Raw genomic sequence first — 66,716 nt, forward strand, 5'->3', positions numbered from 1 at the left:
CAACGATGAAAAGTTGGAAAATTCACAATCGAGCAGTTAAGGTAAAAGAGGTTATTTTATAAACTTTATAATATATTATACATATTATGCGGGGGACACACTTCCTGTGGTATTCGTACCATGGTACAAAAATCTTGAAATGAGTGCCACATGAATTATTGCCTTCATTAAAGATAGCCTTTAAATTATTTTCTTGTCGCCTTGGGTGCAGTTAACCTTCACGTCAAATCAGAGACCAAACCGGCGGCAAGCTGGCGGCCATTACCGCTCGCGGAAAACTGAATAGAAATGAACCATTCATTGTATGTTTTAAAACATACACAGCCCTGTTGTAATCACGTTGAGCCCACAGATGGAGCGCAAGTGTTATGCTCTACAGGAAACATAAAGCGAACAACATTATTAATTTTTATCGGGATTTTTGAATAAAAAGCTAAATATAAAGATAAAATTATATTGTAAAACCACAGACAAACAGACGTAACACTAGAGAAATTACCATCGACCATGACTTCAACGATCAATTTGAATTTGATTGATTGCGCGTTTCACAACTAGAGGCGCTAGCGTCGTAATCCTTCGCGATTGACATTTCACTTCAGCGCCTTCTGGTGACAATGTCATACGAAACATTGTTTCATGTAACATGCTCGCAAGATGGTGGTAGAGGAGTTGAACGATGAATTTTTCAGAAAAATGTTCAAGCTGTTACGTCTGTTTGTCTGTGGTAAAACTGTTAACATGTGAAACAATGAAATAGTGACGTCACAGGGGTCTAATTTGTAGTTAGGTCCAAAGCATGTTTTAAAACTACTCTCCAGCAACCTCGGTGGTGAGAATGGCTATAGAGTGTCGGCCTTAGCAAAGTCCCGCCATCAAATTACGTCACCAAAGTAGAGACGTCATGCCGCCACTGGTCGCTAGCGCCTGCCGCTAGAAAAAACGCTCCCGATGCCGCTATCCACCATCTTCGTCGGCATCTGCTGAACTGGCTCATCGTAGTTCCATTCTCCCAGTTACCGAATAGACTACCAGTGTAACTAAACCGCAAGTATAAAACCCCCTGCAAAAGTGACGTCATAGGAATAAATAATACGATGCTTTGAACTGAGCCAGTATAGTTCCTAATTTCAAGAGCATAGCCCTAGGTTAAAATGTTTCCACCCAAGGGGTAAACCACTCGGCACAATGTGCCGGCGGCACACTTTCGGCACGTCTGGGCATCCTTCTTTATATGTTCCTGTTTTGACAGCTGTGTTTTTATGAAATGTCAATACTGCAATGTCAAGAGTGTAACACATATGGTAGAACAGGTTTTAGGTAATCATATTAAGGAACGCAGCGCTTCCATATCGTACTGGATCAACCGATGGCTACCTCCACGAAGGCGCGACGACACTCAAGGCCATTGAAACTCCTCCCAGTGAATGCGTGGCAGACGTGGTGGATGTTACTATCACCAGTCTGAACACAAGAATCGATTCAAAATTAGGCAAATCTATTTTGATAATCACAAATTCAATCTTGCGCTGATGGCAAGGAGTCTGAGCACTGGGCTCTGTCGCTTCCAGCAACTCCAGCAAACTTGAATACCTGTGGATTGACGGAGGAGGATGTCATTAATGAGAATCTGCTGCCGGAATCAAACTGCAGCACTCTTGCTAGGTAACTAGATATCAAACCGCCGACACCGTTCCGCCAGTGCTGGCAATAGAAATTGGAATGAAGTGTCTAGGAAGACCAAACAACAAATTACGCTTAAACGACGAGTTTCATTCAACTCGCGACTGGAGAACACCAGACAGTAGTTGAGATTCCAAACGTGCAACTGACTTCTCGAGAAGTGCAACCCTGCGAAAGTAAGTCGTACGCTCTAAACAAATGCCAATCATGCCTTGTGCTTTCTATGCGAGAGTTTGGACGAGATACATGTTTACACTTACTGCTGTGAACCATGAGGGCTGACCGACCATTGATATGTACCGTATGTTTGAAGTGCAAAAGTTGATCGACCACTAATGTAACCAAGTGTATCGGTAACTTGCCGATATAGGTCGTATTTGCATTGACATGGACATGAATGTAACGTTGGTCTTCTCTGTCAAAAGTGCTTTGAGGATTTTGATTTAAAGACGATGTAATGTGGTGCACTTGTTCCACAGCCACAGAATAATAACGATCTGCAACCTCAGCAAACTATCTTTGATGTATCTCAAGAACGAAATTAACTCCAAGGCAGATGTCTTTAAAAAAGTCGGAAGGATTAGCAATAGTGGTAGTAGTAGCAACAACAGCAACGCTACCCAGCTTTCCACGCTCGGTAATGGCGGCTTGTTGGTGTGTAAAAATCAATCAGTCACTGTAGTTTCTGACACTAGCTGGAGGAAAACTCACTGGCTAAAAGGCCTTTTTTCCCTTCCCCTCACCCAGGAACGCCAGTGAGCTATCCTCCAGCTAGTGTCAAACAGCATAGTGACCGATTGATTTTTACACAGCGGCAAGCCGCCATTACCGAGCGTGGAAAGCTGGACTGGTGGATCCAAGAAAGATGGCATGGAAGTTGATAATCCCGATGATCAATTCTGCTCTTCCCTCCTATGGGAAATCGCATTGCCATCTGTCAGAGTTTGAGTGAAACATGGCCGCCATCTCCTCCTCTCTGTTGCTCTACTGTAAAAACCCATAAAGAACTGTCATTGCTTGTGTGAAGAATTTTGCTTCGACTTCGCGAATGACGCTGTGAAGCAAGGATGTTATCGATCATTTAGTAATCTGCCTTCGATCATTTAGTAGTTTGTCAATAACTCATTCCAGATGCTAAATTTGAAAATGTGTTGTATGGTGAACTTCTAGTGCAAATGTTTATCTATAACTCTGCCTAACAGTTCGTTGTTTGAATTTCACTAATAACGGAGCTATAGCGCTACCCGGGCAGAAACCATGAACAGAATAACAAAACATGATATGGACTTGATTGATATAAGAGATAAAAGAACAGGCAACAATATCAAAAATTTGCACCGAAATATCATTTCAATATCAAGATATGCTATGGATAAGAACAAACTAATGGCACATGATATTGATCACTTATTACAAATAACATATCTTGATATCCTTATGATTTTTTAGTGCAAAATATTGATATTGTCGTCTGATCTTTTATCTCTTATATCAATCATGTCCATATCTCATTTTGCTATCTTATCAACATTTGATATTATTGAGCTATTTTCGTCTACTCGGGTAGTAGCAGTAACTTAAACTAAATGATTGCGTATTTTGTTATCATTTAGTATAAGTATAGCAACTAGCACCGTAACTCCTTTAATAGTGGAAATCGAACATCGACCTGTTAAGGAGAGTTGTAGAAAAACCTTCGCACTAAAAGTCCACCATACAACACATTTTAAAATTAGGCCTCTGGAATGAGTTATTGAGAAACTTCTAAATGAACGAACGCAGATTACTAAATGATTGATAACATCCTTGCTGTGAAGTGTAGTGAAGATTTGAGCAACGATGGATGGATATAAAGCGTGTCCCAGCCGGGATCGAGGATGTACTATTGAGTACCATGAAGCAGCTCCTGTCGTCTAGTCCAAACTTGAAAACAAAATATAATATACATATTATGAGATATGCAGGCCAGCGTTCGGAGTTTTTTTTTTTTGATTTCATGTTGCAATCTGTGCAGTAAAGACGCACAGATGTCCCTGTAGCGTTAGTAAGAGAATCTCGACATGAATGAATGTTTTCAAAAAACTTAAAATATCACAATTGAATGGAATGAACGATTTCTGAGGCGATTGTAGTGATATGAGAGTTTGCTTTTCGTTGAATGCGGCGGTATCGAAATAAAAGACCGAGTAAAAGACAAGGCGTATCATTAACGAGTGCTCTTTCTTCCATAAAAATCTCAAATAACAGCGTCATCGCAATTTCCGAGGTACATAGATGCTTTCTCCCGTAAATCTGTCGGAATCACGCCTTTTGGTCTTTTAGTATTCGGAATCGTGCACCTGCTTCATGCAGTCACGGAGGAAATGTTCAGATTTCCACTGTCATTTTTTAGTTTTTTTTTTCTTGTTTTCGACCTGACTTTTTTTTGGCTTGCCCTCGACTGAGATCACATTGAACGCCAGTTCTACTTCATGTCGGTCTGGATAGGTGATACGTTAAATTTGTCATCGTTTACACTTGGATTCATGGCGATCCGGTTTTTGACGGCATCGCCGATCAGTCGTTTCGTATTAGCAAGCGCCACGTTGTACGGGGGCGTGCAATTGCCTTCCTGATTGGAAATGATTCAAACCTGCCGTGTTGAAAGGTACCGACGCTGAAAGAATTCACATTTTTTCCGGATTTAATATCTTTTCCAGTTTTTTATTGATGAGCTATTTGCTCTTGTTGCAATCCAGTTGTGATGTTTCCTGGATGGTGGAAACGGATAATAACCTGGATAATAATCATATTCACTTTATGCTAAATATGTTTAGTGGAAATTACATTATTGGAAGGATTCCTGCTGGTTCGGATGATTCCTTTAGAAAGTCGGATATAAACGATGCGATGCCGTCAAAGATGGTAAACCGTTTTGAATGTTTTGCATGAAAACCAAAACAAACATAAACAAAATGTTTCACCGTGATGCCGTTTAATCATTAAATCCAGTGCAGCCAAAAACAATATCTTTTTCACTTCGGCACATTTCGGCACACTTCAAGGCACAGTGGGCACAATCAATCACTTTGAAAGTGTGCCAAGTGGATTACCCCTTGTTTCCACCCCTTTTGCTATTTTTCCGCTTTGTCTGGTCCACAAAGGCCTCGCCTCTCTAGGAACACCTTCCTCCCTTTTAGATTTCGGATGTGGAAATATCATATAAACCCGTCGGAAACGATAACGAACGTATTTGCTTAAGGTGGTTATACAACAAGGCCACAAATCGGCCATCTTGGAAACCACGTGTTTTTTCTAGTGATTTTCCAAGACCACGAATTGAGAGAACCATAACACCCATGGGGATGAAACATCCGTAGATTGTTTGCTTACTCATGCTAAACAATCGACTTTAATATCAGCATTGTACAATAATTTTTACGCTAGATTTGAACTTTTGATAATAGCAGTATAAAACCGTGTGGTGAATTTAAAATTCACCACATGGCTTGATTGTATAATCACCTTAAGGAATGAAGAAAATCCATCCAGCCGTTTTCGAGTTATGCGGATACGAACACAGACCATTTTCATTTTTATTATATAGATTGTCGGCGTAGTACCAACTTGGAATTCGGAAGTCGGGACTTCCGAACCGAACTTTCCGTCGAAGTTTTATCTGTCAAACAAATTGATGCGTTGTTTAGCGCATCTTTAGGAGAATCCAGCGCACTATTTCCGAAGTTGGGAAAGTTTCCTGTATTTGGAAAAAATCCAACTTCGGTATAAAAAGCGTTCTAACTTTGTTCCGGATAGACAATATACATCCTACATAGTGACATCGGTGACATTAGTGTTGGTGATTTTGTATATTTGGAGAACTCAGGCATTGAACCATATTCCAGCGATTCGTTTAACTTTTAGTTAAAATTTGATAGTTCGATGGTTATTTTCCCATCGTGGTTAAAATTTTACCCCGAAGCCGAACCATTTGAGTTTTGACAGATTAATAGTTATTTGGAACAAAATATATTTGGCCCCAATTTTCTCGCGAATAAAGTTTAACTATCGAACTGTCAAATCTAACAATGCTCCGGAGCAGGGTTATTTTTAACCACAGAGAAATAACCATCAAACTGTCAAATTTTAACTAAAAGTTAAACGAATCGCTGGAATGGTTTACAGCCTCAATGAATTATTGGCAGTGGCTGATTTTCTACTCGCCGCTATCACATCCCGGCGCTATAGTATATGCGCAAAATAGCCAGCAAGAGTTAACCGCCAGAAATTTGTATGGCGAAAGACATCTAACGCGGGTTTTCTAAAGATTAGGAACTTTTCATGAAAAACTATTTGGTACGGGTTATGAAGGATGGTGTCCGCTACTACACTCCAAATAATCTAAACGTTGTTTCCACCTGAATTTTCAGGTACATTTTACGTGCACACGTAGCTGCAAATGCTTCAGAAAATTCAGGTGAAACTTACGTGTCCGGTGAATTCTATTCAAAACTCAGGTAGAACTTACCTGATTTTCACGTAGAATGATAATTCTATCAAAATATCAGGTAAAAGTTACGTGAATTTCAGGTGGAAAAAATGTACGTACTTTTTCAGGTGGAAACAACGTGAAGATTTTTTTGAGTGTACGCCTACCAAATATTTTTTCGATTAGGGTGCTTAATTTCGAGTAATCGAACCGTAGATGCCTTTCACCATACTGATTTCAGAAAGTAACTCCTTCTGTGCCGCTGTAAGCACGCTCAAAGCAGGCGATTCATTGATAATAAAATGTCTGCAATGTTTATTTTCAGTGTAAGATTAAATTGCAACAAAAGCTGCTCGAATCGGAACAATTTCAGTGCCGGGTAATCGTATTTTCGACGTCCTCTTTTTATGTTTTTCGTAACATGGTTTACGTGTGACGATGTTCACGTCCAGCCAGAAACGTCAAAAATGATTGTCGTCCGTTTTGCGTTCTTCGTCGATGGTAGAAAAGTGGCAGGAAAAAAAACTCCAGAACGAAAACTGGATGGTGATGGTGAATAATCTCTGCGTCAGCGAGAGAAAAAGTGAAAATTCATTAATTTTTTCCAAAAGAAAATCGATTTTGCCAACGGGAAGTGTAAATTTGTGATTGAAGCCATCGTCCACGGAATATTGTACCGTATTGCGTTGGTGGGGAGTGTTTGAATTACTGATCGTTATTGTCGTCGTCGTCATCGTCGGGAACTATGTGGTCTTTCTTCTCACGGGACTCTGCCAAAGACTTTCCGTACGAAATCGGGGAACCAGTGCAGCAGTTCGATTCGCGTAGCATCTGGTCGCTGCACCGTGGCAAACGGAAAGGTGCCACCGGTGAGGAAGTGTCCGTGTTTGTGTACGACATCAAGACGGGCACGGATGTCAGGCTGGAACTGGCCAAGGCCGCCGTGAAGCGACTGAAAACGCTGCGCCATCCCAGTATTTTGCAGTTCCTGGACAGCGTCGAAACGGACAAGGTGCTGTACGTAGCCACGGAACAGGTGGAACCGCTTGGGACTCACTTCGAGAAGCTGGCTGGCGAGGGACCCCAACGGGAGCTGTATCTGGCGTGGGGGATTTTCCAAATTACGGTGAGAAGAAAGAAAATTGATGTATTTTTTTTTATCTTGGGTTTTGTTGTCAGGAAATTGTGTCACAGTGTCGCGAAACGAGAGGATGGTTTGGGTGCTGTGACTCGACGTTAGTGTGGAGAAAGAAGGAAAAAACTGTTTCTCTCGTTTGAATCGAAACAGTTGTGGGTTGATAATTTTGGTGCTGATAATGCAGAGGTTACCAAGCTCTTAGTGTCAAAACATATTAAAATATGTTTTTGACTTTCCCTTACATTATAAGACTTAGTGTGCGGATAGTTTATTTGGCCAGTCTAAACCCGTACTTTTGATAGAAAATTCGGAGACCCAGTGATATACCAACCTACTCATCTTGACGAATTAGGGAATTTGTATGTGAAAAAGGACTGTTAGTAATGCGATGCAAATGAGGCATTCCACGGGGGCATGTCAGTCGATCCTGAGCGACCATTTCGAAAATATTTGAAACTCTGCACAGTTTTTCAATTTCATCTAAATCGTCATTTTTCGATATCAAATCTTCATATTGAGTCACGACTAACTTTTCAAAAGGGTGTATGTGAAAATGGTTCAAAAATATTTAAAAAGCTGCACAGCAAAAACGGAATGTTCGATTGTTATGATTTTTTCAGCAAAGTTAGACAACTAAATGGTGATTCTTAAGAAAATGTGCACAGTAAAAAAAAATTTTTTTTGCCTTTAAAAATATTTTTGTCACAAAAACTCAAATATCTCAAAACCCTATCTTTTTTCGAACGTAATTTTTTTAGGGAAACGGTCCATTATATTAGCTAAGGTAAACTAATAAACAAAAAAGTTATGACATTTCAAACATTTCACAATTTTCACATTTAGTAAAAAAAAATTTTTTTCTGTGTAAGTTATTTCGAGAATTGCAGTTTGATGCAGATTTTATTGTTAAGGGATTTAAACAAGTTGTTTTCATGATATTTTGATTTAATTATTCATAGCATCTATAAGAAACTTAGACACGATCCAGTGTTGTGATCAAAAGTATTGATAGTGTCATAATTTTCATTGCACGTGACTGGCGAAAAATTCTTTTAATAGTGTTGAAACCTGTTGATAATAACGTTGATAGAAACATATCAGAAATGTTATTTTAAGACAAAAGCTGCAAAATCAAAGATTTATATACACGTGTACGTCTATAGTTTACCTGCAAAAAATATACCTCTTAGAGAATAGACTTTATGATCGGGAGGAAACGGGTATCTTCAACAACAACAAATGCATGATAGGTACATACCATGACAATGCTCACGAAAAGCAAAAAAATTACTACTACTAAGGTTGTTAAAGATCTTATAGTAATTTTTTCTTCAGTCAAGCAAATGACACCAAACTAGTCAGTAAAACTTAAAAGTGATTTTGTTTATTGAAATATTACGAACAACATGAGTAGCCGCTTTCTCAACTGTTGTAGGCCGTTTGATGGAAAAAGTGTTCAAAAGAGTTACGAAATCTCACCGAAAGCACCATAGATAAACTGAAAGCGACTGGTTATGCTCCAATGTCCACATTGAATACAAATTTACGCATTTGCACGTCCTGCCGTCTAAACGTTGACAAAGAGCAATCTGTATATCATCGGTTGAGCAGAGCGCAGGAAGTTCGAAAACGACAGCAACTGAGGAATTGCCAGATGTATCGACAACAACTGAGGAATTACCAGAAGTATTAAGTGCTGAGAGCCTTGCCACCGTACCATCAGCGAAATCTGTTTCAACAAATCAATCGGAAGATGAGTGTATCCAAAAGGTCAACATCGAACGCTTTAACGAGGGCATAGCTGGGATAAAAGTGACTCCGATTAAATGGAGTAAGATGGACTACGTTTATTACCCGGAGAAAAATACCGTGAAATAAACGAAGCTGTACGAAGAAACCTCTTCAAATTAGGACCTGATGATGTGGAAAATACAGACTACGATGAGGTAATTATAAATATGAAGGAAAGGTTCTCGAATGCAGCCACGACAAGGAAAGAAAAATTATTGATTTTTTCGATGCTGCCAAGTTCGTGGTCTATTCAGGATGCCATTGATGAGTTCAAAACCAATAGAAATACAGTAAAAGAGGCAAAACAATTGAAGAATAACTGTCTTTCAACATTAACAGATGAGACAAAAGAAATAGTAGTTCAATATTTTGAAGATGATGAAGTAAGTCGAGCTATGCCTGGTCAAAAAGATTATGTATCAGTAAAAAAAGATGGAAAGCGTCAAGCAATCCAAAAACGAATAATGATGACGACTTTGAAAGAAGCGTACACACGCTTCAAGGAAATTCACGATAATATTAAAATAGGTTTTCCTCATTTGCAAGCCTTCGGCCAAGGCAATGTAAGCTTCTCTCCAATTCAGGAACACATAATGTGTGTGTGTGCACAACCCATGAGAATATTAATCTTATTTTACATAGTTTGAAAAGAATCAATTTAACAAAGGATATTAAAATGTTAACTGGTAGTCTTTTGTGTGAAAATACAACATCAAATTGCTATCTACGATCTTGTTCGGATTGTCCAGATTCTTCATCATTGGAAAATACTTTATTCGCTGAGTTTGAAGAAAAATATATTGATCAGTTATCATTTGAGCAATGGGTGACCACGGATAGGTGTGACATAGAAACTATTGTAAAACCTGTAGATGAGTTTGTGTCATATTTTTGCTTGAAATTAGAAAGTTTAATCCCTCACGATTTCATTAAAACAGAACAATCCAGCTTTTTAAAAATACGAAAAATACATTACAAAATGGTGAATTTTTAGTCATTTGTGATTTTTCTGAAAATTACAGCTTTGTATTGCAAGATGAAGTGCAGTCCCATCACTGGAACGTACAACAAGCTACAATTCATCCATTCGTTATTTATTTTAATGGAAGTACGCAAATTGAACACTTAAGTTTTATTATAATTTCCGAAGATATAAGACACGATTCAGTATCCGTAAACTTGTTCATTGAAAAATGATTAACTTTTGACGCGTTAATAAGCATAAAGAAGTCAAAAAGATATATTTCATGTCTGATGGAGCAGCGTCGCAGTACAAAAATCTTAAGAATTTTTCGAGCCTATGTCAATTTAAATCAATGTACGGAATTGATGCAGAATGGCATTTTTTTGCTACATCACATGGCAAAGGTCCTTGTGATGCTATTGGAGGAACAATAAAGCGCATGGCCACAAGAGCAAGTTTAGCCAAAGAACGTGAGCATCCAATTAAAACTGCGAAAGAACTTTTTGATTGGGCAAATCGTAGAAAAGAAAAAGATTTAACCAAATTATCATTTTGTTTTACTACTACTGAAGAGTACGAAATCTCAGCGAGCAATTTAATAACGCGAAAACGATCCAAGGAACCCAAAAATTTCACTGTTTCATTCCATTGTCGGAAAATAAAATTAAAGCAAAACTATACTCAAACTGTGCTGATAATAATTCAAAAGTGTTCGATATTTTAAAAATTTGAATAAAATAAATAAAAATAAGTATTAATAAACTGTTTTCATGATATCATAACCCATACCAAAATTCAAACCCAAAACTCTTAGAGTTTCTATAACAACATTGTGTAACTGCCACATTTAATTTAATACTTAGGATAATATTAATTCATTTTTATTTATTTATACATATAATATTTATACATATAATATACATAATATCGATGAATACATAAATATGGAATATCATACAAACAACTTGTTTAACTCACGCAAGGCCCTTAACAATAAAATCAGCATCAAACTGCGATTCTTGAAATAAAAAAAATAAACGGAATTTTTTTTTTGTTTACTATATGTGAAAATTGTGAAATGTTTGAAATGTCATAACTTTTTTGTTTATTAGTTTACCATCACCAAATTTTTATGGTAGATAGCTAATATAATGGACCGTTTTCCCTAAAAAATTACGTTCGAAAAAAGATAGGGTTTTGAGATATTTGAGTTTTGTGACAAAATGATAATTTTAAAGGCAAAAAATTTTTTTTACTGTGCACATTTTCTTAAGAATCACCATTTAGTTGTCTAACTTTGCTGAAAAAATCATAACAATCGAACATTCCGTTTTTGCTGTGCAGCTTTTTAAATATTTTTGAACCATTTTCACATACACCCTTTTGAAAAGTTAGTCGTGACTCAATATGAAGATTTGATATCGAAAAATGACGATTTAGATGAAATTGAAAAACTGTGCAAAGTTTCAACTCAATAGAAAATCATGAATTAAAAATTTTCTTAAATTTTGATGCTGTTGCTTGGAATCGCTCAAATGCAGTATATTTTTTCGCTCGATTATTGCGTTCCGGAGTTATTGATAAAATATTGTTTTCCTATAGCATTTTTTTAAATCAAAAAACGAGATAGCTGCATTGTGGATAGACGGAAATGATGTATATACAAAATTCTAGAAACTATCTATCAACAGTGAATCAAGGCATATTATATTTATGAATACCTATTATGCAGACTTTTTCAAGTATGATGGTGTAGTAAAATTTTCAAATATTTAGAAATTTTCAGATCGTTTTAGGATGTTGGTATTTGGATACTTGCAAGTTGCAACATTGTGTGTCAGTATTTTTTTTATGCATCATTTTCACAATCATCAAATCATCACTACTACTTACTTAAAGACAGTATTTTCGTAGTGATTTTAATTTACCGGGCGTTAGATGGCAATATAACTCATCCGACTATTACAATCCCGACATCAACTATAAGCTTATTTGTTTGTTTGTTTACAACATCAACAGACTCTGTGGGGCCCCAATGATGGTCTTAAAATATAAAATACATTTACAAATCACAATCAATTAAAAAAAGTCACAGTAGTAAAATTGCTATCTAGGTGTGTTAAAAATATACAAAAATCTCCGACGTAACATGTTACGCGATAAATGGAAGTCAAACAATGTTGCAACTCTGTTGAATACGCGTTGCAAGCCACCGATTGCCCCATGTAGCCCGTAATTCGTCCTTTGCAGTGGTGGTCTAAGCATTCCTCTATTGCGGAGTGTCTTTGGTCGAACATTCAAGCAGATAGACTCCAGAATACCTTCGCAGTCGATTCGTCCCTGTGGTACTATGTATAACGGCGATTGTCATCGCCCGGGTGGTATCTCTCCTAGCACGAAGAAGTTCCAGATCGATCAACTGGCATCGGCTCGCATAGCTCGGTAGACAAAACGGATCCTTCTATGGCAGCTTCCGAAGTACAAATCACAGGAACCGACGTTGGACCGATTCGATACGTTCGGCGCCATTGTTGTACGCTGGGCTCCAAACTGCAGAGCAGTACTCTAGGGTAGAACGCATAAGAGAACAGTAGATGGCTTTCAAGCAGTAAATGTCGGAAAAAAATGTCTTGGCAATCCTACATATTACTCCCAATGCCCTAGAAGCTGTATCGACAGCGTACAAGATTTTTATTTTATTCATTTCTTTATTTGGTAGGCACTCTGTGTTTCTTAACCGCTACTGTGCCGTGATCTACTGTGGTATTCTGCTGTACAGAATCCACACATAATCTATTTTTAGACATTCGTTGTTGTTATCATTGCCGGGGTCCATCTCATCGTGAGTCCATTGTGTCCTTTTTGTCCGTATCGTGTATCCAATTGCTCATTGCGGTTGTCCGACATTTCGCGGTAAAACATTCCGCGGTAAACCATTTCGCGGTGTACCATTTGGCGGTCTGTATCATTTGGCGGTAATCTGTTTCGCGGTTTATACAATTTGGCGGTATTCCATTTCGCGGTATATATAATTTCGCGGTGCTCCGTTTCGAGGTAGTCAGTCAAGCTTAGCTTATCTTTTTAACTTTTTTTTTATTCTTAAGAGTTCGCCATTCTTTTCTACCAACTCTTAATTTCCTCTTCTTTATATGGCCGTTTCTTTTAATGCGTTTCCCTTTCGAGCATTTTTCTCTTTTCTTTTACGCACTATTTTATGCTATTTCCAAAAAAGATCAATATGATATGATGATAATTAGATGGCAATATGATAATTAGATGTGTAAACTTTGTCGTCAAGATACACTATATTATATGATAAAGCTCGTTGTCTGTCTATTTGTTTTGGTAGAACTCAGAATATGTATGTATCTTCCTTAAATGTTAGCCGGTATTAGGCGAAATATCACGTGCTGTCTTCTTTAAATGTTCGCAATTGCCCGGGGTAAGGCAAATTATGATGTTTTGTATTCTTTAAATATTTGCATTTGCCCGGTATAAGGCAAAGTGTGTTGTTTTGTTTTCTTCGATTGTTTGAATTTGCCCGGTATAAGGCAAAATCTGTTGTTTCGCCTTTCTTTAAATGTTCGCATTTGCCTGGTATAAGACAAAGTGTGTTGTTTTGCCTTCTTTACATAGTCGCATTTACAAATATGTTTTGCTTCCAAATATATTTTTTTGTTGGGATATGAATTTATACAAGTCTGGTGTAAACTCAATGATTATACGCTTTACATTAAAATTAGGTAAATTTTGAGGCTTTTCAAAGCTAAAGAACACATTATTGTGCTACTTATAACATTAGTAAAATTAAACATGCGGATTGGTATTGACCGCGAAAAAGCTCACCGCGAAATAGTACTAACCGCGGAATGGTATACCGCCAAATAATATAAACCGCGAAATGTTATACCGCGATATGATCTGAACGCGAAGTGGTAGACAGCGAACTGGTACACCGCGAAATGGTTAACCGCGGAATGTTTTACCGCGAAATGTCGTACAATCGCTCATTGCATTGTTCGGTTGCCGTTTATCCAATTTGTCAGTCGTCATCGGGCAGCCGTGTCGGTAAGACGCGCACCCCAAAACGCCACCGTTTGGGCTGCACCTCAGGCGACTGACAAGGGCTTGGTGGGGGGCTACTCCGTTTGGCATAAAGTCGTATTCATAATGGTCGTTTGGCATAATAGCCATTTGGCATAATGGTCATTTGACATAAAGCAAAGAAAATCTCATATTTTTGATTATCCATATTATTTGGGTATATTAAGATTGAATCTTAGTATGAGCTTCTTGGTATCTATCGCAAAGAAGGGAAAATTCGCATAAAAAATCAAAGGAAATGATTGAAGTTTCTATATAAAACTTTAAATTATATAAATACCTAATAGTGATAATAATAAAATTAGAAAGAACTTCCTATGCCCAAAATAAAAGGAAAAATCGATTGTACGACGATTTGCATCACATGACGTTAAACCGTTCTGCAATTATTCGCGGTGAATTATTTTGCGAGTTTAATTTTTCTAATGCACCAGATCAATAATTTTAATGTGTTCTTTAACTTTGCAAAGCGTCAAAGCAAAAGTTCAAAAAACATTCATTGAGTTTATATCAGACTCTTGATTTTTGTTGCATAAATTCATTACTCCGCAACACAATGAACTTATGTTGCTTCACACCAATTATTTAAAGAATGAAAAAGATCACATTTTGCATTATACCGGGCAAATGCGAGCAATTAAAGAAGGCCAAACTTCACATTTTGCATTATACCGGGCAAATGCGACCATTTAGAGAAAGAAAAACATCGCTTTTTACCGTGTACAAAGCATTTATCGCTAAATGTCGTACAATCGAGAAAATCCATATTGAAATTTAAAAAAATATATATCGCTTTTTTTAGTGAAATGTTTTCACTGTCATAAGACGAGTTTAAAATAATTCCATTTAATTCCACGACGTGGTGGAATTAAATGGAATTGAACTAAACTCGTCTTATGACGGCGTATTGAAACTATAAATTTTATACTTGGGGGAGACTGGGTAGACTTGATCCCCTTTTCTGATTTCGGATGTATCACAGCCAAAAATAAATAAACATACGCGATTTCCACATAGACTCTCTAAGAAATATAGTATTTAACTTTACTGATGTATGACAGTCCTTAAATTATTGTTGTTATTGATATACAATCGATTTTTTGGAGTGCTGTCAAAAATCGACTTTTAAAATATTCGGGGGAAATTGATCCCTCTCCAAGAAATTGCTTTGATAAAATTAGAAAGGTGCCCTCAGATTTTTAAAATATTTTTCCTTAAAAATACGCGGAATTTTCGAAATGCTGTGCGTATACGTGAACGATTTTTGTTATTGAATTCGACAGCACATGCAATTTTAAAATTTGGGGAGACTTGATCCCCTTTCTATGATACCTACGCAATAAATAATTTTTCCTGACAACCCTTCATCAAATCTGTCAAATCTACAAAAAATTAGAAGCCTGAGAATAGATTTATATTTTTTTGAATTTTTTCGCTAAATTTTTGTATGAGTGACTAATGGGGGTTCAAGTGTCCCCATATTGAGGCAATAACTTCAAATCCAAATATCCTAAAACTTTGATGGAATGTTAATATTTTCATCAGTACAGATCATTAAGCATATTTATGGCTTTGTGCTGTGAAAAAACGAAAGCATTTGGTCAATGTTATGAAAAGTTGTTCAAATTTTGCTTGGCCAATAAAAAAATCTTTAGGAAGGTCAAAACATACAAACCGCCCTACAGAATAAATAAGGTTGTCAATCCGAAAAATAACTTACCACATAAAGGTCATTTGTCTATAGGATCTATACTAAAAAATACTCTAGAACAAAACTACTTTAGTCCTCGATAAAATAGGGGGTGATCAAGTCTCCCCGGGGATCAAGTCTACCCACCTTCCCCTACTTATTATATTTTTTTAAATTAAGAGAAAATTGTTATTAAAGATTTTTGTTTTTCAGCTGTATTATTTTTAATTTATTTACGAAATTATGTTTCAATTAAACTGAATAATATATACAATGGTTTTTATTGATGAAAGAATAAATGGATTGAAGTTATGTATCAATTTATTCTATCTGGAACCCAAGTTCGCAGACACCGCTTCCAAATAATCTTTCAGTGGCATTGAACCTAAACTGTTCACAATTTTAGTGATTTTCTCGTCATTTTCGCTGTGTGTCTTCCTTTTCTTGCTGGTGTTTCCAGAAAGGTATCCGAATATTTGTCCTGAAACGTGTTTTTCTTCCAATTTGAATTCTTCAATTATTTTAAGCACTCCTGCATGAGATCCGATAACCGAGTTCCATTGACTATGCCAGCTCTCGATTTGATTTGTGGTTCGTGGTATTTTTTGTATAATATTATCGTACACTGACCATAGGCTCGATGGATACAGTGGATCGTTTCGTGTAACACGACCCTGTTTGGTTGTCCGTCGTACTCTTCCGTGAACATAATTTTCCTCAAAATATGAAAAAAATTCTGTCAGACGATATGGTGCTGATGTTTTGCCTTTCTCGTATACTAAGTATACGTAAAGACTATATGTTCGCTCCAAAAACAAACTTTTTATAGAAGGCTCGGAGACCCATAGTGTTACCAATCAACTCAGCTCGACGAATTGAGGTGATGTCTGTGTGTGTGTGCGCACCAAAAGAGCAAAAAGTCTAGCTCACTTTTTTGTACTTACCCTTGACCGATTTCTTCGCAACAGGTTGCATTCGACGCAGTATTCTGTCCCATTGTTTCCTATTGAAAATTGGCCGGATCGGACAATGGGCTTGGAAGTTATGGCCAAAATACTTTTTCTCATAAAAAAGCGCGTAAAAAAGTCTAGCTCACTGTTAATGCACTTACCCTAAACCGATTTCCTTGCCCAAAATACTTTTTTTTTACCGCACGAAAAAGGCATCATCACCGCTAGGTGGATTAATCTGGGTTTTTAGTATATCGAAAGCTTCTGGATTTTTCAATGGGGCAAAAATGTCAGAGTTTGCGTTTTTTTTTTAAATATTCGAATGACTTGACGTCGCTGTTCATGACTTGTGTGAACCTCAACTGTTGCACGTGTTTCCACATGTTCTGACTCAAATGGAAGAAACATGTGTTGTGTTTGGAATCTTTAAATTCATTTTTGCTGACATTGATCATGACCTTCTCGTAGTCTGACAAAATAACATCAGGCTTCAGCTGTACTTCCAAGTCATCAGCGATATCTATTAACGACTGAAACACTTTACAATAGATCTCCTCCCGTTTGGATGTCATTAGGACGTATACTAAAGGGAACGTGTGTTGATGACTTGGAGGACAGCTCCCAACTGCCAAGCTCCCAACTGCTCCCAACTGCCGTAAACAACTGCCTAAAAGTGATACGCTGCTGAATGTTCCGTCCATCACCCAGTACTTCGAATTTGCTAAGCGTTGTATATTTTTATTTATGCCAAACATCTTGATTCTATCGTCACCTTCATGGATGTCGGCAAGTGAAAACCGTCCTTAAACGGTCCGGAACCGTGAAATCCTCCAGCGAAGCTGGTTCTACTATGTTTGCAGTGGTATTTTTAGAACGAACGCCAAAATTTTTCGTTTTGCTGACGCTGATGTTCGGATTAATTTTATTGGCTTGCTTGAATCCTCTGCTGCACGACGCTTCATTGCATTTCGATACCTGATCTCCACAACGTGTATGGGATCATATTCATGATTGTGATCGGATAACGAAATAATTTGATGCACGTTGACGCGTTTTTTGGTAACGGCACGCGAGGGACATCTTTTTCCGGTGTGGTGACATGAATGACTTCTTACCTTACACTCCCAATAGTCAATATCATCAACCTATAGTTGGAATTTGAAAAATACATTTTTGAAATATATTCAGTTTTATTTTATGATAACTTACGGGTTTTCATAAAATCATTTATGTAACAGCAGATCATTGTTACGGCTACTTTTTAAAATTTCCGGATGAACCACTGTCAATTCTTCTTCTTCAAAATCTAAAAACTAACAAAACCTAAATGTCTAACTTCGTCGTCAGACATCCTTCTGGATAGAATCACTCAAAATTCTGTTTGGTTCAAACGTAGCTACAGTAATACCGATATTCGATAAAATGCCCGAGCTTATATCATTTCAGTTGATAAAAGACACAATGCTCCATTGTATTAGAATGAAAAAAGCAAAGAATAGCTATTTTGAATGTGACCTTGAATCGAGCAAATAAAAGTGTGAACAGAACAGATGTCACAGCTTCAATCACACATTACAATAGCTATTGTGCATTGAAGGTTTGCAATGCTATAAATTTGATGATATGAGCGACAGTCGCTGTAACGCTCATATAATCAAGGTTATTGCAAGGTCATCAAATTTGAAAATGTAATTAGAACAACTTTATCAACGGTAGTTACAGAACCAACAGAAAAGAAGACGAATAAGGCGTTAATGATGCCTTCATTTTTAAGATGAATAAACGAAAGTATTGTTTGGAAATAATTGAACATTTCATTTGTCTGTTTTCTATGTTATTTTTATTCAATTATGCCAAACGACCATTATGCCAAAATATTTTATGCCAAACGGCGTACCCCCCTTGGTGGAGGTGCTGGGAATCGAACCCATGACCGTCCGCTTATAAGGCGAACGTGTAGCCAACCACGCTACGGGACCCCCACAGCGTACGAGATGTGCTGCTTAAATGTTAGCTCTGAGTCCAGAACTACACCAAGGTCATTGATGCGTGATTCGTGTGTTCGAGTGTCGTGTCAAGTAGGTTGTAGTCGAAAATTATCGGTTGTTTTGTTTCTTTCGAGTGAACGTTATGACGGAGCACTTGGCTGGGTTTACGACCATACGGTTTAGAGAACACCAGCCGGCAAAATGAGTGGCCTGCCGTTGTAAATTAAGACAGTCAGTAGTTGAACTAATTTGGAGAAACATTTTCAAATCGTCAGCGTACGATAGTCGAGGGCTTTCGATGACTAGATGGACGTCATTGAAGTAGAGCAGGAATATTAGTGGCCCTAGATGGCTTCCTTGCGGTATTCCAGATGTTGCTTGGAAACTATTCGATTCGCAGTCATCTAAAGTCACCATCGGCCAGTCAAGTATGAGCAACGAGTGACAACGAATTCAAATAGCTTAGAAACAATGACAACGAGTTCAAACAGCTTAGAAACGGCGCTTAATGACGTGATTACTCGGTAATTGTCTGCGTTGCGTTTGCTACCTTTCTTGTGCACCGGGAACATGTGAGTGATTTTCCAGCAAGATGAAAATATTCCACTAGACAGTGACAAATGAAAAATACGATGAAGAGGGTCAAGCAAACAAGAAGTTTGTTTTGTGAGGAAAGCAGACGGAATACCGTCTGGTCCTGGATTATAGGACGACTTGAGTTTTGTTGCGGCCCTAGATATAGCGTCAACGTCGACATCTAACACGCCTAATGTTTGGTTGCTTAATGGAACGTTACTAGCTGCGAGTCTAACTTGGCCAGCACTAATACGCTCATCGCTGAAGACACTGGCAAATTTTTCAGCGAATAGCTCACAGAGGCCAAAGCTCCGATGGGGTAGACGCTGTTTCACCGTTGTACTGCATTGAAGATGGCAGAGCAGATTCTTTGCGCTGTTTGTTGATGTAACTCCAAAAAGATTTCGGCCGCTGCTTGAACTTACGCTCAATACTGTGCTGGTAACGCAAAAAGTTCTGACGACTGACACGCTGGTATTCATGGTTGAGCCTCGCGTACTGATCTCGCAGTGGTAGGGTCCGATAAATTGGTAAATTGCGTCAGAGCAGCTCTCTTAACTGTCTTCAATTTTCTGAATCCGCTTGTCTGCCAGGGAGGTCGCGAGATGTTATTCAGAACTCTCTTTGGAACGTCCCAATGGATGACGTACATCATGACATGTGAGAAGGCTAGAGCAGCTTCATCCACATCATGCGTATTGAGAACGTTTCCCCAATCGATACTCGATAATACATCTCTCGCGCTTAGTTTCATAGGGGCGTAACTGTATAGATGGATTTCTCTTCGTCGATGTTTTCTTTTTATTATTGTACCGAATTGCGCTAATTTTTCGATGATTAAATAGTTTGGTGTGATAAAGGATGATTGTATGCACCAGAATCAATAATCACGGATGTAGCTTTTGAAAAATTGAGCATTTTCGACCAGTGCGCAAGGTCCTGGCAAGATGAACGGTGCATTGTCCTGTCTGCTTACAAAGCATAGGTCCAAAGTGCGACCGTTTTCATTCACAACGCCGTTAATTTGGCTAAGAGTGGCTGAGCTGTAGTTATCCAAAAGGCTGACAGCGCCAGCATGCAGGATCGAATGTTTTGGATCAGGGTAAAGGAAACCGCTGTGGGACTGCTTCCAAGAGACACCAGTCAGATTGAAATCGCCCAGGACAAGCACTTCGTCAGTCGGAGGGGCCGTTTCTAAGACAGCGAAGACTGACTGTTAGTGAGTATCGATGAGTTGTATGTCACGGACCAGATCAGGAGAGATATACAACGAGCACAGGTCAGCACAGTCTTCAGTCACCCATCTCGATTGATACCCAGACTTGTTCGAGACTCCTCCAAGAATCGCTTTCAACTGGTTTTGCTTTGATTCCGGAACGCACGGCAATCAAGACACCGCCACCAGTAGACTTCCTGCTGTTGTGTTGATTCCGATCGCAACGAAATACTTCGTAATCGTGACCAAACATTTGGCTGGAAAGTGTTCTGGAGTCGAGCCATGTCTCTGTTATTACTATAACGTCAAAGCAGGAACTGGAAATAGCGAGGCGGTGGTCGTCGATGCTGGTGTTCAGACCACCTACGTTTTGATAGTAGATGGTAATGTCTGTTGCTTTCTTATTGCGATGCAGTTGAAGGGTTAGGCGGGGCAAGACGGGTCACGGGGTAAGATGGGTCAGGGCCGTTTTTTAGCATCGTGTACATTTTAATGTGGAGATTATGACTTTGTAGGAGGAATAATTTGGTTCTATTTTATTATCACCTGATTTGATGATAAAATTTTATTTTAGTCGAGTATGGCAAGGTAAAACATTTTTCAGCATTGTTGCTTATGCAAAACATACTTTCTATAAAACGTGTAATCTCGTCGAGCAATGTGAAATTTAAACATTTTTAGTAACATAGTGGACGTATTATAAGTAATGTAGTTGATGTTATACTAACTGCGTTGAAATAAATAAATTTGATCGAATATTAGACATTCTAACATGAAATTACAAATGGGGCAAGATGGGTCAGCACATACTGAAGTGCATAGTTCGTATTCAAAACATATTTTCCATTGCTGGTTTAATCATTTTAAGGTTACTTTTGACATAATGATGTTAATTTGTTTATTAAAAATGTCTATTTTTTGTTTTTAAGAAAGCTATACTTAGACGGTTTGTTTTCATAAGAATTTTCAGACATTTTTAAATGTAGAGCCATTTCTTCATCCAAGGCTAAAAAATTATTTTTTATTCAATATAATCATTGGCAATAAAGCTATCTATCTGTGTGTAAATCAATATTGGGAATAAAAACAATATTAATTGCAGTATTTAAAGGTAACCCATCTTGCCCCGCTGTTTGACCCATCTTCCCATCTTACCCCGCCATTTTTTGATTGACAGAAAAATAGACTTCTACTTTAATGACTCGAAGTGGAATAATAAGTAGAGTTTTTGTTATTTCATACCCCTGGCTTACAGATTATGAGCTATTTTTATAGATCCATGTTGAAAAGTTGAATTAAAATGTTTCTGTTTTGAGACATTCAGGGTTCGCCTAAGGCGACCCATCTTGCCCCATCATACCCTACACTGGAATTTGAGACACTCTTAGGCGAAGCAATAGTTGGTCGCTGATCATACTTGCCAAACATTGGAGGTCGGAAGGCCGCGTCTCCCGACTCAAACGCAGGGCTGGGACGACTGCTGGTCGCTGGCAGAAGCGGCTCGACTGCGATGAGTGGAATAAGGGCTTCCTCACTGCTTGTTGCCGGTGCAGAAGAGGACGGATAAACAGCCGAGGCTTGACGTGCTACCGTGCACATAGATTTACTGCATATCGGAGGGATTTCAGACGAAAGCGAAGCTGATGGTTGATAATACTTGCCAAAAATTGGTTTCCGGAAGACCCCGTCTCCCAGCTCATACGCAGGGCCGGGACGACTGCTAGTCGTTGGTAGGGATGGCTCGACTGCGATGAGTGGAATGGGGCTTCCTCGCGGCCGGTGTTAAGTGTGCGTCCCGGTGGAGAACTGAATGAATAATCAGCCGGAGCTGGACGTTGCGTTTGGCTTTGTGCGAGTCGATAGATTGAGTTAGATCTCGGTGACAAACTAGCAGAGCTTGAGAATGGATCGTTGATGCTAAGGACGAAAAACGGATCAGAGAGCGGATTGTTCCGTGGTGTTGTGTACTTGCCTGTAGATAGAGTTCGGAAGACCTCATCACCCAACTCAGACGCAGGACCGGGGCGGCTGTTGGTCGCTGGCAGGAGGGCTCGACTGCGTTGAGAGGGATTGAGGCTTCCTCAGAGCTAGCGTCCCGATGTTCGGCTTGTGATTTGTGCTGCTGACTAGACAAACTGCTAAAAGGGGAAGACGGATGAGAGAATGGATCGCTCTGTGATGCCTGTGCAAGCAAGGTGGAAGCTCCCTTTCCCACCGCCAATCTCAGGACCCAGACGGCTATGATGATCGGAGGCAGCAGAGAGCAGGACTAGATTGGGGCAATCAGGGGCTTCCAACAAGCTTTCTACGGCGCATCTGGGTGTTGCGGAGGCTTTAGGATGAGTGATTTGCGATCGTACGAAAGGATGTTGTGCGGTTTTGCATTGGCTTGCGATCAACATTCCGGGTCCTGTCCGGAAGTGGGAGTCAAGAACTGGGAAGCGTCCGGGACTGGAGAGATGACGACAGAAGGCGTGTTCACACGGGGCATCCATAGGTTTTTTGAGAGATCCTCAAACTCTCGGAAAAGTATTCCTGTCGGCCAAGTGTCTGGACTAAGTGCAACTTCCTTCAATGCAGCCATTCCGACCTTGAATGACATGAAGCTCAGTTTTTCGATGGACACGCATTGCACACTGGGGTACGCGTGCACGCAGCGTCTATGGGGTACGCGTGCACGCAGCGTTGAAAAGACGCTACGTGGGCATCGGGCCTTAACGGGCTTGGTGCAATGATCACAGGCAGATTTCTCGCTTAACTTTTCAAAAGGACCTAAGTAACATTTTTATCGTGAATTGATTTGAATAGCGCAATCAACAGCACAACATGGAAGCTTTTGATTGCAGTACTCAAATTAATTCATGAAAAAAATGTTACTTAGGACTTTTTGAAAAGTTAAGCGAGATTTCATAACAAGGTAGGTGTTATTCACTTTAAAGGCCGATGTCCACGTAGCGGTTTTTCAAGCTGCGTTGATGCAGCGTAACTCGGCGTTGAATCAGGCTATGAATGCACACGACAAGCGGTAATTTGCCGCAAAACTTCTAACGTCAAACCAATCTGTCACGCCAAATGTCATCCGCCTGCCAGCTGTTGTCAGTTTGTCATTTTCCCTTCTGTTCCAATATGAATCGAGTTATCGATTCACATAAAGACATCAAACGCGAAATATGTAAAGAATTACAAATTTAAAAGTTTGATTTTCATTTGTATGAAGCTCATTGCCCCCGAACAAGAATCAATGGGTAATGCTATTAAAAACATGTCATTAGCTTTTACCTACATATATGATGGCAGACTAGAGCAAGTAACTCAGTATTTTCCCAAAATAAAAAGTTCCATTGATACTATCTAGTAGAGAGTAGAAAAATCAATTCACTGTCGATTCAAAAGTCACCCATTATCTACTTCTAAAATGAAAAGTTCGAACTTCCGAAATTAATTGTAGAGCTGTGAAATTGAAATCATGCCACACAATCCGAAAACACGTTTTCAATACAGAGAGGCATTGCTTTGCTTTATCCCAATGTATTTTCTACAATTATAATAAATAATTATTGTTATAATTTCATAATGTTCTTTATTCTTTATTTCCAACTTAAATTTATTACTTCATAGTGTTAGATTAATCTTGAATAATTGTGGATCCAGACATTTAATTGTTCTTATCTTGAATCCATCATATGTTGTCTATGGGGTACGATTCTTTAATCATTTAATATATCGGCTAGATAGGGACGAATCATTATTTTGTTCTGGAATAAAAATTCAATAAACATTTTGGTCAGATACTGCAGCCGACTTTCACTCCACTGTAACACGGACCGATCGCAATAGCGCAACACTAGAAAAGTCGCACAGATCCCGGAGTCTTACTGTGGCTCGTAACCATCTCATCATGTGGTCCTGTTTCTTTTTGCAATCGCAATCCACATTGTTTGACGACATCCTTCCGTCAACATTCCTAAAAACATGTTTATCTATCAGCAATAGAAAAGCTAACATATAGGAATCTCGGTATCGAACTTACATTTATTATTCTTCCCATGGAACTGGTATCGCCTGCCTTGGTGTAGGGTCCCGCGGAATACACTTTGTTGGTTGAATTTTGCCTGCTCCGTCATTCAGTCCAAAACTGTCACATCGCTGTCTGTTCGGAAATCAATTTATTCTGATAAAGTTGGTACAATCAACGTCACTATCGCGCACATATTTCGGTTGACTTTAACACTATTCGCCAGCCTGGGATGTTTGCTTGTCACTTCTTTCCAAAGGTGTGTTGATCACGGCTGGTATTAACATAGGAGCGAAAGAAACATTTGCTGCTCCGAACTATTACTAGCACTATTATTTAAAAAAAGTTAGATTTGAAACGTTTTTTTTTTGCAAACTAATTTGCGAAAACAAAATGAACTGATTTGCGAAGAATTTTTGTTTGTTTTGATTTCGCTCTGACAGATTCTTTCTGCAGATTTTCCCATTAGAAATCTTGTTGGAAAGAAAAAGAATAGAGAAATGTCAAAAACTACTCGCGTGCACGCTGCGTTCCTGTGGGGAAAAGCGCTGACTTTGCGGTAACTTTCGCCGCAAATGAGGTACTTCCTGCCGCAAATGCGTGGACGCCGCGTGCACGCAAGTTCAAAACCGCTACGTGGACATCGGCCCTAATAAACCGGCGGTAGAGATGCTCTAAGTACGGTCGCCGAAAAAGTGCAGCAAGGGTACAATGAAGCGACAGAAGCAAAAGAGGTTAATGCCACTCCGTGATCGACTGTTCGTTTTCTCAATAGTAATTTGTAATTTGTAATTTATTAGTAATAACGTAAACTTGGTAGTTATAAACTATTTTTCAGGTCAGATACAGTTATTAATTTTAACAGGTGGGATGCTCATTATACACTTATCTATTATACACCTAACACTCGCGTGCTATTTCACAGCAATCAGTAATGATCGTAGCAGAAAATAACAATGATCGACTCAGTTTTACACACAAAAAAAAACAATGAAAAGTTGCGATAAGGAACGTAAACAAACAATCGACTAGGGGGTCGGGGATGTAGTCCTGCCTCCCTCGTTTGCTGTTGGAGGTGGCCCCTAACCCAGTACTTCGTAGGCCTTTAAGCCTGTGGGGTACCTGGGCACCCTCCACAATAATTGTCCCTTACCGCGTCATGCTGGGCTCTGGCGTGGTGGACCTCTTTTCCCGAGCAACTCGTGGGACCAAAATGGAAAAACAAGTCAATTCTTTAATTAGTGGTAGTAGTGTAGGTAACAACCCCTTCCCAAGAGGTGGGTTGTTCAAGTCTCCGCCTAGGAGGTCAGAGGCAATAGTCGGCAGCTCGGTGCACAGCGCCAGCGTGGGTCACTTAGGGCCGATGCCCACGTAGCGTCATTTCAACGCAGAGTGCACGTGGCGTCAAAAAGACGCAGGTGTGCACCGGGAAAAGCGGTAACGCAGCGTCACCACGCCGATGCACACCAGCGTTATTTTAACGCTGCGTGCACGTGGCGTTGAAAAACCGCTACGTGGACATCGGCCCTTAACCTTCTCATCGGCTACGCCGGTAGAGGTTATGGACGGTGTTACGGTATTTTCTAATTCCCATAAACAGTGTGGCAAAAGACCCAAAATAAAGCTCAAAATCTTCACTCAAAATAATGAATGGAGTGTGCAACGAGAAGTCTTGTCTTTCTCTCGCGTCGAAACAATAATTAAACACACGTCATAATGGCATATACATTTAGGGAAAACATTCTATTTAACAACGGTTAATCTTACATCCTAAGCCTACCTCCTTCCAGCTTACAAAGCTTTTCTTCGACGAACGTCTTCGCCAGTCTTCTTCTAGGGGCCCCTTAATTCCTACGCCACTGCACCTGTGGCGACACATTCACGCATTCGATAGCGCAACTTTTCGACGATTCGTACGATCCAATATGCCATTTGTGCACGGACAAACACACACACACACCACTAGGCTACCATCGCTTCACTGCTGCTCTGCTCGTCCTTCACACTTCTTTCTTCTCCTATTCCGTATAATTATCTTTCATGCACACCCGATCCTGCTACGGGGAAGCCCGGGAATCACCTTCTCACCACACCCGGCGTAGCTTCTTTCCTCCTTCACTCGACAATTCACTCAACGGTCTCCGCAAGAAGAGCGGCACAATATACCCACAAATCGTGGTTTGTTTACACTCGGCACTATTCTTCCAGCGGGCGATACACACCAAGCCACTATACGACTCCGGCTCGGTGAATGAGACGTACGCACACACTGACACTCGCCGACGGTGGACGGACTTGTCACGTTGAATCGTCGCTAGGCTCTGCGACGCTGCCCTTGTGACATAACGAGTCGATAGTGTTGCGAGAGCGTCGGTGGCACTGTGGGTCGGCTGTACATAAAAGAGCCCTCTTTGGAGGGCCTTTTGCTTGCTAATGCCGTGGTATGCAAATGTACACGTTTCTATTATGGCCGCCAGGTCAAATCTGATGCTTGGACTATGTAGATGACTTTCTGGGTGAATGCGATCTCGTTTCGTGCAGGATGTCAAGGGCCTATGTGCGTACACAACCTTCAGGTGTTCTTATTAATCCAGGTGATATTAGCTCTTCCAGGTGCCGGAGCTAATCCAAATCCAGAAGCGAGTCGTTCCTCAGGTGCCCTTACGGTGTGATGCGTCGTGTCGGGCCTAATAGTTGCACTTTGTATTAGATTTCCTAGGCAGTCACTGAGCACTCTCCACTTCTGTCCCGTAGGATCGGACTAAATTGCGGAAGTGATGCTCCGAAGCAGAAGAATAGAAGATGCTGGATCGGAATGTGTGTTGCCCTCGTTCAGATCGTGTGTCTACTTACGATCGTTTACAGGGTTGTGCGTTGAAGTCATAACGAGGTGCGTTTAGTGGTGGTGTATTTATTTTTACCCTTGTGAGTCGCGTTCTCTTAATAACTACTCATTATACAAAAGTATGCAATACAACGTACGGATTGGCGCAACGAATTTTTTGTGAATGAGACAAGCAGTGTGGCATTCACAAAAAATTCGTGGACTTTGTTTAGGTAGCACTTTTTGGAGCATTACTTATTCTAGCGTGTGTTTAGATTCAACAAATTATCTCCAACTTTGGAACTCGAATCTAGGATTGCAGCTTTCCAACAAAAAAAACTAAATCTTACAGCTATGAACAAAATGAGAAAATGCTTGCTTTCACTTCTCTTAAGTGACAAATTTGGCAAGATCTATATTGCTGGTCTATAGTAACCACTACAGAGAGAATATTCTTACGGATTAGTTTAAGAGTGCTACATATTTGTTTGTACGATGTCTCGAGCCTTTTGCTCTGGTACTACATTACAGTGTTGTCTTCGTTTACGGTGGACGTGCTTTGTTTTGCCTTATTTATGTTCGAAAGCGCGATTTTCTGAGCGCTTGATTTAGCTAATAAATAAATTTTGAGCTTATAATGGTCAAACGCGCGTGAGTGAGTCTTGAGTCTACTTGTTTTCGCTTGATGTAGTAGTGGATGTAACAGTCCGTGGGTTGTGACTGTAGTTTGATCCACATTTAGTTCTTCTGGAATGACTTAGCGAGGTTTCGTTACATGTTTTTGGTCCTCTAGCTGTGTCCGTTGAACGTGTTTTGCTGAGAATATTTCTCGTTGTTGGCGGGCCTTCAAGGTTACCGCTGACATAGCTCGTTGAAATCCTCCATGCAAGTGATGACATGAAGGAACTGATTTTTCCTCGATTCGCGGATTGATCACAGACATTGGAGATCGCAGTCTGGTTGGTCTGTGAGTGCTGGTCCTGTTCTTGTCCTCCTTTGTTTCGTGGAGCATGTCCTGTTTGCAACTACGACGACAAAGCCAGTGGTTATCACAATTGTCAAGACCGAGAAGTGGTCCAATGCTGCTTCTCAAAGATGATTCCGCATAGCGTGTTTACTGAACTTGATGTTCGTTGTTTACTGCAAAGTAGTATACATAGCTTGTGTAATCGATTTTGTTAGTCAGGTTTTATGTCTTTAGCATGGTACACTCCTTTTGTCGAAGTTTTGACGTCCTCCAGCAAGTAGTTGTTCTGTCCTCTGAGTTCTCTCACGTAGCATGGGATGAACTTGGGACCTAACTTCTTAGTACGAGCTTCCATAGCCGAAGAGGTTGTGAAAGAGCGTCTCCATACCAGATCTCCTACCGCGAAAGTAGTTGTGCGTGTACGAAGATCATATCTTTGCTTGCTTCTGTTGTGTGCCGCATTGATGCGATGGACTATGAATGAGCGAATATTCTCGACTCCTTTTAGGCGAGAATTTTGACTTTCTCGTACATCTTTCGGTGAGTTGAGGTCGGCGCGTGTGTACTGATCCGTAAAAAGAACGTGTTCTCGTCCAAAGTTTGCAAAGTATGGAGTGCAACCTAGCGTCTCATGTTTGGCAGTATTTATTGCGCAGACTATCTGCTGTAGATTCAGATCCCATTCTCGTTGATCCTCTTCTAATAGAGTTCTAACGCAAGTTATGAGCGTTCTGTTTGTTCTTTCCGCAGGATTACACATAGGGGTGTAGAATGCTGTCCTCATATGTTGAATGTTGTATCTTCGAAGTAGGGAACGGAACGCGTGTGAAAGAAACTGGGAGCCGTTGTCTGTGATGATTATGCGTGGGGTTGAAAAGCGTAGAAATACATACTTTTCCAAGAAAGTTGTCATTTGTCTAGAGCTTGCAGTGCGATAGGGTTCTACAATAATGAATTTTGTCACCCAATCCATAATGACCAATAAGACGGTATTTCCGTTTTTGGATCTCACCATTGGCCCTACCCAATCAATAGACAGAAGTTCCCATGGGTGTTTTGCAGGTTTCACACCTCCCATCGCAGGTGTTAAAACGGTGTTAGGCGCCTTACTCGCTTTACAGATACCACAAGCTCTCACGTACCGTTTCACGTCCATCGCCATTTTTGGCCAGTAAAAGTTTTGTTGGATCTTGTGAAGGGTTCGATCGTATCCCAAATGTGCCGCTGTTGGTAGATCGTGGAACATTCGTAGCAATTCCTCGCGTTGCTTTGTTTTAACCACCTCTTTCCATTTATGTCCTCGGTTACCCCTTTCGTCTTTAACGTTACAGTTTTTGAAGAGTTTCCCGGCGGTTATTTTGAAATCAGGAAACTTATCTGCTTCTTGCTGAACTTTCTTAAGTAAGTCGTCGTACCATGGGTCAGGATTCGCTGTTGACGTATCAATAATGGTGCTGATGTGGCCAATACGGCTCAGGCAATCTGGCACCACATTTGACGAGCCTTTGCGATATTTTATATCAAAAGAGAATGCATTTAGACGAAGTATCCACCGAGCCATTAATGGTGTGGGATTCTTCATGGTTTTCAAATACGTTAGACTAGAATGATCGCAAAACACAACAAATCTGCTGCCTTCGACGTAGGCTCTGTAATGCTCTATAGCTCGAATGACGGCGAGGCATTCCCTTTCGGTGACGGAATATTTTCTCTCTGCTGGGGACAACTTTTGCGAAAAGAAGGCTATTACTTGTTCGTTGTTGTTCTTCTCCTGCGTCAAAACTGCTCCAATAGCAACGTCACTAGCATCACAAGAAATGGCAAACGGCCGTGTATAGTCGGGTGTGCAAAGAACCGGAGCTGTACATAGAAGCTGTTTCAAGGTATTAAACGCAACTTCACACTTTTCTGTCCAAACGAACTTGCTTTTGGTTCTAGTGAGCTCTGTCAAAGGCGTGGCTATTCTGGAGAAGTCCTTAATAAATCTTCTGTACCATCCACACATACCCAGAAAGCGTTGGATCTCCTTCTTGGTTGTAGGTGTTGGGAAATTGCTGACTACTTCGGTTTTATCCTTGTCAACATTCCAGCCTTGTTCGTCAAGTATATAGCCCAAGTATTTGATACTTCGCCTGCAGAAGATCGATTTTTCCGAGTTTATGGTCAATCCTGCGTTTATGAGTCTCCGGGAGACTTCTTTGAGTGTTTTGATATGATCCTCGAATGTATCAGTAGCTATGATGAGATCATCTAAGTATACAAATACTTTGGGCTCTAGGTCAATAAACAAGTGGTTCATGACCCTACACAGTGCTTGGCTTGCCGTGGAAAGTCCAAACGGGACAACTTTGAATTGATAGTGTCCTCTCTGCGGAATGGTGAATGCTGTCTTCTGTTTGGATTCTGGTTCCAATGGTATTTGCCAAAAAGCCGCTTCCAGATCGATGGATGATAGAAACCGTGAACCACTTAGGTTTTTCATTATAGTAGCTATATGCGGAATGGGGTACGCTTCCTGAACAATAATTCCGTTAAGTTTTCTCGCGTCCAAGCAGAGCCTCATTGAACCATCCTTCTTTTAACAGCTACAGTTGGGTTGTTCCATGGGCAACATACAGCTTCTTCTATAACGTCCATTGCTAGCATACGATCCACTTCCTTGTTCAAATCATCGAGCAAGAATTTTGAGAGAGGATAATATTTTAATTTGAAGGGTAGTGCTCCTCCTGTTTCAATTTTATGAAAGTACACATCGGTCCTGCCCAGCTTTCCTGTTGTTTTTGATGATGGAAATGAGTTGATAGCCTCCTGTAGATCCTTCTGCTGCGCGTCGGAGAGTGTTTGGCTTGCTAATGTGTTCATATATCCAGGACCGCTAATCGCGCAGACCTGTATGCTAACACCGAAGAGGTTAAAAAAGTTCATCCCTAGGATAAGCGTATCTGGTAATTGTTCTACGCAGATTATAGGCAATATGTGCTTTTGATTGTTGTATTCAACTGGGAGAAACGCGTAGTATGATACGTTGTGCACCGTATTGTCCGCAGTTCTAATACTACCATGAACAGGATACTTGGTTAGGCCTAGCTCACGTATGATCGATGTACATTTTCCACCAATTAAACTGCAAGTTGCACCGCTATCCAGGAGACCTCTAACCCTTTTCCCCATAAGGTCAACATCAGCGTATGGACGGTTATCCCCAGTTGAGGTGTCGAAAACGATTGAAGCTACGTTTGAGAAGTGCGTGATATTCTGTAATTCAGGGACTGCTGAAAGCTTTGGAGATTCCCTGTCCCTTATTGTAGAAATCTCCTTGTTCCGTTTCCCTGTAGTGCTCTCATTTCTGTGTCTGGTAGAGCCTGTGTCATCCTGGCGAAGCAATCTGGGCAATTTCTTGACGTATACGTCTTCTTGCCGCATCGGTAACAAAACAGGAACGTCTTGGGATTTGGACATACAGGGAATGTGTGTCCCTGTTGCTCGCATTGCCAGCAAGTTATGATCATTTTCCGCTCCGGTCTTGAGTTGTTTTGCTGCGGGTTCCTTGGAAAAGGGCTTGTGTTTCCTCCCACTGCATTAGCTTCTTCTTCCATTCGTTGGTATTCTCCCAAAGGTAAGTTGTCTGAAGCACATACTGGATGATCAGCGTCTGCTATTTCTTCACCGATTCGTATGCCTGCCACATTGTCCAACTGATCTTCTGCAATAACGTTTACATGCTGCGTGCGCTGAGGATTCTGACGATTCCACGAATATCCTTGATCCATTGGTTTGTTGAAGCGGTTTGTTGTTGGTGTCGAAAGGTTTGGTTCCGCAAGGGCTGCTCTAGGAATTTGTGATGCTCTGTTTTTTTTAGTAAACATCTTTGCATTGTCGTAGTCCTTACACACTTCCACTAACCCGGCAACGGTAGAAACTCTGGAAGCTGATGCGATGGCGGCGAACTCAGCATTTAAGTTTGACTTCAAAATAAAGAATCTGTCCTGTTGCGAAAGTGTTGGCTCTACCACCTCGAAAAGCGCCAGCAAGTCTTGATAGTATCGATCAAACTGCTCGTCTTGACCTTGGAAGCGCCAATAGAGATCTCGTTTAATTAGCTGTGAAAAGTTGGACGGAAGGAACTCCGCCTTTATCTGCTGCTTGAAGTTAGCCCATGTCAAAAAGTAGTTGTAATTCCGGGTGTACCACTCTAACGCACGTCCATGTAGCAGATGTTTGATTCCTTTGATTAAGGTCCCTTCTTCAATATCTTCTGTGTCTGCATAGATTTTTACTCTATTGAGAAATGTCGCTAACTCTAAGATGTTTTGCTTTCCTGCATAAGAAAACGGCCATTTGTGCATGGGTTGCGATAGATGTTGTCGATGTCCGGTGTGAATTGAGTTCGTGTTGTTGCGTGGTACTTGTCTCGGAGTCTCCCTTCTCAACAAATATCGTATGATGTCATCGCGAATGTCCTGGTTAGTGTCCGATGGTGCTATTTGAACAGGTGCTTCTCTGCAATTTATTCTTGGAGATGATGTACCTGCTGGGACACTTGGGGCTCGTGGTGTTAATCGAAATTGACCTTCACGTGCATCTGCTGCATTTGGGAAATTTGCTGCCTCCATTTGCCCCCTGCTGCTTCGTTCAGTAATCCTGCATCTGTAGGTTGCGAGGAAGCTGCTACCAATCGTTTGTTTCCTTTACTCCCAGAACTATCACTCGATTGTAAGAAGGAATTTCTTAGTCTTTGTAGAGCTTCTTCTTCATCCGGTAGAATTTCTTCCCGCGGATCATTTGGTGCCGGAACATTCGTCTGACTTTGAAGGAACTTTGATATTTTCTCCAAGGAAATTTCGATTTTTCTCTCCGTTGCCTGCACGTATGGACGGTATACTGGGTCGGAAATGATGGATATTCTTTCTCGGTAATACAATAATCTGGAACGGCAAGTTGCAATATCACAAAAATCCTCGTCATCCAGTACTTTGTTGAGCCTCTCCATCAATCGGTTGATCATGTGTTGACAATAGTTGATGTTATCTCCATCGCTAAGTATATGCACTGCTGATGTGGGACCAGTCAATGCGTCTCGTTCATGTTGCACTGTCAGCTGTAGATGTTCTATCTTGTCACTGCGGTTCATTAATTCAGCATTTTTCACGTTCCTCACTGCTAACTCGAAGTCTAGTTCCGTATCGGTTAAATGCTTGAACTCCATTTTACTACACTAATCCTCTATGACACTCACTCACTGATGACTCACTCACTTAGTGACGATTGAACGCGTAAAATTGACTTGACTGAAAATAATTTGTGGGATTTTCAGTTGGGCGCCATGTTACGGTATTTTCTAATTCCCATAAACAGTGTGGCAAAAGACCCAAAATAAAGCTCAAAATCTTCACTCAAAATAATGAATGGAGTGTGCAACGAGAAGTCTTGTCTTTCTCTCGCGTCGAAACAATAATTAAACACACGTCATAATGGCATATACATTTAGGGAAAACATTCTATTTAACAACGGTTAATCTTACATCCTAAGCCTACCTCCTTCCAGCTTACAAAGCTTTTCTTCGACGAACGTCTTCGCCAGTCTTCTTCTAGGGGCCCCTTAATTCCTACGCCACTGCACCTGTGGCGACACATTCACGCATTCGATAGCGCAACTTTTCGACGATTCGTACGATCCAATATGCCATTTGTGCACGGACAAACACACACACACACCACTAGACTACCATCGCTTCACTGCTGCTCTGCTCGTCCTTCACACTTCTTTCTTCTCCTATTCCGTATAATTATCTTTCATGCACACCCGATCCTGCTACGGGGAAGCCCGGGAATCACCTTCTCACCACACCCGGCGTAGCTTCTTTCCTCCTTCACTCGACAATTCACTCAACGGTCTCCGCAAGAAGAGCGGCACAATATACCCACAAATCGTGGTTTGTTTACACTCGGCACTATTCTTCCAGCGGGCGATACACACCAAGCCACTATTGGCGCTTTGATGTTGCATGAAGAAGAAGAAGCACAAAGATGATAATCGAAAAAATCTCCACGGGAAACCATACGGAGAAGTTTTTAAAACTCTTCTCAAAAATTCTAGACGCAATTTAATTAAAAACGGTAAGCAGTACGGGGTTGGACTTTTCTTCTACTGTATAATAAACACAATATTTCTATTCGAAATTTTATTTTGTGATATTACACTTAATACACAGTATAAGAAAAGTCCAACCCCGTACTGCTTACCGTTTTTAATTAAATTAAGTCTAGAATTTTTGAGAAGAGTTTTAAAAACTTCTCCGTATGGTTTCCCGTGGAGATTTTTTCGATTATCATCTTTCTGCTTCTTCTTCTTAGTGCAACATCAAAGCGCCAATACGACTCCGGCTCGGTGAATGAGACGTACGCACACACTGACACTCGCCGACGGTGGACGGACTTGTCACGTTGAATCGTCGCTAGGCTCTGCGACACTGCCCTTGTGACATAACGAGTCGATAGTGTTGCGAGAGCGTCGGTGGCACTGTGGGTCGGCTGTACATAAAAGAGCCCTCTTTGGAGGGCCTTTTGCTTGCTAATGCCGTGGTATGCAAATGTACACGTTTCTATTATGGCCGCCGGGTCAAATCTGATGCTTGAACTATGTAGATGACATTCTGGGTGAATGCGATCTCTGTCGTTTCGTGCAGGATGTCAAGGGCCTATGTGCGTACACACCCTTCAGGTGTTCTTATTAATCCAGGTGATATTAGCTCTTCCACGTGCCGGAGCTAATCCAGATCCAGAAGCGAGTCGTTCCTCAGGTGCCCTTACGGTGTGATGCGTCGTGTCGGGCCTAATAGTTGCACTTTGTATTAGATTTCCTAGGCAGTCACTGAGCACTCTCCACTTCTGTCCTGTAGGATCGTACTAAATTGCGGAAGTGATGCTCCGAATCAGAAGAATAGAAGGTGCTGGATCGGAATGTGTGTTGCCCTCGTTCAGATCGTGTGTCTACTTACGATCGTTTACAGGGTTGTGCGTTGAAGTCATAACGAGGTGCGTTTAGTGGTGGTGTATTTATTTTTACCCTTGTGAGTCGCGTTCTCTTAATAACTACTCATTATACAAAAGTATGCAATAACGGCCCATGGCTTGTGGAGGCGATGAACCGCAAACGCGATGGGCTTTCGACCTTGGAGATGACGACGGAACAGCTGGACGCCATCATCGACTTTGCGTCATCGAATCATAATATCAGTAAGCACCTTAAGAGGAGCTTGCTGAAACTTCGAAAGTCGTTATTGGACGCCAAGCTGGAGAGGGCGGTCGGGACAGCCAAGTGTAAACCCGTGAAATCCGTGGAGTCGAGGTCTACCCAGACTGAGGCCTAAGGATTCGCGGACTCGGGCAAGGTCGAATCGACCGAAGGCGTGCCAGCGAAGACGGTGGTACCAAAGTCTACCCAGACTGAGGCTCAAGTATTTGCGGGTACGTCGGGGGTGACTGCCCCAACGGAGCAGACACAAAAACGGGGGAGACAGCCTGCAGAGGATGAGCTCCCTGGGGGCCGCTCCAAAACGCGGAGGGTTACTACCCCGAACAAGGGTAGTGGGGCTGGGAAGCTGAACCCCGGCCAGGTAGCTCCCAAACCGGGGGAGGAAGGACCTGGAAAGGTCCGTCCACCCAGGAAAGACGGTGGTAAAAGGTTACGGCAGGCTAAGAACTCTCAGCCGCACCAGACCAGGGAAATAGAGGGGGATGACGCCTCCTGGACCCTGGTCAAGAACAAGAGGAAACCGAAGACGTCAAGGGCCGAAAAGAAGGCCCAGGCAAATGAGGGTAGCAAGAAGTCTAGGATAGGCGCCAATCGCTCCAGGGGCGATGCCCTAGTCATCAAGACGGACGAGGCTAAGTACTCGGACGTCTTGAAGGCGATGAGAAGTGACGTCAAGCTCGGTGAACTCGGCGCCGACGTACGTCGAATAAGACGTACCGGGATGGGCGAGATGATCCTCGAGCTGAAGCGGGGCGTCTCGCAAAAGGGCGCCGCCTAGAAGAAGTTGGCGGAGGAAGTCCTAGGCGAGACGGTCAAGGTGAGGGCACTCACGACGGAGGTGAATCTAAGGGTTAAAGACCTGGACGAGATCACCGAAGTCCGGAAAGGTCCGGAAGGGACGCAGGTAGCATTGGTTCGGCTATCTGCAGCGGACGCCTCCAAGGTAGTCAAGTTAGGGAGCGTCAAGGTGGGATGGTCGGTGTGCCCTGTGAGCATATACGAGCAACACGAAGTTTGCTTCAAGTGCCTGGAACCGGGGCACAAGCAATGGGACTGCAAAGGCCCTGACAGAAGCAATCTCTGCCGATGCTGCGGATTGGAGGGACATAAGGCACAATGCTGCACGAACCCTCCCAATTGTTTGATTTGTTACAGCAAAGCTGTGAACAGCAAGCACCCCATGGGGGGTTCGATGTGCCCGGCGTTTAAGCGTGCTGCAAAATCACAATGCAGGTAACGCAGCTGGCTGGCTCGGCCTCGCCCGAGTGTTTGGTGTGCGCAGGTTTAGAGGAAACGGCGGAACACGTGTTGTTCGTGTGCCCACGTTTTCGCGCAATGCGTGACCACATGCTTGCCACATGTGGTCTGGACACTTCCCCGGACAACCTAGTTCGGAGGATGTGTAAAGATGAAGTTGGCTGGAACGCCGTTTTATCGTCCAAATCGTCTCGGAGCTACACAGAAGGTGGCGCGTGGACTCAAGGATAGCTAGTTCAGGCGCAAACAAGAGGTGGTCCAAGCGTTCGGAGTCGGCTTCATGGGTCATACCAATGGTCATGCCCTGTGGTCGAACTCGATCCTTTTATCGAACAAGTGACCGCACGAAGAAAAACATGGTATCGTCGCTTTCGCGGCGTCGGTCAACCGGGCGGATTCCGAGCCCGAGGACGGAAAGGGTTCCTCGTCAAGGCTGGGGCAGGCGTAGGCACCGCGTCAGCGTCGTCCCTGTGTGTTGGCGAATAGACCCTACCGCAGAGAGGTCAATTTGGGGTGCACGCGGCATCATCATTCTTGATACCAGTCGTGTAGAAGGAAGCAGGCGCGAAGTCGACCCTTCTCACCTTCCGAGGACATAGGGCGTGGTAAGGCCACCTGGAAAGCCGGCAATGCGCTGGCACGATACCATGGTGTTCTTCTAAAAAAGCGAGTCACGATGTTCGGTGCTGCAAGGACACGCAGCTAACCTCGAGGGTGCGTTGTGCACTGCCCCCCCCCCCCCCTGAAACATTACTTTCTGGTTGTACCGAAGGGACGATGGCTTTGTCGGCAATGGAAACAGTTTAGCGGGTCGGAGATGTAGTCTTGCCTCCCTCGTTTGCTGTTGGAGGTGGTCCCTAACCCCGCACTTCCTGGACGTCCAACCCAGGAAGTCTGTTGAGCAGATTCCCCCTCCATTGCATAGGAAAAAACACAGGCATCACCTCGGATCGTCGAGATGAGTCGATCGGTATATAACACTATGGGTCTCCGGGCCTTCTATCGAAAGTTCATTTTTGGAGTAATCCTATAGCCTTTCGGTACAACTTTGTTGTACGAGAAGGGCAAAAACCATTAAAAAAAAACCAGATATGTATTGGAAAAATAAAACAACTGTCTTATACTTTTTTTTAGCGTGCACTATCATTCCTTAACAACGATGGCAACCTTCGGCACAACAACGTTTCGGCGTGGTCCGTACTGGTGAACACAAGCGGCGAATGGAAACTGGGTGGATTAGAATACGTCTCTTCGACAGACCAATCGGCGGCGCCACCCATCAAAATACCCCCGGCGCTGGAAATCTATGACCCGCCGGAGAAGAACGATACCAACAAGCTGAAAGGCTTGACCAAGTGCTCCACCGATATGTGGGGCCTGGGGTGTCTGGTGTGGGAAGCGTTCAACGGGCCACTGAGAGCCCGAGGCAATCTGAAAGATATAGCCGGCATTCCGAAATCGTTGGCTCCACTGTACTGCGAACTGGTGGGTGCTTCCCCGGGAAACCGACCCAATCCGGCCGATGTGATCACCAAGTGTCGCAAGCCGGGGGGTTTCTTCAAAAACGATCTGGTAGACACATTGCTCTTCCTGGAGGAAATCCAAATCAAGGATAAGGCGGAGAAAAATCGTTTCTTCAGTGCACTCACGCCACAGTTGGACAACTTTCCGGATAATGTATGCAGGTGGGTTTAGCAGAAATACTTTGTTTGATATTGAATTGAAATTGTTATCTTTTTTTCCAGGAATAAAATTCTTCCTCAGCTAATAACGGCCTACGAATATGGAGACGCAGGGTCAGCGGTGCTTGCTCCAATGTTCAAAGTAACATCCGTTGAAATGATTCTGCCAGAATTTGAATTCTAATATGATCATTCAATTTTCGCAGCTTGGGCGGTTACTCGATGAAACCGAGTATCAGAAGCGAATAGTGCCATGCGTTGTCAAATTGTTTGCATCGACGGATCGTGTCACGCGATCGCGACTCCTGCAGCAGCTCGAATTGTTTATCAACCATCTGCAGACGGGGGTGGTCAACGATCAGATTTTTCCTCAGATTGCACACGGTTTTCTGGACACCAATCCAACCATTAGGGAACAGACGGTTAAGGTCGGTTGGGTGTGTTTTTTAGTTGAACGTATGTCACAATCGTAATCTTTTTTTCAGTCAATCATTCATCTGGCGCCAAAGCTGAACTACAACAACTTGAACGTAGAAGTTTTGCGGCATTTTGCGCGGTTACAATCACGAGACGATCAAGGGGGAATACGTACCAATACAACGGTTTGTTTGGGAAAGATAGCTCCGCATTTGCATCCACAGGTGATTTTTTCATGCGATAAATATTGTACTGTTATTTCTTATCCTTCGTCACTTATTCATAGGTCCGACAACGAGTTCTGGTGTCGGCGTTTATTCGGGCCATGCGTGACCCGTTCCCTCCGGCGCGGGTGGCCGGAATCCTAGCGTTGGCCGCCACCCAGCAGTATTTTCTACTGAATGAAGTTGCCAACCGCATTTTGCCGGCCCTTTGTCCGCTGACAGCCGATCCGGAGAAAACGGTCCGTGATCCGGCCTTCAAAACGATACGGGGCTTCCTCGGTAAACTGGAGAAGGTCAGCGAAGATCCCAGTCTCCGGGAAAGCATGGGTAAGTGCCATCGAAAAAAAAAACGATCGATACTATGTGCTGACCTTTGCGAATTTCAGAGGCGGATGTACACACTGCGACGCCTTCGTTGGGCAATGCCGCTGCCACGTGGGCAGGCTGGGCTGTAACGGCTGTCACGGCCAAGTTTTATCGAAGCCAAAGTGATACGGCGCGACCGCGGCCACCACTAACCGGTAAAAATTTGAGTAAACCTGCTTCGCTGGGTATGTATGCGTACGCTAGATCGTCAGTTTTCTTTATTAAAAAAAATCACAAACACACACACTTGACATAGCTCTCTAGACGTTATCCGTTTGATTTGTTAATCGTTATTAGCTAGCTGCTGCCATGTTTAGTTGTTTAACTGGACAACATGTCCTACTAAGACAATAGTCTCTGATTTTTTTCCGATTCAATCTTGCAGAGCAACCTTCGAGCAGTAGTATTTCAACGACGACAAGTAGTGTCACTTCGATGACATCGCTGGAGCATGAAAGCGCGGACACATCCGCGTCCGCTAGTGACTATGGTCCGGACAATTGGGATCAGGAGAACTGGGGTGATATGGATGTAAGATAGTCGATTTAGGTGGAAGGTGTACCTAAAATAAATCAACTTTTTTCTATTCTCTCATTAATAGACATCGCAAGACCCTAGCAGTCCTATGGCCGGAACATCGAACCCACTGACCACTAGTCTTAATATGATCGGAAGTGTAAACGACACACGGGATGGCTGGGACAACGAAGATTGGGGTAGTTTAGAGGAAGAACCGGTAAGTTCGAACAGTCGCTTTCTTTCGGGTAACCGTAATATTAAAACTCGACTATCAAAAGGTCATGGTGAGCCACCTTTATGAACTTAAGTTTGTGGGGGTGAAGACTTTGTACGTATTTATAGATGCTGGGTCATTAGGCTGAAGGCCATTAGGCCGAATGGTCATCAGGCCGAACGGTCATTAGGCCGAATGGCCATTAGGGCGAATGAAAAATCGGCAGTGAGAAGTGAGGAAGAAGTAAAACGGAAGAGGGAAAAAGAACCCCAGTAGCATTTTGGTTTCATGCTGGTTTAATAAAAGTCATGAAGACCAAATAATGGTGTTCATGACCGTCATGAAACTTAAAATGTAACTTGGAAAAGAAGTAAGAAGAAGCAATTAAAAAGCAGAACGGAAGAACGATGTATGAAGCAAGAAATAAGAAAGTATAAGGAAGAAAAAGAAAGGAGAAAGATAGAAGAATAAAGAGCGAAAAGAAAGAAGGAAGACGGAAGCGAGAAGATGAAAGAAGAAGAAACAATGAAGAAGAAAGAAGGCAGAACGAAGTGTTTCGGTTAACTCGCAATGAACTGTATTTTTTCTCGGTTTGGGAAGTTTACAACGGGTTCGGTTTACAACGTAGGTTCATACGCGCGCGCTGCAGAAGGCAGCATGCAAATTCAAAAAGGGGAAATTCAATCTTACACGGCAAAAATAATGTAATCAAAGTCAATGTCCCTTACTGATTAGGAGCCTCGTTGTCCGAAATAGGAAGCACTGCTGTACGAACTGTCACTACCCTCGTGATATTGTCCCGTCCCGGGTGTGTATCAACGATCCGACCAAGCTTCCATTGTTGCGGTGGTGTATTGTCTTGCTTCAATACCACTAACATGCCTTTGCGAATAATAGAAGCCTCCTTGTTCCATTTACATCTCTGCTGCAGTTTAGTCAGGTATTCATTTCACCAGCGACGATTGAAATTTTGCTTTCTCTTTTGAATGAGTTGGTATCTTGAAAGTCTGTTCATCTTCAGGTCATCATATAGTGGTTCAGAAATCGCTGTTAGCTCGCGACCCACAAGAAAGTGCCCTGGACTAAGTGCTCGATAGTCGTCGGATTACTGACAAAGCGGTCTTGAATTAAGCACCGCCTCAATTTGTACCAGCAGGGTATTCATTTCTTCATAGTTGAGATGAGACTCGTTGAGCACGCGATACAGATGGTATTTAGCACTTTTCACAACCGCCTCCCAGAGTCCGCCTTGATGCGGAGCTTTTGGCGGATTGAATCTCCAAACAATACTCCTAGCTTGACAAAACTCGTCCACCTTTCTTTCAAGAATTTGCGACTGCAACAACTCCTTCAGTTTGGTCAATTCTCGTTTGGCGCCAATAAAATTGGTTGCGTTATCAGATCACAGTTTGTTCACATTTCCTCGTCAGCTGACGAATCGATGCAAGGCACCCAAAAACGACTCCGTTGACATTGATGCAACAAGCTCAAAGTGCATCGCTTTTGTGCACAGACAAACGAAGACTGCGATATACCCTTTCACTGGACGGTGCCCTTGTCCGTCCTTGTTTCAGCATCACTGGTCCGGCGTAGTCCACACCGGTTCTTGCAAACGGTTCCGCGACTGTTACTCTTTTACACTTAGGTAGGTCACCCATGAATTGGGTTGTATCCTTCGGTTGAACTCGAAAACATTTTACGCACCGCCGTAATACTCGATGTATTGCCCGTTTTGCGTTCATTGGCCAGAAGCAACGCCGCAGTACTGCAAGTAACCCATTCTGTCCAACATGAAGATGCTCACGATTCAAAGTCTCAATGATCAACTCGGTGAGGTGATGCTTCTCTGGGAGAATCATCGGGTGACGTTGATAATACGGTAGATCAGAGTTGTGCAATCGATCACCAACTCTCAGCAGTCCACTATTCGTTTCTATTATAAGATTTAATTTATTCAGTTTTCCTTTAAGCATTATTACTGCTTTCAAACAAATGGTCTGCTCAGATAATGCTTCTTGTTGTACTACTTTTACCATAGCTAGTAGTGCGGCGTCAACATCCAGTCTGTTGAGCTTTCCACTTCGTCGTTGATCAGTTTTCTTTCTACAGTTTTCAATAAATCTCAGTATGTATCCAAATATACTTTCCAATTTACGAAAATTACTATACTTCAGGATCGTATCCATCACATGGTTACTATCCGGGACTATTTTTTCGCAGAGCAGTACAACAGGTCCAGCATTCTCCGTATTTGGACCCCTCCACCATAAATCACTTTCCGTTAACTGTTTGGGATACAAACCACGCGATATATGATCTGCTGGATTGTTTTTGGTTGGCACGTACTTCCATTCATAATTACTCGTTAATTCACGTATTTGGTTCACTCGGTTTCGAACAAAAATCGAGGTGGTAGGGTTCATAAACTGTATATTTGTGAATCGGACCACAGAATAACTCGATCAACAGTGACGTCAAGAGCTTTGATTATCTTTGTTACCTGAGTTCCGCTAGCAACTGAGCTGCACACAATTCTAATCGTGGTATCGTCATTTCACATGGGTTGTTGTCATCTTTCGATTTGCGATCCCCTTTCTTTATTGGGGTGACTCGAGATTTTCCGCAAAGCAAAAACATTTCCGGTACATCATTTGTCTTGACACTTCGCAAATAGACGCAGCAGCCGTAAGCCTTAACGGAAGCATCTGCGAACCCATAGATCCTCAGCTATTCACATTATCAACAGTCACTCGTATTGGAATCTTGATGTCTACTAGTTCTGTAAGTTCATTGCGTAGCTTCTTCCATTTTATTAATTTGGATGGCAACTCTTCATGCCATCCAATTCCACTTCTCCACAGCTCCTGCATAATCATTTTTGCCAAAACGACGGTTGGACCCTGTTGGACCCAACAATCCTAGTGGGTCAAAAAGTTCGGCAATTTCTGACAACACTTTTTGCTTTGTCCAGTTATCACGTTCTTTATCAAGCGGTTTTACCCGAAAAAAGAAGTTATCTTCAAGTGGATCCCAAAAAAGTCCAAGTGGCTTGATTGGGTCGATGGTTTCGTGGTTCATGAAGTCCAGTTGTTTCGCTTGTTATTCCATGGGGTTGTCTTCTAGCAACGACGGATCATTCGCACTCCACTTGTGTAAAGCAAAACCTCCTTTAGCTAATAACGCAACTAAATCAATCTTTATTTCTTTTGCCTCTTCAATAGTTTCAACACCCTAAAGGACATCATCTACGTAAAAGCTTTTTGACACCACCTTGCTTGCCTTGGGAAAGCTCTCCTGCTCGTCGGTCGCAAGTCGGTTCAGAACACTGGAAGCCAGAAACGGAGCAGAAGCTGTTCCGTACGCTACTGTCGATAATTCTATAACCTGCAACAGCTTCGATCGATTTTCACGCCACAGTATGCGTTAGAATTTTGTGTCATATTTATTCACTTGTACCTGTCGGTACATATTGGGTAAATCAGCTGTGAATGCATCCGCAGCAATATTTCAAAAAGAGTGTCCTGCACCGGTGGCCGAACCATCATCAGATCATTCAGCGAGTGTGCGGTCGAGCTTCGGGCTGAGGCATCAAAGACAACTCTCAATTTCGTAGTCGAGCTTTCCGGGCGTAGTACACAGTGATGCGGAAGGAAATATCCATCTTCGATTTTACCCTCAGCGTCATCCAACACTCTGCAATGGCCAAGCTCAATATACTCCTGGATAAACTCAGTATACTGCTTCTTCAGTGCTGGGTTTTAATCTAATCGTCGTTCAAGCTGGTAGAAACGTTTTTCAGCTTGCTGACGTGATTTTCCGAGTACACCAAGTTCCTTCCGGAACGGCAATCGAACGATATACCTTCCGTCAACAGCCCGCTCAAAAGTATCCATGAAATGTCGTTCACAATCGTCATCAATGTGCTTCGGCTCGATTGTTTGATCATCAATCGACCAAAACTTCTTCCATGTGTTCGCCAGATCCTCGTCCAAATCAGGAGTAGTCATTACCTGATAAGCTCGAACCGTTATCAATGCGCTTGAACCCGAGACTCTTCCAGACACTAACCATCCCAGCATGCTTTCCTGTAGCACAGGAAGTTCATGGGACATTTTGATCTTACCTGAAAGCAGCATGTCGAAGAACGCTTCAGCACTGGCTAGCATATCGATGCGCTATGGTTCAAAAAACGCCGGGTCTGCAAAATTAACTCCTGCTGGTAGCGGCCATCCATCAATTTGCACCTTCTGAATAGGAAGCGCTCCGGTTACACGAGGCGCTACCAGATAGTCCAAGAAAAATTCACCTTCTGAGAATCTGGACCTTGCCTTCACATGCACCTGGAACTTCACCAAAGTGCGCATACCGCTAACTCCTAGTACAGGAACGTTCACGCATCGCTTGCTAAGCCGCAGTAAATCTGCCACACTCTGTGGCACAAAGTTTGCCATTGCTCCTGAGTCCAAAAGTACACGGCACTTGTGCTGATCACCGTTGCTGTCGAAAACATACACCATTGCGGTCGTTAGTGGGTTAGAAGCTTTGCATGGAATCACAAACTTTGCAACTGTTGTCGGTACACCTTCCTTGGATTCGCCAGCATCTCCATCAAGGATTGGCGTTTCCTTCCTTTCTGGTACACGCTTTTCTTCTGGATGTAACAATACGTTGTGCCGTTTAGTGCACTTCGGACACTTTATCTTCGCCGAACAATCGCTTGTACGGTGTCCTTTCTTAAGGCAAGCAAAACATAGTCCAAGCTGCTTTGCCTTATCAAATCTAACCTTTACATCACTGCGCTTGAATAAGTCACAGTTTTCCACTAGATGCTTATCCTCACAAACAGGACAGGATTGGATCACTGTTGTGTGCACTTTGCTAATCTGAGTAGAGCGACCAGCCACGTGTGGTGCACGAGCTTTCTGTATACCTTTAACACTTTCGCAACGCTCCAAGACATGGTGCTGGTTGCGAAGGACGGAGATCAGCTGTTTATATGTAGGCAGTTGTCCCTGCTTCAACTGCTGGAAAGTGTCACTAGTCATAGCCTTCACGTTCAGTAGCCTCGAAATTGTATTTATTTACTGTTGTATCCATCTGACATCATGGTCTTAATGTATTATACTTAATTAAATTATACTACACAATTAATTGAATATACGTGATGTACGCAAACGTTTTCGAAATGCTTCCGTAGATAAATTAAAGTCCAATAAAGAATATGCTTCTCGAAATGCTCTGCAAATAGAGTTGATTGGGTCATTGGCTCCATAAACAGTGTTCCTAGCTGATAGTTGTATCAGTTGCCTCGATCGAAGGTTACGTTCAGGGGCATAAAAATGAACACATTCCATCAGAGCAGGGCAGTCGACTTCACTATGTATTAATTTGGCGCCATAAACTGCCCGGTTAGTTTTACGACGTACATGTAGTGGTTCAATTCCTAGTAAAGCACAACGGTGTTCATAAGGAGGCAAATTTAACGGGTCACGCCACGGCAGATTGCTCAATGCATGTCGAACAAATTTTCTTTGTACCGCTTCTACTCTCGTGATCCATAATGTTTCATAAGGAGACCACAAATTCCACCACAAATTCATAAGGAGACCACGCAAATTCCAAAATGGATCTGACCAAAGAACAGTACAGGGCGCGCAGGCATATTGGGTCGTTAAACTCTTTAGCAATCTTGAGGATGAATCCTAGTTGACGATTGGCTTTTTTCTACTACATAAGAGTAATGCAGCTTAAATGTTAGTTGGTAATCCAACAAAACTTCAAGATCCTTCAGTTTATCCACACGTTCAATTTGTTGACCATTTATGTTGTAATCATATAATATCGGAGACTTCCGTCGACGATATGAGATAACGCAACATTTGGAGACGCAAACTTGAAGGTAGTTCATGAGACACCAACGTGCGAAGATATCCAAAAGCTTTTGAAGTTCCCTACAATCTGCGTCACTTCGTACGATGAGGAAGATTTTCAAATCGTCCTCGTAAATTAGTAAACCATCGTTGGCCAGAAGAATAGTAACGTCGTTGAAGAATAACGTAAACAATAGAGATCCTAAATTGTTTCCTTGTGGCACTCCAGATCCAAGCGTAAAGGAAAGCGATTCGGTTGCACCAATTTTTACGCATAGACATCTATCTGCAATCATAGACATCTATTTGCCAATTGCAAACTCTTTCCGTAAACCCGAAACGACGTAGTTAAGCCAACAGGATTCCATGATGCAGTGTGTCAAATGCAGCCTTGATATCGGTGTATATTGCGTCTACTTGTGCGCCACTGTCCATGGCACTGATGCAGGTTGATGTAAAGTCACAAAGGTTACTTTCCACAGATCGCCTAGGATAAAAGCCGTGTTGTGCTTTACTGATGTAAGTGCGACACGATCCAAGCATAACATCGTTCACAATTGTTTCCAAGCATTTTGAACCAGCTGAGAGTGAAGTAATCCTACGATAATTAGCAACATTTGACTTGTCTCCTTTTTTGAAAACTGGCCACATATGAGACGTTTTCCAAACAGTCGGGAACTTTTGCTGTTGCAAAGATTGCTTGAAAATGTACAGTAGAGGTTCCACTAGTACGGGCCCACATTTCTTGAATATGCACGATGGGATACCATCTGGTTCTGGACAAAACGACAACTTAAGTTTTTTAAGCGCCAACTCGATCATCAGTGGAGTCACTTGGAAAATGTCCAGATCAATCAAATCACGTGGTACTGTATGGATTGCTGCATTCGTCTCTTCGGCGCTAAGAATATTATTCGTAAAAACGCTATAGAACTGCTCTGCGAATAGCGCGCACTTTTCATCCAAATTGTTTGCCAAGCCGCCACCTAGATACATCGATGTAGGGAGACCATTTTCCTGTCGTTTAGAGTTGACAAAAGACCAAAATTTTTCGGATTTCTGCGAAGATCGTCCTGTTTCCGCCTCACATACTGTTTGAACAGAAAACGGTTATATTCACGATATATGCGACTCGCTTAATCAAATTGTTATATGTTAATAGCATCCTTGACGACAGTACTGCTGCAGCATCTTGAAACGACGACGTCGTAATGCACGAAGCCGTGAGTTGTCCCAAGCTGGTTTCTTAGGAGGTCGGATAAGTGGGACAGTCTGGGCAATGCAATTGCGCAAAATAGTGTTGAATGCAGAAATAGCAGAATCCACGTCAGTACTTCGCGTCACATCGATCCAATCAGTTTTCGATAGCAGATCGCACATTGTGTCAAAATCACCTCGGCGGAAATCGCGTGCGGAGAGATCAATTTCTTCAGAAAATGATATCACAGACTGGAATGTTACGCAGAAATCAAGTGGTAGATGAAAGCGGTCGATAGGGACAACCTCCTCCGCAGCTAGAGATGTAAATTTATTGGTAGTATCAGAGTCGCTGCTAAATACAAGGTCCAATATGCGTTCATTGCAATTCCTGATCAAATTTCGTTGATGTAATCCGTAAAATGCCATGTTCTCGAGCATAATCTTGCTGGCCATGGAGATATGTGACTGCAAAGCATCGACGAATGCGTGGTCACTATACGCTTGCTTCCATACTAAACGTGGTTGATTGAAATCTCCGAAAAGCACCATGGAGTCTGAATCCTTCCGTAAGCTACAGATCTCAGATGCAGCGTCGATGTGATACTGCATAAATGTTCTGTCTTGACTTTTATCGGGGGGATGTACAAAGCGCCAACGAATAGATCAATTGCCCGAACAGACACTTTAACCCACAGCTGTTCGATATTCGCACCGTTGCGAAGAGTAACGAGTGATGACCCGATTTTTTTGCTTACCGCTATCAAAACACCACCTCCACGTCGGCGAGAGCTATTGGTAACACAACGATCGACACGGAACACTGCATAGTTGCTGCAAAACAACTGCGACGATTGTATACAATCGTCCAGCCATGTTTCATTGAAAACGTAGATATCACACTCCAACTCCGATGTATATAGGAAGACATCATCTACTTTTGTCCTTGAGCCTCGAACATTTTGGTAATAAAACCGCAAATCAGATAAACTGTCCGTGATTGCCGAAGGGACCGGTCTAGAGAGTGCTTTCACAATAGGTCCGAGCGAGCTGGAACTGGAAGGTATGTCAGGCAGGGATGAGCTACTGCAAAACGAATACTTGCCTGATATCACAGGCTGGAAGACCCTTTTGCTGAGCTCGACCACAGGGCCAGGACGACTGTGATGACTTGGAACAGCTTTTTGCACGACTGGCCCGAGGGGCTCCGGGGCTTCCAATATGCTATATACTGTGCGTCCTAGTGATGAATTTCTATCATCCAATTGCCGTTTGTCGAAACGATGTAATGGAGTGCAATATATTTCGCTGGAACATTAGGAGGAATTAGGCAGGAAAACGGCTCTATCACACGCAAACTTGCCTGGGGGATGACGTCGGGAGATCCCATCACAAACCTCGACCACAGGGCCAGGACGACTTTGACGACAGGAACAAGCGGCAGACAGCGCGACTGGGTAGAGTAGATTAGGATCTTCCTGTAGGCAATGCGTCCTGGTAAAGAAGTATTGTAGAGGGTAGGAAGATTATTTAGCGATGTCATTGATGAGTCTGGAATTTCATTGGGGAAGCCTGCATTGTACCAGAATCTTTCGGTGGAGCAACGTGATCCATGTTGATTTTCACAATTTGTGGCAAGTTTTTTTGGACGATCTTCGAATTACCTGAAGTACTCATTTTCGGGCCACGATTCAGCGCTTAGAGCGATTTCAGTCAATGATCTAGAGAGCCCAACTTTGAACGAGACGAACCGCATGGTTGATATATCCTTGCCTCTTGACACTAGCTTCACCACTTTTGGATTAGGAAGCTCATTCTCCATGCCAAGACAGTTTCGAACAAATTCCGTTATTTCCTGTTCGATGGTACTTGGCTGGAAAGCCGAGAGATAGATCCAAATTAAATCGTCACAGTTAGATTATTTGCACCGTCTCACATAATGCCTTACTTGTACCACGGTTCTTAGCGGGTCTGGTAGGTTCTCGAATTGCTCCGTTAAACGTTGCCATGCTTCTTCATAGTCGTTATCTCGGATGATTTTGGGATCTATTGCTCCACGCGCTTTACCCACAAGTGACTTATCTGCAGTTTCGTTGATGCCGAATAGGCGACACATTTATCGGCAATATCGCGGAACATTTGTTTAAATTTGTACCAGTTTTCGTACTTCCCACCAAAACTAGGTAACGCTGACTGCTGCAGTACGATCGTGAGGGCGAACCGGATCGTCGATTCCGTGCCACTGTGACCAGCGCGGCTGTGTTGCACTGGAGTTTGTGTTTTTGCCGCTTGCGCAGCTGCCAACTGAACTGCTGCCTTGGTCTCATTGTGCTCCTCGATCATCTGGCATAATGCAATTCTCACAAATTCGTACAACTCCTCAAAGTCTACGAACTTAGGTTCAAAATATTCTCTTTGGATAGGGTCAGTCAGGTAAATCTTGTTTAAATATTCATTGATTTCAGCATACGCTCCATCCACGGTCTTCAGATAAGTTTTAAGATCCTGGATGCTAAACTTCGAATGATCAAGATAAGCTGTCTCAATCACTGATCTTATTCGGCTAGCCTTACCTCGAGCCGCTGCCCATATGCCTCAATAGTCTCCGTCACTTTAGCTTTCGCCCTTGTCGCCATCTGATCTTCCTTTTGCTGACTGAAAGATGCAAATGGTGTTGCCCCCGAAGGCGTTGAAAACTTTTCTTTCGGAGTTTGAAACTTCAGCTTCCGTCGCAAACCAGAGTGCAACATGCTTCTTCTTTAAATCACTTGCGACACGTTTTCCACTCGAGTAGGATTTTTTCGTCATCCCGCATACACTATGCACCGTCACTTCAATCCGGACCGAATACGACCAAATGTTTCGGTAAACTCGCAATGAATTGTATTTTTTCTCGGTTTGGGAAGACAATCAAACAAGCGTCCGTTCAGATGAACATGTATTTTTTAACTAAAAAGGGGTAGGTTCATACGCGCACGCTGCAGAAGGCAGCATGCAAATTCAAAAGGGGAAATTCAATCTTACACGGCAAAAATAATGTAATCAAAAAAGTCTTCTAATTTTAGAAGTAACACGAAGGATGAAACAAGAAATAAGACGTAAGAAGCAAGTAGAAGAAATGAGAAAGAATGAAGAAGAATGAAGGAAGAAGGAAGAAAGAAGCAAAGGGGAAGAAAGAACAAGGAAGAAGGAATAAGAAAGAAGAATGAAGGAAGAAGGAAGAAGTAATTAGAAAGAAGAAAGAAGAAGGAAAAAGGAATAAAAAAGAAGGAAGAAGAATGAATGAAGTCATTTTGCACAGCTTGAGAAGGTAGAAGGAAGAAGATATGAGGGAAGAAGGAAGAAGCATGGAATAAGAAGAAAGGAGCATGGGGGAAGAAGGAAGAAAGAAGAAGGAAGAAGAAATAGGGGAGAAAGAAAAAGGAAAAATGAAGAAGAAAGAAGAAAGAAGCAAGAAGAGAGGAATGAAGCAAGAATAAAGAAGAAAGAAGAAAAATAGAGGAAGAAAGAAGAATGAAGAAGAAAGAAGGGAGAAGGATGAAGGAAGAAGATAAAATAAATAATAAATATAGAAGAAGGAAGAAGCAAGAACGGAGAAGGAAGAAGGGGTAAGGTTAAGGAAGAACTTCTCATGTTTCACTTTTTGCTTCCCTCCTACTCATTCGGCCTAATGACTGTTCAGCGTAATGACCATTCGGCCTAATGGCCTGACACCGTATTTATAGTTGATAGTTCAAAATTCGGAATTTCGGAATTAGTGGAGTTCAAATTCGATTATTTGATGTTTATATTCTCCTTTGATTGTTTTACACCAATGACACATTGCTGTTTCGAGAAAAACTGCAATTTTTTTTGTTTGCACCGGGCGGTCACGTGCGGTGGAGCCCCGGAGTTTTGTGTCAATCATTTATAGAAAAAAAAATAAATGAAAAAATACGTAGAAAAAAATCTAAATGAGAATTTAATTGCAGAACGAAGACCTGGACGAGAAAGACGAGGATGATCACATGCGAACACCGCAGCAGCAGTCGTCCCGGACACCCAACCAGCCATCTACGGCAAACGCATCACCAGCGACAAATTCCAGCAGAGCTGCCTCCACGTCCGCCGCTTCCTCCGCCCTATCCAGTAGCAGTAACAACACCAACAACAATCTACCAAACCACCATGCCACCAGCAGTCCGAGCAAGATGTTAGCCCTAAAAAATATGACCAACATCATCAACAATACGACCAACAACTCCAACTGGAGCACCACTGGAGACGGCTGGACCGATGGGGACTTCGAGCCGATCGATGAACCGAACACAGGTTTGAACTTTGATCTCGTATCATAAGCAGTGCCATCTGTTCCATTCATAACCTCTAATTGGCAAATCACATCCCATCGGCGGCTCGTAATCACTGACCACCATTTCGTTGATCACTATTTTCTGTGTGTTTCTTCTCTCTTTCTGTGTCCCTCTCACACTGCTTGCACGCATCTCGTGAATCATTATATCATCACTACAACCACCATAACCCCCATGATAACAACTGCTGTGCGCCCTCATCGCCTAACCAACAGTAACGATCACAAATTGTCATTACCGGAGGGGCCACTTTCTGAAAAATCACGCTATGAAATGAAATCAAACCGCAGCAGAAAGTGAGTGAGAGTGTTTGAACAGTTATTTACATACTTTTGATAGTTCTTAGCACCTTTACGTTCCGCCGCATCCATTCGTCCACTGCTCGAAATGGCTGAAGAAATTGAAAAAAATCATCCCTAGTTGCGCACTACGTCATTGCTTTCTAACAGGCCAGAAGCTTCTGTTTTTGTTTGGTTGCACACGTTGGGACTGAAGCTTCTATTTTCGGTATTTCAAGTCAATTTCAAATTCAAGAATCTGAATCTGAATCTCGACTTAGTAGAGGGCACGTTTCCTCGCCATTACTTTTTATGATATTAATGCTGTCCAATGAGCAGCTCGAAGTAGCTCGAAGTTGTTCCCGTCATGCTCGTTCTTTTTTGTCAACAAATGGGCATGAGCAGGACAGGGAGAAACTTCGAGCTACTTCAAGCTCTCATTGGACAGCACTATTTTCATCCTTTATTTGGTAGTAATGGAAGAGAAAGAACAAAGATACGAACATAGTTTTGCAGATAAACGTCAAAGGCAAAACGCAGAGTACACTGCATTTCCCCTTATTGTTATTTCTCATGGGTGAATGCTTAATGCTCTTTTTTCGAACATCGTCTTTTAGTTCATACCTTCTGATGCTTTTTGCCACTGATTTAAAAAGTGTGATGTGCTGCATAATCACACATTTTGTCACTTCTGCACTTGGTTGTATTTTTTCTATTTCGCATACTCGCTTTATGAGTTTTCTATATGGTCAATTCCATGAACATTTTTGGAAATCTGTAAGTAACGTCGTGAATTGTTGTACAATCAGTTGTGGTTGTCCTAAACATTGGTAAAAATTGGCCACATCTAAATAAGCTGCGAACAATACGTTAACGTTGGGCGCTTGAAAGCTATACACGTTTTATAAAACTTAGCCCTCCAAAAGCGAAGCTTCAGTCCGATACATTAGTGCTGTTAGTCTGCTTTTATCAAACCGATTATCGAGAACTTCTGTTTGGATCTATATTTCCATGTATTCCCAATTCGCATAGGTAATTCCAAGTTGGATGAAGCCCGACGGAAGAGGGAGGAGAAAAAGATGCAACGTCAACGGGAGCTGGAGGCGCGACGGGCCGCTCGAAGTGCCGGCGGGGCCGGTGGTCCAAGCAGTGGTCCAATGAAGTTGGGCGCCAAAAAGATCCAGCTCGACTGAGTAAGCGAAACCGGCGGTGACGACGAGGACGAACAGCGGCTGTAAGTTTGCGTGAGGGGGAGAGAGAGAGGTGAGTGTTGTGAAGACCGTAACTATTGGAATTTGTCACTGTCGGAGGGTACTCCGGAGACGTGAGTATTTCTGAAAAAAAATATAGGAAACACCCGCAAATACATATGATACCTATTGGAGATAAAAATACAGATCTGTATGGTGCAATCAACGTCTATGACCGACCGCCTTTTGGAAAGTCACCGAGGTGACGACATTTTCGAGATTGTGAGGATTAAAAAAGAAAGTCACATTCCATCAATTTCATCAAAGGATGGCGAGCGATTTCGAGAGAGAGAGAAAAATGTGTTAGGAGCAAAATGAAAACAGGGTTTGAAAGGAGTAAGATTTTTTCGCACCCATCAGAGGGCATTGTCATTTATCTTGTATTAGCTTTAACTAGAGAATTATACGAATTTAGAGACTTTTTTCCTAAATCAACAGCATCAGAATTAGCATGAGACAGAATAAAAAAACATCATAGAAGTAAACTATAATAGTCGTTGTTGAAACCAAGAACGACATTTGTCGCCGGCATCGCGAATCGAAAAATCGTGTACCTACAATACCTACACCGTTTCCTGTTTGTAAATGGCTTTTCCTGACATGGGTATGAAAGCCTTAATTGGGTTTAGATGGCGCGAATTTGATCGGGGCAATTGAATCGAAAGTTACCGTACCTTGTCCCTTGCAGCAGCATTGAAGTGCTTTTGCAGTTTTTAAAGCAGTATTTTAGAGCTCATCCAGCACTAAAGTGCTGCTTTACTACTGAAAATTGTTACCAGGAGACAGCGGTGACACACAGAACATAATTTGACTTCTACTATAGATAGGCATGATTCTTAATTACCAATAGATAGTGAGAAATTTATAGAAACTAACTGCACCTTAATAGAGTTTAAAATTCACACGTACATACGCACGCATTGAAGCACAAGCATACCCAAACCCATAGAAAAGCGCACCGGAGAAACTGCAGCCTGTACTGTTTTTTTGTAAACTCTGTCCTAACGCCAAAGTTGTATAAAACTTAACGGATGTTGCATATTGTAACGATTTGAAGCGATTTTTGTTTGCTTTGACTGCTAGGTAGATTTGTGCATTGCGACTGAAGGTTTTTTTTTATTCTTTTCACCAATTATAACGATTCTTTCAATGTTTAACCAGGTTTAAAGTTTGCATTGGGTTTTACAAATCTAAAAAGCTATTATTGTCATTGCTTTGCTTTCTTTTCATGGGTACAGTGACACCTATTTTTTATTTTGTTTATATTTCATAATCCCTTTTTAATTACTGTTATGTTAATATTTGTTATGCTTGATTAAATCAAATTGGAGGACAACACCGAGCGATTGATAATTTAACGAAGTCAAAGATTGACACGAATCGTACCCTTTTTGACATAGTACGTTGACTTTGTCATGGCATTAGTATTGTGGCACATAACTTTGAGCTACATCAGTCTGAGAATGAAGCTAGGCGGCTCGGACTAGGCATTAATGCGTTGAAGACGGAGTACATGATAGGAAAAGATGCCAGTGAGAACCAACCACCAAGAGTTTGAATCGGTCGTGACTTTATTGATTGAAAATGGATCTATAAACAAACTTCAGAAATTTTCAAATCCAGCGCGTTTTTTGTGTCGAAGGATATATTTACGAAACCAGGCACACCTTCAGATATTCTAAACCAGCTTGTCTTGAACAGGCGCTGGAATTGGTTCTGGTTGTAAACCTTCAGCACAGAACTCGACTTTTTCAATTGCTCCTCCGAGGTATTTCTTGACAAAGTGACGGGAAAGGAAGGGGTTATACGTCAGCGGTTCGTTACCCCGGATTCGCGGGATTTTCAGTGGTTCCAGAAGTGTTGTTTGGGTTTATAAACCATGGCAATCTTCTTCCGGTAAAATAACCGTGCATCCGGTTGTTACAGCACTATCATTGGGACTCCCTGAGTGCCTTGAGCGGTAGGATTTACTTTCAGCCAACACTCGTTCCATATCCTATGAGAAGAATTTCCACGGAAATAGAGTAAAAATGGTAAAATTGAAAACTAGTGTTTGGAATATGAGCATGTTCCGAGTGTTTGTCAAAACGGTACTGATCACAACGCGCGCCCACCTGAATGCAGATGTTGATTGTTGAAATAGTTGTTCGTCACTCACCTCCCGCACAAGTCCCTCACGAAGTAAATTGTTCTGGGAGACAAGGTACCGTGTACCACGCACCTCCTGCGCACTCTACGCACTATTTACCACACCTTTGCACTATTTGCATTGTCTGTATCGGGAAAGGGTAAACTAAGAAATGGCCAAAACTACGGCGCCGTTGGCCGTCGACCCACAGATGATTATATTGTTAGTTGTAGGGGAGATGCGGTCAATATGCGCCCCAAGCTAATCACTTAATTTAATGGTGATTTCCTCCGAAAACATGTATTTTCGAAATTTTTATCAATAATACAACCTATCAGTCATTATATGGCCCAAAAATTTCCATGTAAAGCCAGCAATATTGTAACAAAACTATTATTCCAAAATTGAGAATTTCAATCCAAAATGAACGATGCTGGGCAATATGCACCACCCAAAAATGATAATCAAAATTTTCTAATGTTTTTCACCAAAATTTTCAAACTATTTTGCACAAGAATTGTGTCAACTCTATCCTTTAAGTTACTTAATGTCTCAGACTGATGATAATAAGAAGAAAATATTTGTTGTGTCTAAAGAAAAAGCATTGAGGACGTAAACGCCGAAGTTACGTTGGAATGCATCAAAAAAATATTTTATTTTTTAAATTTTTAATACAGAGTTTTTGACTGAGTTTTTTCATTTGATGACATACAAATGTTTTTTTTTTTTGGCTTCAGCTGCTTACGATTTTGAGACAAAATAAGGGTTATAAACCAAGAAAAGGTGGTGGCGCATTTCACCCAACCGGCGCACTTTATACATATCTCCCCTAGGCCCTAGGTATTCCTAAAATGTATTAACAATTTGCTGCAGAGAGTTTCTCCCGTCCTGCTCATTCCGATCACGTGATGTATTTCGACCAGGTTCACATTCTTCCCAGTTAATGTTTAGTTCTTTAACTAACGATTAGCTTATTATTAGCTCATGGTGTGGGTGGTCCGCAGCACGTTCGTCATTCTCAATCCTAAATCTGCTTGTGTCTTCTCTGCTCTGCAGCGCAGAATACTTTTTCCACCTGGCACTATTGTTCAGTAGCCATTCAACGCATTTTCGGTGCTTAACTTCGATTTCCGAGTTTCGGAAAATCCTCGTATCAATGAAATCGGAGAGATGTCGACTGAAAACCAAAACATGATTGCACTATGTGGCCTAGACCTCTTCATGTTTTCAAAAAGTATCAAAAATTCAACCGGTCAGCCCAGAATCACAATTCTTTTGCTAAAATAAGCCTCTTGACAAATTTACAGTTAATTCGGATAAAATCTCGAGGTGGCTCAAGTCAATTTAGTGTTTTTGGGCTATTTTCAATTTTGAAAAAATCTAACAAGAGATAAAAACACCGAAAACCATCGCAACAACCTCCATATGGAAGCTTTTGGTATGCTCTACAAGTCTTGTGAATATTGCGATTCGTTCCGTTCACGTTTTGGCCATGTTAAAGCGATTTTCAAGCTTTAAAGTGCATAAAAACACTCGTCCCTCTTAAAGTCGTTGTTTTACAAAATTCTTGAATTTATGACAAATCATTGCTAATTTACTATATTTATTTTCCTCTTTTTCCCCTGGACATTTGAGTATTATAATTGCTAATTTTCGATTTACCTTTAAATTCTGAAAAATAAGAAGCTGAACATTTGTCTTAAATTTGCACGCTAGGATTTCCTTGAACAAGTTATTCGAACAAAACATGAATCAAATCATATGATATTTGATGCTTACAACAAACGACTTCCAAATTTGATTAATTTCACCATATGTCTGTATGCTTTTACCATTTAGTGCGTCGTAGTAACAAGTGAAATTAAAGTTTCTTTGTTCGAACAACTTGTTTGACGAAATCCCAACGTGCAAATTTATGATTAATGTTCAGCTTCTGATTTTTAAGAATTTAACGGTAAATCGAACATTAGAAGTTATATTACTCAAATGTCCAGGGAAAAAAGAGGAAAATAAATATAATAAATTAGCAATGCTTTGTCATAAATTCAAGAATTTTGTAGAACAACGACTTTTAGTAGAAACAGTGTTTTTATGCACTTATAAGCTTGAAAATCACTTTAACATGGTCAAAACATGAACGGAACGAATCACAATGTTCACAAGACTTGTAGAGCACACCAAAATCTTCCATGTAGAGGTTGTTGCGATGGTTTTCGGCGTTTTATATCTTGTGTTAGATTTTTTCAAAATTAAAAATAGCCCTAAAACACTAAATCGACTTGCCAAAATTGTGTCCGAATCAGCTGAAAATTTGACAGAAGGATTATTTTAGCATAAGAATTGTAATTCTAACCGGCAAACCAGTTGAGTTTTTGATACTTTTTGAAAACATGAAGAGGTCTAATGTGGCCTCACCTTACAAACAGACGAAAAAAAATATTTTCTTCCTATTTTCGAGGTTATAAGATGTTTTTGAAGATAACAGGGAAATTTTGTTAAGCAACAATCTCAATCATTTTGCGACTAACTTTTGAAACGGGCCTAATGTTTTAACTATTTAAAAAATATAAATTTCCAAACGACATTTAATTTCTATTTACAAAATATCAATAACGATTAGGGAAGAACGTTTATTATAGCAAAATATTGAAATTTGTTTTGCTATGATGCACACTAAGGAAAAAAAGACAAATTTTAGGACACACGCGTTTTTTTTCAAATCGCGTTTTCTCAAAAGATCTTCCGTGAGAATCTTAAAGTTCACATCCCAAATATTATCCCCAACTTTATATCTCCGCGGGGAAATGCTTGGAAAAAAAGTGGATGACTTTTAAAGTTGAAAATGTCTCTATTTTTTAGTGTCTTCTTCGTATTTTGATTTTTTAAATATTTTTCTTTCATGATATCACAATTTTTACGATATGAAAGCTTTTTTAATTATCTTTACAATGCTATGTAAACCTTGGCATCGTATCAGTAAAAACCTTTCAAAAACTGTGTATAAAGTGAAGCAAGATTTCGAAAAGGAAAACCGCGTTTTTTACCTTATCTGACCTTTGATAACTGATATCGCAAGAACTATACTGCCGCTAACCGCAAGTCGAGCACATCTGTATATGGGCCTCCATATACAGATGTGCTCGACTTGCGGTTAGCGGCAGTATAACTCATAGGGACCTGGAATTTTGGGGTTTTCTTATCTGGTGTCAAGGATGTTATCAATCATTTAGTAATCTGCGTTCGATCATTTAGTAGTTTGTCAATAGCTCATTCCAGAAACTAAATTTAGAGATGTTGTATGGCGGACTTCTAGTGTGAAGGTTTTTCTACTGCCACCGGTCGATATTCGAATTCCACTATTGAAGGAATTAAGACGCTAGTTGCAGTAACTCATACCAAATGATAACAAAATTTCAATCATTTCGTATAAGTAACAGCTACTAGGGTTATAGCTCTGTTATTAGTGAAATTCAAACAACGAACTGTTAGGCAAAGTTGAGCTTGAGCTTGAGCTTGAGCTTGATTGACTGCTCGTAGTTGCTACTCCATTATGACCAGATCAGCTGTTCTTGCACAGGGAACCAACAGATGTTTACTTGGGACTAGCACACATCTTCAATGTACAAGTACTGGTGATCTCATTTGTTAGGTCATACTGCCGCCTGCCACGTCAGAATGCAAGTCAATGTAGGGAACGGGGAGGAAATGATGATGCAATCACTCGCCCACTGCAAGTAGAATATACCTCTGCACTTGCCACGAGATCATGCGGAATTTGTTGGAATTTTTGGGTTAGGTTCGAGAGGCAGAGGTCCGTCTTGGTTAACGAGCTGCCAATGTGATAGATAGGAGAAGGCAATTGATGGAATTTCTGATTGGATGTAGGAAACGAGCTCTATAGTTCATTTCCAATTCTAGCAGATTACTGTTAGAATACTCAAGTTGAAAGTATAGGAATAGTAATGGTTATTGTTATGGAAGTCCATTTCCAGTTCTAGCGATTGCTAAAACATGAGAAATTTAGAGAAAGATACAAAGTAGGAGAATGGAACGGACCTGGGATTGAACCCACGACCTCCTGCGTATGAGGCAGAAGCAGTAGCCATATGACTACCAAGCCCGCTACAACGAACTGTTAGGCAAAGTTGTATATAAACCTTTACACTAGAAGTCCACCATACAACACATTTTAAAAGTTAGCCTCTGGAATGCGCTATTGACAAATTACTAAATGATCGAACGCAGATTACTAAATGATCGATAATATCCTTGTCTGGTGTAACTACTTTCGAAGAAAAATAGTGAAAATATGATTGGTGAAAGTCGAATTACCGAATGTCCGCCTAAATCCCCATAGTGGATTGATTTGAGAACATTTTTATGCATAGCAACTTCAGTTCTCGAGAGAAGGCTTCATAAGGTTTTCAATTGAGTTTCTGATTAGCTTTCTTCAAAGATTGCCGGGTCACTTATCCTTGTCTTCACTTTTTGGGCACTTATCCTTAACAGGTTTGCTCACAATAAGTTGAATTCGGCTGGAAATCCTGTCCCATTATTTCCTATTGAAAATTAGGATAGGACTATGGGCTTGGAAGTTACGGCCAAAATACAATCATTTCAAATCCAAAAAGAAGTAAAAAAGTTTAGCTCACTTTTTGGGCACTTATCCTTAACCGATTTGCTCACAACAAGTTGCATTCGGCATTCCTGTCTCATTGTTTTTGGCCAGATCGCACAATGAGCTTGGAAATTATGACCAAGACGCATTTTTTTTTTTCAAACCAAAAAGGCGTAAAAAGTTTAGCTTACTTTTTTCGCATTTATCCTTAACTGATTTGCTTACAACAAGTTGCATTCGACTAGGATGCGAATGGGACTGGGATCGATTTAAAATCTGCCGGATCGCATTACGGGCTTTGAAGTAATGGTTAAAATATTGTGTTTGCCTTTCTCGTATACTAAGTATACGTTAAGGCTATATGTCCCATTGCTTCCTATTGGAAATTGGGCTGATCGGACTCTATGGGCTCGTAATTTTTGGCCAATATACTTTCACAAAGAAACAAACTTTTTAAAGAAGGCTTGGAGATTAATTTTTCATTCGTAAAATGTATTTCAAAAACTCACTTGTGTCTTAACCTATTTACTTACAACAAGTTGTATAGGTCGGGTAATCCTGTTTAAAATAGGCCAGTTGCTCAGAAGTTTGATAAATATATTTTTCTATATGCAAAATGCGTTTGAAAAACTCTCTCATTTTACGTGCATTTATCCTCAACCGATGTATTGCAACAAGTTGCATTTGCCGTTGCTCTCCCATTGTTATGTATTGAAAATGTCCATACAAGTTATAACCAGAATATTAGGTATTATAAACTCATTTTTCGAGCACGATTAAATAGAAATCTGATTAGGCAAAGCCGCGTTGTCGATAGCATTCTATTCTGCTGTCGTTGTATTCTTCCATGAGTATTAGAAAATGTGAATACGTAACTAGTGGCACTAGTGCCAAAGCGGAAAGTGACCGCTGCAAGAATTCTTTTACAGCGGTTTGTCAATCTAGACGCCCACTTGCTGTGGTATAAATTTCACGAAGTTTCGTGCAGCGTAACAAAAAATATTCCAGATGGAAGCCGAAAGGAGAAAAAAAGTCTGCACACCCACGTTAATAATCCTGTCATCGACGATGGAACCTACGTCAAAATGGATTTCGGACAGCTTCCTAGCCAAAAATTCTACATGGTAACGGCACGAGGAGTAGTTCCTGCGAAGTTTAAGTTTGCTTTTTGGACAAGCTTGCAAAAAAACGGATGATTTTGGCAAGGGATATGCAACTGTGGGGCATAGATCTAAGTGTTTGTGACGAATAAGACGATGGACTCGAAGCTGTACAGGGAGGAATGTCTCAAAAAACCGCGGTCGACCTTCCATAAAGCCCATAAAGGTCCCGTGAAGTTTTGGCCAGATTTGGCGAGTTGCCACTACAGCCGGGAAGTCATCCAGTGGTACCGCGATAATAACGAAGATTTCATCGATAAAAACATAAATCCACGCAACTGCCCACAGCTCCGGCCCATCGAGACATTTTGGGCAGTAATGAAGCGGAAGCTTAAGAAAAGTGGAAAAAGTGGAAAAACAGCTCGGGACGCGACTCAGATGACCAAAATGTGGAACAAATGTGCCAAGGAAGTTGACTCCGGAGGTGTGCAACTTTTGATGAGAGGAATAAAGAAGAAGGTGCGAATTTTCACTAGAAACACGAAGAAATTATTTGCATCAATAATTTTTCCTTAAAGTACAGTGCATTACCATTGTTTTGATGGATTAACCTTATTTGTACGTCAATCCGTTACCGAGATACAGATGATTTTATTATTCCGGATTCTAAATGGACATAGCTTTATGTGCACGCCATCTGAAGAGCAAATATGAAGTCTTACAGTTTTCAAACTGGAAGTGCCCCAGGGTGTTGAGTTTTGCCAAAAAGTATTGATCTGTATCGAAGAAAGCGAAAAATTCGGTGCCAATTTGTTCAAAAACATAAATTGTGTAAATGGATACATGCAGTTTCTCAAACAAATGATTCAATTTTGATGCTTATAGTCTGTTTAGATTACGAGATCTATAACTTGATATGAAAACTTTGACATCAAGATACTCCTTATCATAACTTTATCCTGATAAAGCTTGTCTATATATCTTCTTCTCTATATAAAAAATGAAATGGTCTGTGTATCCGCATAACTTGAAAACGCCTGGATGATTTTTTTTGTTATTTCCTCATGCGCAAATCACGAGTATAGGCTAAGTAAATCGTGAAAAACTAAAATCAATGGAAATTTATGGAACGTATGGAAATTTCGTATGGACAGTTCACAACGCGCATTTTTGCCTACTATGCAGGACAACGTCTGCTGGGTCGACTAGTTCTCAATATTTTAAAGATACTGTGATTTTTTATTCGAGAATGGATGGAACACGTGTAATATAAAAAGTACACTATATTTAGTTACTAACCTTTCAAAAATGGATAAATGCTTCTGATTGATTATGTGTTTACAACTTACCTTCAAATAAGATTATTTTTATTTCTTTGCAATGAAATTTTCATAGCATCTTTCTAATGACCCGATTTTTAACATATTCAAATTTTGTCTACTCCTGATTTTGTCTACACCCGATTATATAACAGTTTTGATTTTCAGAAAAAATACTGAAGACAACTAATAATTTTCATCGCCTGTTGCTTATAATTAATAATTTCAAGAATTTGGAAGTCTAAAGTACAATAAGAGTTATTCCAAATGTTTTGGAAGTCTATATAGCAGTCGAAAATCAATAATTGCTTTATATTTGTGCAATTTTGACGTCTATAAAGTACTTTTCTCGATACATTTTATAATGAGTGAGAAAGTTATCATCACCGCTAGGTGGATTAATCTAGGTTTTGTACATACATACACGCTCGCATCATCACATATAGCCAAAATAATCGAAATTTTTTGTTTGTTTTTGGGCAAAGCTTCTTAGTTGTCGACCAAGCAGGGTTTGCAGAACTGTATTTATTATTTAATCAGACTAAGAAGTGGCCTGTGCGGTATATAAGAGTCTTCTCCATTCGGCTCGGTCCATGGCTACACGTCGCCAACCACGCAGTCTACGGAGGGTCCGCAAGTCATCTTCCACCTGATCGATCCACCTTGCCCGCTGCGCACCTCGCCTTCTTGTGCCCGTCGGATCGTTGTCGAGAACCATTTTCACCGGGTTACTGTCCGACATTCTGGCTACGTGCCCGGCCCATCGCAGTCGTCCGATTTTCGCGGTGTGAACGATGGATGGTTCTCCCAACAGCTGATGCAATTCGTGGTTCATTCGCCTCCTCCACGTACCGTCCGCCATCTGCACCCCACCATAGATGGTACGCAGCACTTTCCTTTCGAAAGAACTGGCTCTCAATAGATAACGAACAACGATAAAAGAGAGGCAAAAACTGTTCCGAATCATAACAAGCCATGATAACAAATTTATCAAAGACGATAGACGAATCCAAGTAAAAATAAGAAGAAGACACACGACGGTGTTAACTTTGACAGATCCTACAGCTCAGCATAGGGAGATCATTTTAAAATGCTTATAATAAATTCTAGACAAAATGTAATTAAAATCTGATTGATGTACGGTACGGAAAAAGTTCTGAATTACATATCTGAAAGATTATTTCAATTTTTTGAATATTTTCCAAAAATGTATCTATCATACAGTTCGGAACTTTTTCCGTATCATACATCAATCAGATTTTAATTACATTTTGTCTAGAATTTATTATAAGCATTTTAAAATGATCTCCCTATGCTGAGCTGCAGGATCTGTCAAAGTTAACACCGTCTTGTGTCTTCTTCTTATTTTTACTTGGATTCGTCTATACAAGTGCGAAAAGACGGAAAAACCAGGGGTCTGCGAAGCGGCCATGTTTCTAATGCCAGCATCAAAATCATCGATAATTTAATACGAAAGCGTAATCATAGACGTTGAAACCTGCCATTGAAAATATATTTTAAATATCATGATATTTTAGCGAAGTAGAGCGCTTAGTGCCGATTGAAATATGAAAACTTATTAAAGGCATCAATATTCTTGTTGAAATACACCTCGCATTCATACTTTCGCACAATTTCTTGAAAAATGATGAAAAATAATTACGTCTATTTGAAACAATCACTTCGGAATAGTGGTTTGTTTACAAAATAGAATTGTCAGTGGGAAACCCATTTTCAATAGAACAATGGGAAACTCAAAGATGTTGGCTATTGTCAAACGTAGTGGGTAGGATTGGGGGTGCCAGATACCTGGAAAAAACAGAATCGGATAGGCAGCCCCCACAGAAAAAATGTGATTCTCGCTCCTTTCGTGTTGGTTACTGCACAGCTATGTAAACAAGTTGAAATGCATCATCAGAGCCAGTACTCATCGCATTTGGAGCTTTCTAAAAGAAATTTATCATGGGTTATAGCCTCCAGAATCAGTTCTCTACAATGACAGCTTGCGAAAAAAGTCTCTCGCGGTATGCTACATATCGTATATGTATACAGAGATGATAAGTGAGGGACTTGTTCTTTCTCTTTAGTATTCAATCCCTGGATGGGAGGGCTGTGCTGTCAGCCTTTGGTGACGACGGAGTTGGTTGTTTGAGATCCACTTCCGAATTTCTCCACTGATACACACCATGTTTCGCTAGCATATAACAGCACAGATTTCACGTTATAGTTGAAAATTCGTGTATTGGTGCGTTCGCTTATCTGCCTTATCGATGAGGGAAGAGCGATCCCCCGATCACCATGTCCTTATTACAACAGAATTCTGCGAACAGTGAATGCATTGAAGTCGGCCATACATATCTTGATATCACCCTTCGGAGTTCTCGCTACGGCGGCATTGAGTAGGCTGTAGAAATTCTTTTTGTCTTGCAGATCGGCAGCATCGGTTGGCGCATAACATTGGATTATACTAAGGTTTCGGACCCGTGTCCTAAATCTGGGAACGATTATCCTTTCACTCACAGGTTCCCGCAGAGTGTGCCTGGGCGCTTAATAGGAAGCCAAGTTCGTGATGCCAGGGATTTTATTCACCTTGTAAAGTAGAATTTGTCCCGATGGCATTGTGTGTTCTCCAAAGTTTGGCCAACGGACTTCATTCAATCCCAGGATCTCAAGCTTCATGCGGCGTGCCGCTTTGGCAAGTTGTGCCTATTTACCCTGCTGGACTAGGGTTAAAACGTTCTATGTTCCTATTCATGTCCTTTGTTTCGCGCAAAGAGTCGCTGCCGTAAAATCAGTCCGTATTCTTTCATTATCGCATTCTCGAACAAATTGATGTTTCGGGAACAGTAGGTTGTTGGCCCAAGGTTCCCTATCCAACGGGATGAGGCTGCCATCTTTGGTATAGGAAAATAGCATTTCATACTCAGCCGCTGGATGCCAAAACAGACGCTGTTGGAGCCGCACCTCCTTGGTTAACACACGCTCGATCAGTCAGGTCAAATTTGTCTAAAGTCCCACCCAACACCAGGACTAGGCTAGTGCGCTTGGAGCGGCACACGGTCGCTTTGATAGGGCCTACTTGCGGACACATGCAGCTTTTTATAGAAGTTCAACAGAGCCCACTGTCAAATCCCACCACATCCTAGGCAGACCCCACAGGACGCACTCTCTTACTCTGGCTGATGTCAGAAGGACAATAGTGCCCAGGCTACCCTACCAGCTAAATACGCAACCCTTAGCTGGCGGTCATCGAAGGCCCGTGGAAGCGTGAGTATTGGAACTAGAGCTGCTGAGAGAAGGCATGAGACAGGAGCCGAACAATCGGATGAAATCACAATAATGGATGGTCAAACTTCAAGCAATTGGCGCACTGCGAAACCTTGCGGTTCACGGTCTTGTACCGCTCCTACTTGATGATATGATATGAAACAGAGCATAAATACCCTGCCGCTTTTTCATCGTAATTGATCCTTTCGAGAATGGCATCGAATACAGCAGATTGCAAACAAATGCTCACTTTATTTCGCTTGATCTTGATCTTTTTGCCTTTCGCGTATTATACTAAGTATACGTAAAGGCTATAGGATCACTCCAAAACCGAACTTTCGATAGAAGGCTCGAAGACCCATAGTGTTATATACCAATCGACTCAGCTCGACGAATTGCGGTGATGTCTGTATGTGTGTGTATGAAAAATGTGAGACACACTTTAATACTTTAGAATTATCCGATTTGCTCGCAACAAGTTGCAAGTTGCGACGCGGAATGCGGTCTAGTTGTTTCCCACTGACTCGATTGGCGCTTTGATGTTGCATGAAGAAGAAGAAGCAGAAAGATGATAATCGAAAAAATCTCCACGGGAAACCATACGGAGAAGTTTCTAAAACTCTTCTCAAAAATTCTGAAAGCAATTTAATTAAAAACGGTAAGCAGTACGGGGTTATACTTTTCTAGCACGTAGCTTTTTACCATCGCCAGATAATGGTCAGATTCGATGTTAGCGCCACGATAGGTCCTGACGTCGACAATGTCGGAGAAGTGCCAACCTAAGCGTTTAGTTCTCCTAGTTATGATTTAGGCGTCATGGTTTTGTCCTCCTGTTCAAGCTACGTGTAAAATGCGTCCTTATTATCATGCTTCCGAAGCTCGGAACCCTAAACATCGATGGATTTATTGTAGTATCATAGTGTATTTGAAGTGTGTGTCTCCAAGAGTGTTTTAAAACCATAATTGTTACTTGGGAATTCTGCTTCCATCTTTCGATCATCTCACGTATGCCCGTTAAGATGCTCCAAT

At 41.4% G+C, this 66,716-nt stretch overlaps 1 protein-coding gene across 1 annotated transcript; it reads left to right on the top strand.

The window, feature by feature from the left end:
- Positions 1-6,615: 6,615 nt before the first annotated feature.
- LOC134205874 (N-terminal kinase-like protein) lies at positions 6,616-53,746 on the top strand. Its single transcript, XM_062681535.1, has 11 exons — positions 6,616-7,277; positions 38,021-38,571; positions 38,632-38,710; positions 38,775-38,996; positions 39,054-39,209; positions 39,272-39,536; positions 39,596-39,760; positions 39,961-40,106; positions 40,177-40,311; positions 51,347-51,686; positions 53,038-53,746. Exons 1-11 carry the CDS (start codon positions 6,897-6,899, stop codon positions 53,196-53,198), a joined length of 2,601 nt encoding a protein of 866 aa, XP_062537519.1. The 5' UTR covers positions 6,616-6,896; the 3' UTR covers positions 53,199-53,746.
- The last annotated feature ends 12,970 nt before the right edge of the window (positions 53,747-66,716 follow it).

The sequence above is a fragment of the Armigeres subalbatus genome, chromosome 1 (assembly GCF_024139115.2).
Source record: "Armigeres subalbatus isolate Guangzhou_Male chromosome 1, GZ_Asu_2, whole genome shotgun sequence".
In the NCBI taxonomy this organism is placed as follows: domain Eukaryota; kingdom Metazoa; phylum Arthropoda; class Insecta; order Diptera; family Culicidae; genus Armigeres; species Armigeres subalbatus.

What these genes read in the sequence shown, in the direction of transcription:
- LOC134205874 (XM_062681535.1), top strand. Translation starts at nt 6,897, where the DNA reads ATGTGGTCTTTCTTCTCACGGGACTCTGCCAAAGACTTTCCGTACGAA. An exon ending in GTAGTTTAGAGGAAGAACCG is followed by an intron (nt 40,312 to 51,346) that starts GTAAGTTCGAAC and finishes ATTTAATTGCAG; the next exon opens with AACGAAGACCTGGACGAGAA. An exon ending in GATCGATGAACCGAACACAG is followed by an intron (nt 51,687 to 53,037) that starts GTTTGAACTTTG and finishes CAATTCGCATAG; the next exon opens with GTAATTCCAAGTTGGATGAA.